General features: G+C 33.6%; 4 protein-coding genes across 4 annotated transcripts; 3 read left to right on the top strand and 1 right to left on the bottom strand.

Annotated features, from left to right (window-relative positions):
• Positions 1-24830: 24830 nt before the first annotated feature.
• LOC149531348 (putative F-box protein At2g36090) lies at positions 24831-25856 on the top strand. The gene has a single exon (XM_089808326.1). It carries the CDS (start codon positions 24831-24833, stop codon positions 25854-25856), a length of 1026 nt encoding a protein of 341 aa, XP_089664452.1.
• A 10898-nt stretch (positions 25857-36754) lies between these two features.
• Positions 36755-37570, top strand: LOC149531347 (uncharacterized). The gene has a single exon (XM_089808325.1). It carries the CDS (start codon positions 36755-36757, stop codon positions 37568-37570), a length of 816 nt encoding a protein of 271 aa, XP_089664451.1.
• A 6133-nt stretch (positions 37571-43703) lies between these two features.
• LOC149531346 (putative F-box protein At2g36090) lies at positions 43704-44973 on the top strand. The gene has a single exon (XM_089811028.1). It carries the CDS (start codon positions 43794-43796, stop codon positions 44880-44882), a length of 1089 nt encoding a protein of 362 aa, XP_089667154.1. The 5' UTR covers positions 43704-43793; the 3' UTR covers positions 44883-44973.
• A 15621-nt stretch (positions 44974-60594) lies between these two features.
• On the bottom strand, positions 60595-62010 carry LOC149531345 (F-box protein At3g44326-like). Its single transcript, XM_089809574.1, has one exon. It carries the CDS (start codon positions 61754-61756, stop codon positions 60734-60736), a length of 1023 nt encoding a protein of 340 aa, XP_089665700.1. The 5' UTR covers positions 61757-62010; the 3' UTR covers positions 60595-60733.
• Between the last annotated feature and the right edge of the window lie 10079 nt (positions 62011-72089).

The following is a 72089-nucleotide window of genomic DNA, read 5'->3' as shown; positions in this document are numbered from 1 at the left end:
ACCATCCATCATCTACAACCACCCCATACCAAGGAGTCTCTAAGGTGCTCTAAGTGCATTTTGAGGTTGATCTTCCGAGGGTCATAACTCAGAGCTCATGAGGGCTATCAATGAAATGTCAAATTCTAAAGAACAATGATGCTGAGGCCTAAAATAATCTATCTCATTTTTGAGAGATCACATTCCATTTGGATTCAGCACAGCGATCTCCCTCAATGCCAAAACTCATAGTGTGCCTTAGTTCATAGGTGCACTAGAGCGTAACTTTGAAACAACTGATCTTGGAATCAAATCATCAGTGCCATTAGGTCCAAATGGGTGGGTGAACCCTGGTGACACCCTTGTTTTAGCCACGAAGATCATCCATCATCTGCAACCACCTCGTACTGAGGAGTCTCCAAGGTGCTCTAAGTGTGTTTCAAGGTCGATCTTTTGAGGGTCATAACTTGGAGCTCGTGAGGGCTATCGATTAATCACTGAATGCTATAGGATGGTGATGCTACTCAAACCTAAAATAGCCTATCTCATTTTTGAGATATCAACTTCCGGTTGGATTCGGCACAACAATCTTCCTTGATGCCAAAACTCGTGGTGTGCCTCAGTTCATAGGTGCACCAGAGCGTAACTTTGAAGTCGTTGATCTTGGCATCGAATCGTTAGCGCCATTAGCTCTAGGTGGGTGGGTGAACCCTATTGACACCCTTGTTCAATCCACAGAGACCATCCATCGTCCATGGCCACCTTGTACCAAGGAGTCTCCAAGGTGCTCTAAGTGCATTTCAAGGTTGATCTTCCGAGGGTCATAACTTAGAGCTCGTGAGGGCTATCGAAGAAATGTCAAATTCTACAGGGCGGTGATGCCAAGGCCTAAAATAACCTATCTTATTTTCAAGAGATCACATTCTATTTGGATTAAGCGCAGTGATCTCGCTCGATGCCAAAACTCGTAGTGTGCCTTAGTTCATAGGTGCACCACAACATAACTTTGAAACCACTGATCTTGGCATCGAATGGTCAGCACCATTAGCTCTGGGTGGGCGGGTGAACCTTAGTGACACCCTTGTTCTAGCCACAAAGACCATCCATTATCTGCGGCTACCCCATACCAAGAAGTCTCCAAGGTGCTCTAAGTGCATTTTGAGGTCAATCTTTCAAGGGTCATAACTTGGAGCTTGTGAGGGCTATCGATGAACTGTCAAATGCTACAGGACGGTGATGTTGAGGCCTAAAATAATCTATCTCATCTTTAAGAGATAGTAACAAAGTGAAAATTTTTTGATCCAATCAAGTCTCTTAAGTTGGGATATTTTGAGGTTATGTTGAAATTGAAAAGTTGTAGTATGAGGATAGTAACAAAGTGAAGTGCTAGTTATCAAAGATTATGAGTCTAGGAATGAGTTCATGGTTGGGAATAGAATCCATGGTTGAGGAGTGGAGTCCTTAATTGTGTTGAGATTACATTTGAAGCCAAGAGTTAGTTTCAAGGTGGAAGGTGGAGTTTAAAATCAGATTTGGGGTTATCTGAACCTTGTGTAGGAGGTTAACAAGTGTGTTTATGTCATGATAGCACTTCAAATTAAACATTGCATCCAAATTTGATAATAAAGGTTGTTAAAATGTTATTAAAAAATTATTGCATTTGAATCAATATAACAAACATAATCAAAATTAATGATATTCCATAAACATAAACAATACACATGATCCACGATAAATTGAAGAATACTAGATACTAAATTAATATGTATATCTTTGTGCACATAAATGACAAAAATATATATCAAAATACATGTATCCATTAAATTTTTTTTATAGAAATATATATCAAAGATCATGTATCCATAGACAAAGTACTCAAATATATATCAAAATACATAGATCCATATACAAAATGTGGCTGATCATGCCATCAAAATGTGTATAATATCAATGTTTCTGTAAACAGTGTGGCATATTCCATATCAAAATGTCTCATGACACATCCTACAACAACTATACTATCCTAGGGTGCCGGCGGATGATCAAAATGCAGCCTCTTCATTGCACTAGGTGGATCAAATGCCTCTTACATAAACAAAAAAGGAAAACCCAAAGTTAGACTACTAAATTTATATGATTCTTTGTATCTAACATTGAATTACTAAATGCATAATGATCTTTTTTGTAATGAAGATTTATACTATAAAATTTCATAATAAATACCTCTCTTGTCGACCTCATGTGCTGGTCAGGAGTCCTCTCGTATGCCCTCGGCAATGCTTGGACCTCATTGATTGTGGACTGTGTATGTTCAAATATGTTTGTCAGATGAATCTACAACTTAAACTATAACATTATAATTCATAGCATGCTAAATTTATAACATATTTAATCATGAATTCAAACTACAACTTACTATTGTAGGCTCCTCCTCAGGATAGAGTGGCTGCATCATCAAATCTACATAACTCTCCCATCGAACCTCATGTGCATTAGGAGTCTCCTATGAGATAGAAAATAGTAGTTGTTAATATCACGAAAATCAGTTTTGAATTTATTTATGAAGATAAGGAAAATAAAAAATAAATGATATTTATACATACAATGGGGCTCTTGGTGCAAATAGAAATGCCTAAGCGTCTATGACAGAAAATTTGTACGGGCTCAATGCTAGTAGCCATGCCCTATATACAATAAAGAATGTAATTAAATTTCATTACCACAAAAATTTTACAAGAATGCATTGATATTTAATCAAATAGAAAGCACCTAATTACCTTTCCTTTGTCAATGCATCCTGGTTCATCTCCCGCACTTTGTCCCCTTGGGACAGGTGGTACTTGCAAGATAAAAGAAAGATTAGCAACCATATATGCTACAATATCAAATAGAAAAAAAATGCGAACACAACATAATGTACCATAGATGTCTCAAGGACAAATGAAATGGTCAAGAGCGTGGCATCATCAATTTTTCTGAGCTCCTCCTTGGTCATCAACTAAACAAGAATGAAGATCACATACATGTATAAGTTAGTATGGCTTAAAAATTAAAATTACTCTACTATAAAAATTAATTTTAAATCGCATATGTCATAACAAAAAAATGTATACATGTACCGACACCGAAGGAGTCCATGCCTCTACATTCCCCTCCTCTCTCGCATTAGGGTCTGTAGCCTTTGCACTTGTGTCTGGTGTATCCTTGTCTAGTAAAAAATCATACTTAGGAAGATCACCTATGGGACCCAGGCAAATATTCTTGAATGTAATGCAAGTGTGAGGCACACAAACGTGTGATGAGCTAGCTGATGATGAATTGGTGCCAACATCATCAACATGAGGAGGTAGGAATGACCTAGCCTAAGATATCAACAGGTTACTTAGCCTATGAATGACTGTAATGGTCTGAGAGCTAGCCTCTGCCATAATATCAGGATGTTGCACTCGAGGGGGAGGGAGATATCAGTGGGGGGGGACAAAAGTGCCAACTTTCTTCCACTAGGAAGAGGGTCTATCCTGAGGAGCTCCTAGTCCTACATCCATGTTGGGCTTAATGCTCCAATAGTTCACTTTGAGTTTCAACACAAATTGTACATATAATTTTCTAAGGAAATGAAATGGCACATCTAAATTGCTATGTGGAGGGATATCAAACACCATCCACCAATGATCCCAAAAGTTTGCACATATGGCATCATTTGTGCACCATTTAATTAATAGCTTGGGTTTTTTTTGTCAACTTCTATACCCGTTTTTGGTTTTGCAAAAACACTAGCCAAATCCTCTTTGGTTATATTGAGGGCCGTAACCTCATCATAGTCCAAGCCATCATCAAACATCTCATGCATTTCATCATGCCAACGAAGAGCATCATTTTGTTGGTTGGTAAGGGTTTGAATGTTATCCACTTTGGTGTTTAACGTGGATAACATAGGAGCCAATGCAGGTATATTATTATATGTGCTTTGCAAAGTTCTCAATCGGGTGAGATTTTCACTTATCAAATCCTCGATTCGAGGAGAGTTTTGAGGGGGTGAAGGATCATTTGGTGGATGGTTTTGCAGGGGCACTAGATTGTTCAATGGGGGGTTATGAGAAATATTATTCCTTGCCTCAATGTCATCATTTTGATCAGCCTTTCCTATTAATTTGCAAAACATAATATATATTTAAAAAAACCTTAATTTTAACATTTTCTATCAAAAAAACCCTAAATTCAACTAAAACTAACAAATTCATGATAAAATCTATTGAATTTATATTAAAATTGATTATTTTAAAAACAAAAAAAATGTACCTTGATATTGTATATCCAATATACAATCTAATATCTGAGTACGAGGGCATAAAACACTATGAAAATGAGCCTGCAGGTTCTGTGCTTTTTTATAATAACCTTCGATAGATATTGGATATTCGATATAATATCAAATATCCGATATTGCCACGTCACCCCGCTGTTTGAAACAACCCGCAGGTCAAGTAGTATATTACATATATTACCAGATATATTATATTTTATATTATACTATATTACTATTATATTATTATATTATATTATTTTTTATTTTTTATATATTATATTATATTATATTTTATTTTATATTATAATTTATAATATATTATACTATTATAATATAATAATAATAATATTTTATTATAGTATAATTATAATTATAATATTATTATTATAATATTATATAATAGTATAATATATTATATAATATCTTATACTATTATATTATACTATTATATTATAATATTATATTATACTGTTATATTATACTGTTATATTATACTATTATATAATGTATTATACTATTATAATATAATAATAAAAATATTTTATTATAGTATAATTATAATTATAATATTATATTTATACTATTATATTATATTTTACTCGTATTAATCTTCTTAAATAATATAATATATAATTATTATTTTATAATTATATAATGTAATAACTAATTTATTATTTCATATATATTTCTACATGCTATTGGGTATTCAATATTAGATCGGATATCTGATCATATCGGGTATCTGATATCAAATTGGATATCCGACAAGGCTTGGGCATTACTTTCCAGGTTTGGTACTTGGATAGGTGAAAAAAAGTCAGAGCGAATTTTGAAACACTTTTATACGTCTTCAAACTCTATTTTTTTTACATCACCACTTTTTGGCACACCATGATCCTACACATACCCACTAGTTGAATCTTGTAAAAAACTCTTTCAAATCATTGGTAAGAAAAAATGTATGGATTCAAATGTAGAAGAAACTGGGGCACATGCTAATCTTAATCTACTAGAGAAAGACCTTTAGGTTAGAGTACAAGATTTGGAGTTAGAAGTTGCTTTGACTATAACTACAAACTCCTTAAGGAAGATTTAGAACTATGAGATCCAAGGTCAAAGAGCTAGATCCATACTATATTGGAGTCTGGAAGGAGATAGGGGGTCTAAATATTTCTTTAATATTATCAAGGCAAATAATAAAAGGGAATTCATTAAGCATATTCTCATTAATGGTGAAAATTCTTTAGACCCAGCTATAATGCAATCATCCTTCTTTGAGTAAATTACTCTAAGCTTTTTTCATCTGAGATGTCTGATGCTAATTATGTGGCACTTGAAAAGTGTCTTCAATTGATTCCCAGAAAAATTCAAAAGATAGTAGCAGATTAAATAATCCTATTACTTTGGAACAAACTAAATGGGCTATTAACTGCTTAGCCAATGACAAATATCTAGGATGTGATGGTCTTCCTATCGAGTTCTACAAAATCAAAATAGATTGGATATCTAGTGATCTATTGACACTCTATGAAGACTCATTCATTAGAGGATCCTTGGGTAGAAGCATTAATAAAGGCATGATCAAGTTGATCCCAAAGAATGGTGACAATGCTAAAATCAAGAACTCGAGGCCAATAGAATTATTGAATCTCTTATAAGATTATTGCAAAATTGTTAGGTAAAAGGATTGGGAACTTTCTCAATAGGTTTATCTCAGTTACACAAATAGTTTTCATTAAGGGTGAGTATATATTGAAAAATTTAATAACAAGTTGGAAAGCAATATATTTGGCTAAGAAGAGTAATCAGAATGTGGCTATGATCTTACTTGATTTTGAAAAACCCTCTCATAGAATTGAACAACCTTTTGTTACTGGAATGTTGAAAGCTTTTGGATTTCTTGAATAATTTTGCAGATGGATAAAGGTGTTGTCTAAATTTTCTTCCACAATCATAGATGTGAATGGAAATCTTACTGGCCCTATTCCTCTTGGGAGATTAATTAGACGGGGTTGTCCCATTGCCCCCTCCCTCTTTGTGATTGTTGATGATGCTCTACTTTAGTTTCTTAGAGCTCCCTCCCTTAGTCCTCCTATTAAAGGTCTCCTCCATCCTAATGATGATATTTAACTAAACTCTTAGTCTATTAATAACACTACATTGTTCTTAGAACCTGAGGAGATGAACTTTCAGAACACATTAGATAGACTTGATTTTTTCTATTTAGCCTCAGGTGCCAAAGTTTCTCCTCATAGATCCTTAATTCTCGGTTGGTTTGACTCTCCTCCTAATTGGATGTAGTTGATGTCTTGGCAACAGAAAGACCCTAATTAGATTGCCAGGTACCTTGGCATCCATTTTGTTGTCAATCCTTCTACTAAAGTTATGTTGGAGTAAGTTTTTGATAAAATACAAAAGAAACATATTAAATGACAAACCCATTATCTCTCCTTGGTAGGGAGGGTTCAAGTTGTGCAGAAATTTTTAACATCTCATCACCTCTACTTTGCTTCTACTTGGTTGATGACTAATCATCAAATCGATAAAATTGAAAAAAAAAAATTGAGAGATTTTTTTGTAGTCTGATGGGATGGAGAACAAAAAAAGACATTGTGTGAATTGGCAATGGTGTTGTAAACCCAAACAATATAGTGGACTAGGTTTGAAGGATTTAGAAAAACATGTTATTGCCCTTGTTTCCAAGTGGATTCTTAAAGCTATATATGGCAATGAACCTTGGAAAGTTCTATTTAGAAATAAAATTCAATGCTCTATCATCTCCAAAGGTAAAAGTTGGATGAACATCCCATTCAATGATATGCTATGGGGTGATTTTAAAATCAAGTTTTTTGGTTCTAATGTTTTTGCGACCTTGTGGAAGGCTTGGACCCATTCAAGGATAGTCTTACCAATTAGAACAATTGTTGGTTCTCCTCTGTCTTACGTGGTTTCAGATAGATCAATTTGGTGGGGATAGTATTGAAAAACCTTTGGCACATACACTAAGTTGCTCAACAAAACATTGTAATGTGTTGCGTGTGTCTTTAATTAGTGATTTAATAATTGATAATCGGATGGGTACTTTGGATGAAATTAGAACTAGATATGGTATCACATAGACTCATAATAAAGCCTATACACTATTTTACAAAGTACTTGGTATATGTAATTTCTCAAAGTTTATTGATTTTGACAGTTTTTTTCAAACAGTTGATGTGGAGTGATAGAACAATGATTAATGAAGTAACAACAAAGCAATTATATTTAATATGCTTGTTTCTAATCCAAAAATCTTTCAAAGAGTGATCCAACGGTGGGGATTATGTTCCCTCTTTTCTAAATGGTCTTTCTTTTTCAATACTTTTGGTAGTCAAAAGTGGAACCCAAAAAATTATGTTTTAGATGGCTATTGTTACTTTAAAAACTTGCTTTGGGATCTAATATGGAGTCTTTAGGTCTCATTCCTGGCCATTGTAAAGTTTGTGATGTAGCTGAGTCTTTTGAACATGTTTTTTGTCACTGTGATTTTGCTATCATGATCTGGTCAATTTTTTGGGTAATTGTATTGTATAGAATTCAAAACTATATCTTTTCTAGAGTGAAATTTTAGCTAGATATGTTGAAACTTTTGATTCTAAGCTTAATTCTTTTTTATTTGTTCTTACATGTGAGATCTTATGGTTCCTTTGGAAAGCAAGAATGAAGAGGTCTTTTAGTAGAAATATAGAGGACTTACTGAGGTTACTCATAAACTCACACATTTTTCCATTATCTCTTAGGTGTAACTTTCTCTGGAAATTTCTATGGTCCAATATGATGTTGCTTAGGGATGGCATGCTACTATTCATAAAGATGAGATCAAGGCTTTCCAATATCTTGATTAGTTCAAAGATATGATGGACCTGAATGATATTAAGAAAATTCAAAGAATGATAGAGGATATGCACATTTCCACTAGTACCCAACAACCTACTCCACTTGTTATTGATGGTGATGAGACTAAGCTAAATAAAGGTTATATTTTAGCAGGATGGAATGATGAACTATTTGGTGCAACTTTTGTACAAGTATTGGATTCTAATGACATATGGGGCCCAACTACAAATGAATAACATGGATTGAACCTAATAATTAGCCTTATATAATTTTTTTGATAAACATAGTAAATCTTATAATGTTTTAGCTACACTCTCAAGTGGATCAAATGGGTTGACTATGTTGTAAGTCATGTATAGTGGTGATCTTGTAGCTTAAAGTATATTACTCTAGAAGTTTTTTTCTATGTTGAACAGTTCATGGTGAACCTATTATAATCATATTTTTATACTATTCTAAAATAAAAGAGGGGTGAAAATTTTTTTAAGTTGAAAGAGAAACAAGAACAAATAGAGAAAGGGTATCAGACAGCCTTGTCAAGATCAACCAAGTGATCAAGTTGATGGGACAAGCCCATCGGAAGTTGAGTCTTATCAACAATGTTCTAATTACACATATGGTCAGAAGCCCACTTTGCCAAACAATTAGCAACACTATTCCATTTTCTAGGAATATGAGTGAAAGTAACAGACTCCAAAGAAGTACACAAATTTTATACTATTCTAATCATAAATTATTTTATAGCTATGAAAACAAGAGTTGTGTTTCATCTATAGTCTTGCCTTATGCAAAGTTAGCAATGATGAATTCAATTATGCTCAACATAATTGAGAGAAGAAGATGGGTAGACAAAAAAAGGGAGATAATAAGAAAGGAGAGATAATAGAAATAGTTATAAATTGAGAAAAATATAATTAAATAATATTTAAACTATTTTATTATTATCATATATATATATATATATATATATATATATATATATATATATATATATATATATATATATATATATATATATATATATATATTCTATTATAATTATATGGCTTATATCTATTGTATATTATGAAAACAATTCAAAGCTTATTTAAATTAAATACTTAATTAATATAAATTTTGAATCATAATTATACTTATATTTATATTATATATATTTGTAAAAATGAAATATAAATATTTATAGGTTATGATAATAAAAATATGTATTCATTATTTAATTTTATAAAGTGTTCATTATATATTGATAAGTTATTGTGACATTATTGTTACAAGATTCAAGAATTGGTAGATTAATAGATTTCTAGATGATTGATTGATTAACAGAGGAACAAATGTGTTCCTTATAAAGAATTACAAGGACATTATTTCTAAAAGAAACAACATAGACTCAAGACGAAATTAGAAACAAAACTGAAGACAGGATAGGAAACATTCCTATCTGGACTGAAGACAAAAGAGACAAGATAGGAAACATTCCTATCTAGACTGAAAGATGGACTACAGACAATTAGTTGACTATTATAGAAAGTATTTAACTAAGGAGATAACATCTTAATAAATATATTAAAGATATTATCTTAATACCCTCCCTTAATGGTCAACGTATGGATGTTAGAACATTCTGGGATAACTAAGACCCTCCTTGGATCTACAAAATGTTGAAACCAAGAAGCTTTGCCAGAAGAGTGATATGACTTGAAACATATTGCAATTACAAAACTTCATTTTTGTGGAAAAAATAGTAAAACCTAGAATCTCAAGCAACCTTGCGAATTACAGACAACATGAAATGATTTTTAAGGAGAAAATTAACAAATCCAAAAAAATAGAAATAGATTTAGAAGGCAAAAAATGTAGCTTCACCTTGATTAGGAAGCTCAATAATTAGTGTTGTTGGCTAGGAAGCATTTTGACTTGCTTGGGTAGCCAGATGTTTTCAGCACTCAAACTTCGAGGTGAGAAAATGAAAGACATAGAAAAATCAGAGAGGTACCCAGAAGAGAGCTTAAAAAACCCATAAATAATATGCTATCAGAATCTGGATTCACTGGCTCAAAAATTGAGATACAAAAATTGAGGGACCCAGAAAAATCTGATGACAACCCATTTGAAATCTTGAAAAACCCATCAAGAATCTGTACTCAAAAAAATTTCTGAGCCAAAAAATTAGGGTTTTGAAAAATAGCCCTGGCTGAAAAAAGCTTTAAAAAAAACTCAAATTTCTTGATAATAATGGCAAATTTGTTAAACAAAATGCTATTGGCTTCCACCAATGAAGTCGTTCAGTCCCGAGTTGCAGATTTGTGTTATCCAAACCTTAGCCTGAACTAGGTGTATCGAAGCAAAATTATTTAGGGAAAATATAATTTCAAAAATAATGTTCAGATAATTTCAATAAGAAAATATTATTTTAAAAAAAAATCAACCTCACTCTGATACCATGTTACAAGATTCAAGAATTGGCAGATTAAAAGATTTTTGGATGATTGATTGATTAACAGAAGAACAATTATAAAGAATTACAAGGACGTTGTTTCTAAAAGAAAAAACGTAGACTGAAGACAAAATTAGAAACAAAACTGAAGACATGATAGGAACCATTCCTGTCTAGACTGAAAGATGGATTATAGACAAGTAGTTGACTATTATAGAAAGTATTTAATTAAGGAGATAATACCTTAATAAAGATATTATCTTGATAATTATTCTAGTTTTTAAGTTTTCATAAATTTGATATTATAATATATAAGAAATGTAAATATAAATGAGAAATTATATTTTATTTAATATGTAATATTATTGTTGTGGGGTTCATTGAACATTACAAAAACTGAAATAGTAGGTGAATTGTGCAAGCAATAAAGATGAAAGAGGGGCTATATTAAAAGATAAGATTACTTGCAAAGTGAACCCTTATTTCCCCAATTCTCTCTCCACCAAGGTCACAGAAAATTAGCCACATATTAATTTAATGATTACCTTGCATTTTATAAATTAAACAAAATATTCAAACTTATATATTTAGTTGTATCATATTCTATCTAGAGGTTAATATAACTCCCTCTTTCCAAATTGAAGGCATTACTATAGTATATCATATATTAAAGATTGTGTGAGTATTTTATTTTTTGAGTAGGCTAGAGATAAAAGATTTCTCAAATCTATAGTAAAAACATGAGAAGTAAGACTTACATTCTCTTAGGAATTCAAATTCCTCCTAGTACACAAAGTCTAATCATCTCATTCATAACCATTGCTAATTGTAGTCCACAAAACACAAAATGCAATTCAAAAAATATTAAGAGAAGAGTCTTGAATTTGAAGTTATAAACTAGCTTCTTCTATTCTTACAATTTTAGTTTGGATATGCATTTTTTGTGTGATGGATTTTCATAATCTATTATATGCAACTACTTGGCTAAAACTTGTCTAAATATTTGAATTTCATATTTAGACATAACATCAATTGTGTAACCATTTTGATTCCAAGAGTATGAACATCCTTGAACTATTCACTTTGGAGAAACTTTTTATGTGGTATTACTGCTCTTGTTACTTGTTGAATACAAAAAAATTGGCTATAGATTAATAATTTAAAGAAAGTTACCATAGCATGATTTGAAGTTAAAATTTTTATTTTATTTTTAATTCTAATTTTATATTTTTAATTATTTGTTTGTTCATTTTCTATTATTACTAATTATCTTCACTTCTTCCAACCATTAGAAAGAGAGCAATTTGATCAAAATGGCAGTATTGTTAACCAAGCTCAAGATCATTGAGCTCTTCAACTCAAATGATATGTTCACCATATTGTTCATGTGTAAGATCTTATTTGTAACAAATATTCGTTTGTCTCAAGTAGTATGCTAGTTAATTTTGATTGTAAATCATATTAGTCTTGAAATTTATATTCCACATATTAGCTTAATTAGTATCTAAGGTCTCCATGGTCTTTGTATGCCATTAAATACAGTAACATATGCATATGCTAATGCAGAAAGAAGTAAACATTTTATTTCTTACTTATATTTGTAAAAGTATTCAACGACTTATAGCATCCTCGGCTTATCACTTTTCATTTGTTTAATATGATTTTCCTTATTGTTACCATGTCATTCTTGTGTTGATTTAAAATTTGTTGAGTCAGAGAATAGAGCAGTTAGTTAATTAAATTAATTGTCAATGGGCTCTTAGTCTATTGGTGAAGATGAATGGCTCACAAAGAGCCCTCAGAGATCAAGTCTTGTTGAGTTCAAGCCTCCAACACTATAAGGGATGATTTTTATGACGTGGATGCCCCTTAGGCACGGTAGTATTGAGTTCCTAAATCTCTTCAAGTGGTGGCCTTCACTGGTTGGTAGCTCCCAGACCCTTGCAAATTTGAACCCTCCAAAAAAAACAAATTAAATTAAATTAATTCATAGCTAATTATCAGTTTTACAAAGATAAACAATGTAAAAATTAATATTGACTGTTTTGACCGTTGAAAATTATACGATTGAAGTAAAGAAATGTTGACCACCAAACCTAAGAAATATTAAATGAGCTTCTTATTGATAATTTTCATGTTTAATCTGAGAGCAGTGTCAATCTTAAGACAACCCATCAGAAAATGAAATAATAATAACAAACTGAAGCATATGCAATAATACCGATTAGGGTAAAAGGAATGTTGAGATGGCGTTCCTTCCTCATCTCTACTTCCTTCAACATGCTTCGTTCTCTCAACTATTTTTCACAGGATTCCCAAACCTTCTTCTGCCTCTTACTCTTCCTGCAATACAGAGCAATGTCTATGATAAGCAGACTATTTCTCCCATTAACATGATCTCCCATGATATCTTCAATCTGCATCCTCAGTTCAGTCATCTTCAAGTAGAAGCTTTGAAATTCAAAGCTGCAATTGACTTCTTATGTTCTTAAATTTGTTTATCTAGAAGCTTGTTTAGTTTACCCAAAATCTGGTTTAGCTGGACAAACGACGTGGTTAAGATCTATATGACAATAATTCTAGTTCAGGTCAAAAACAACTTTCTGGTTGTTGGATTTCTCTCAATTGCAGGCAATCACATCTTGAAGAGATAAATGGCAAGAAAATTTGACGATGAGGGTTTGTCATTATTGCACCAAACGAGCTATTATTTTAGTATAATTATGGATATATGGATAGGATTACACCAAAAATATGTATATAACGTACCCACACGAGCATATAGATCTAAACCAACCACGCCACTCCCAACCACATCTCTCTTCCGGCCATACCACCCCTCCTAACTACAGCCTATCCTCCCAACTGATTTATATTATATAGATTTAGATCAGCAATGTTTTGTAGTATAATTTTCAACAATATTTTTAATTATCTAAATATTTAAGTCAAGTTTTATAATATGTTTTACAAAAATACACATGTTTTACAATTCTATGTAATAGATAGTCTTTATAAAATTAAATGATAAACAAGAGACACTTGGCATAGAGTTCTTGCCTTTTAACTAAATGACTATAAATCGGAGATGAAGTGGTAAAATATAGAACGAAAGAATTAGAATTGTGTTTCATTTGTGTCATTCAAAATACATTTAGTTTCAGACATAGTATGTGATGTAGAGGGAAACTTGTCAATGCAAAAAGAAAACAAAATTAAAATTTATAAGGGGACGTTGTAAGGTTTGGTCAAAACTGTATGTATCTTATCTATGTCTCCACATGTTGGACTATCTTGTACATGTGGCTTGTGGTCTTTCATACAAGTGTTCATGGCGACAATTATGTAGATGAATTTGTTGAAGAGGCTTTATAAACATTAAAGAAAATGCAATTGGGAGGTGTAGATTTAAAATTGAGATAATAAGCAAATTAAAAATATTACTAATTTGTAGAATTTTTAAAAGACTTGATTGAATAGTGGTATTCATTTAATGAAAATGAATACCTATATCGCCAATTAGAAATAATATTAATAGCAAAATTTTATTTCATTATTTCGTGATTGTTTAATAAAAATTGGACTATAAAAATGTAAAAAAATCTTAATTAAAATTAACAATAATGGTAAAAAGTATATAATAAACTTGTTAGACCAACACAAAATGGTTTAGTGAATACCATTCAACAAATAGCGAAAATGACTATTTTCTTAATTGGGGTCAAAATTCAAGATTTTGTTGCTAACAAACAAATAAGAGCAAAATTAATCAATGATTACAATCAATGAAATCATCATGCAAATCTCAAAAGAAATACATTATTTTTTTGAGCTAATATAAAGTTAAATTTATTTGAGATGTATATTATAGCTAAATATTCTTGTTTATAAGGATATACCATTGATGTTGATAGTCATTTTATTTGAGAAGAACATTATGGATCATGTTATTTCAATAACCACACACTCTACATGCACTTTACCCCCAAATGATAATTTTAAAGGAGGTAAAAAAAAATTTAACATATGTGAATCATTCATTTTTAGCCTCTTGGTTGATAAACAACCCCTTTTTGTACTTTGATACTTGATGATCTCTACAAGTTTTTTCACTTATACACAAGAAGCAATAAATATTTTTGAAGGTGTGAACTTGCATACAAAGATAAGCCAAAAAATCATCAAATTTTGTTGTATGGTTTAGGCAATATAAGTGCACAATGTTAAGTTTTGTGAGTGTTGGTATATAATGTCAATTTTGTTTATGTAGTATAATAATTATTACATTCAATACCTTGTTAAATAGTTAAAAGATGTTAAAGTAGGTAGGCAAATGTTTAATTAAAATGAAACTCTATATAGTCAGTAGAAGGTTTTAGAGACCCTCTTCAAAATTCAAAAAAAAAACAAAGATTTTTGATGGAGCATCTTAAAATAATATGGACAATATAAGTGTATAATTTATATTAAGCATAATTGCACAAATATTTGTTCAAGACTCCTTAGGATGCATCCCAAAAATTGGTACAAATTCCCCATTTCAAATACTTTGCAAAGTTCACAGTCAAGATAAAGACCAAATAATTTTGGAATTCAAAATCAACTTTACTAGTAGAAATGAAGAAATTTTAGTGTTGATAAATAAATTTCAGTTTTACCTTCTCTAAATATTAATAAATTATAATTACAAACTATTATATTTTCAAAGTTTCTATAATTTATAAAATAATATATAAATTTATACCATCAGCCTATTTAAGCAACTTAAAACATTATCCTCTATCACACTTTTTTTTTTTAAAGGAAAACCATTTTGAATAGAGTTTTGTGATAATAGAGTTGGGTATGTGCAGGATCATGGTCAACCAAACTATGCTCTTAAGTGGCAATAAAAAATTAGCAAATCACGGTTATGTCAACTTGACATGCAATTTTCTACTTATTATAAACTTTATATCAAAAAGTTGAGAGAAAAGAATCTCTAGAAAATTGAATTTAGTTTCTAAACTACTAGGCCTTAACTGGAAAAGAAAAGAAAAGAAAGTGATTGGTCAAAATTTTGAATTTTAATGCAATAGTACAAAAATTTCAAAACAAAAATAAGAATGACCACATTAATCAAAATCAAATGATAATATTTTTTAATAATATTCTAGATATAAGAAGTAGACTCATGCTTGGATGTGACACATATTTTTTTTAATTTTTATTCTAAATAAACAATTAATTAATTATTTTCTACTTTAATATTTTTGGAATAAAATAAACTCTCGTGTCTGACAACCTTAACTAATTCAAAAATCTACAAAATTTAATTTTTCTTTTATTTTCCTTATAGTAGAAGAAACATAGAATGTGATGCATCTTTTGAATCTCAAAAATGTTGTACCATTTGAAAGTTATAGTTATTTTTCAAGTAGTGTGTCAGTCAACACTTTATACATAACTCCATTCAAAAATAAATATTAATTACTTATTGAACTCGTAATTTGACACACCTTAGATTTATGGAAAGCTAAGAACATTCTTAAAAAACCCTTTTCATTTCATCAAATTTTGGTGAAAAAAAGTTGTCAGCTACATGTTTGAAGTAAAAACAAACACAAGAACAGGCCAAAAATACATTTTCAGGATGTTTTAAAAGTTGACCATATAGTGTTAGTAGCGAAAGATATAGTAGGCATTATAAATGTATTAATTGTTTTCATTTAGTATCAAGATGGGTGGGGAAAATGTTGGAATAGATTTTGAAATGCTTTAAGGCATTTCAGAACTAAATATTTTTCAGATCGCCAGTTATTGGCACACCATGATCCTGCACATACCCAGTTTATTTAAAGGAATGAGCATTGAGTATAATAAATTGACCAAACTTTATTTTACAGTAAACTTCGTCAAATGTTTCAAAGTCATCATTATCATTATCATTGCACAAAAAATGCATCCTAAACTTCTAGGTAATAAAAAATGATGTTGACCAAACAAAATGCACCAAAGATGGGAAAAAAAAAAAAAAGAGTATCAAACATGATTCTTTTTCAAATTCATGAAAATACAATGAAATATTCTCAAAAAATTTGTTATTTTCGATCACAAAACATACAAATCATTAAGATCAAGTGCTGAAAATTTCAAAAAAAATACATTGTGTTTTTGTTTTTTGAAATTTAGTAAATGGTACAATTTGTAGGGAGGATAGTCACGTCCATAATAAATATGTGACAAAAAATATATTTACACTTATATGTATATCTAAGTAACATCTCTGAATATTTGTCTATCTTCCACCAATGGGATGATGCTACGTACAGAGAACAAAAGTGATGTGTGTTGTAAACAAAGAAATAAAAAATAAACTTTGTTAACCTCTCAACTTCTAAGTTATAATTTCAATGGCTAGATTTGTTCCAATCTCATTTGATGACAAGCAAGGACAAATAATTGTAGAGGATTATGGCCAAGAGATGAGCCTTTCATTATTAAGTTGCATTTTTGGATATTGCACTTAGAATAAACAATTGCTTGAATAAATCACAAAGTAGGCCACATATGCTCTTTTTCTTCAACATTTTTCCCGCATTAACATTCTGTTGTAAATGTGTTTGATAGAGGCTTGCTCTTTTTGCTTGAGCAATAAATGACATACATGAAGTAATTATTAAGCTAAAATACCATTGACAAATAAAGCCGTAGATAAGAAAAATAGCAATCCTCCTAGGAAGCTCTAAGTTTGGCCATTCAAAGAATGATAGGGAAAGAAACATAGTTGCTCAACATGTGGACATACCCTTGTTGGTGTTAGCACGTGTGAAGTATCTCTACAAGCATATGTTGTGTGAGGGTGTCCTTCTAAATACCATTCACATATTAAAAAAATTGATAGAAAACGTGCATAACAATATGTTGGAGCCATTTCATTTTTTATCTCTATCTCTAGCATTGAAACTGTTGAAAATCCCAAAAAATTGTATTACATTAGAAAAATTGTAGTTTCATAGCATAATGGATGAAAGAGAAGAAATTTCTTGGGAAGTTCTTTAACACAGTACATGAAATTAAGCTACCAAGGAGCACAAGACAATGATGTTTAGGCAATGTAATTTATGGGATTTTTCCTAGGATATAGTGTGTAGACTAATCCCTTGTTTCCATGTAGATGTTTAAGTGTGATTTGTGCTTAAATTTAAGCAGTCAGAGTATTCCCATGTTATTTTTCAATTGTGGGAACAGGATAATTTGGAATCTTTTTCTACTTTTGTGGACCAGCTACTACTTAAAATATAGAATAAAGAATTGAGAAAAAGTGTGGTTGGAATAAGCAGTTGCTATTTATAGAGAGACATGAGGCTCCCCTCTCCTTTATTGCCTCCTATTTTTCCTCAAAATATTTATCTATAATATTAATTATTAAAATTTCAATCTAACATTCTATTTTCGATAAGAAATAAGAGGTAAAATTCAACAACCATGGGGCCATTAGCTCCACAAATAGTTGCTAAAAATATTGAGCAGTGGATGCTAGCCAAAATAAGCTTAGTAGTCGCATGGGGACCCACCCTAACACAAAATTGGATGGGCCCCAAATATTTCTGTGATAATTCATAAGATTTATGTCAACCAATCTTGGTAGATTTTAGTTGGAATAGAACGCTTTAAACTTGCTTTGATCAGTCATGAGTGTTGCATGATGTGTTTCTCCTAAATTTATTACAAATCTCTTTTACAAGATTTTATGGAAGATCTATCTCGTACACTTGAAGTAGATACAGTTGGGAAAGTTGATCTAACCAATCGTAGGCCACATCCTAGAGTTCCCTTCCCACTAGAATCCATGATAGGATGAAGTCCCTCACCAATTGGAGTAACTACTCTTTCCAGTTGATGGCTCTTTGACTCTCTTTTGTTTAGAAATATGGTATTGGCTAGAGATGCTACTATGGTTTTGATAGAAAGAGGTAAATTTACACACTGCTTTAAAATCTTCAAATCCTCCTCTTCTATGTGTGTCAATGCTCTATCTCCCACAAGGTCACCAAATGCATAGAAACTAAAAAGTTTCCAACTATCTTCATCTAGCAAATTCTTCATCTAGTGAATTTGATCACATTAATTTACAATGGCATGCCTATTTCTTGTAGTAAGCACAATATTGCATCTTTGTCAACTAGCAGACCAAATTTATCAATCAAATTATCTGTTAGGATTAACTATAGACAGAAATAACAGTTACATGAAAATATAACCAATATCATAAAATAATAAATCACATAGAAGAAAACACAAGACACAAGGATTTAACATGATTCACCTAATCCCTAGGCTACGTACACCAAAAGCAAGTCCAATATTATTATTATCCAGTGATTACAATCTGCAATCCCTTACCGCTCAATATCATCGCAAGAAGCTACAATCTCATCATCCATTATGAAATCCCTAATCCTAAGCCATTTTATACAAGATTTTTTCACTTAAAAAATTAGGACTAGAATAAGTCATCCAATAGAAAAATAGCAGTCGACGCCTTTTACAATAGTAGAGCCATTTTTGGCTTCGGGGGCATTGCCTCTGAAAACCCCTACAGGGGCGTTGCCCCTTGACCCCACCCTGTACTACAACAGGGAGTGCACTTGGGTGCTTCCCTAGGACCCCACAAGGGGGCTGCTCCTTGACACTTTCTTGTGGGTGTTGCCACCAAACCCCCATAGAAATAATTTAGGGGAAACTACATCGAATAAACCTTTGAGTTTGATTAGGCTCTACATCACAACATTATCTTTAGTAGAGATTGTCCACACATCATCTAGCACAAAAAGACATTACTTCCCTACAAAAAAATTATGAATCAATTCAGTTTCTCTCCATATTAATTTGGCATTCTCAATTTCACTTTCTAGTCCTATGTGGGAGGCAATAACATGTTGTGATTGGCTGAGAGTGAGATTTAGAAATAGGAAGCCAAATAGAATACTTATACTTGACTTCTATGACTATAGATATTTTTGACAATAAATGTCTTCCCTAAGTTTCTCATACCCATGATAGCTATAATGTGAACTTTTGGGTCTTTTAACAAGCATACCCACAGTTGGATTTTATGGAAGAGGCATTTTTGTCTTCCTCACTCTAGATGAACCAGTGACCTGGCTAGAGAAGAAAGGTTTTTCAAGAACACAAAAAATAGAAACAAAGGAACTAAAAAATACACACAAAGAAATTATTCAAATAGATCTAACTAACTACCATGTAAATATGTGGTGATTAATCCATTAAAGAAAAGTTACTTCACTTGCAAGCAAAATTGTGATAAAAAAGTACACAAAATTGATTGTTTTATTCCTCTAGATCAAAAATTATGTTAACCAACCTCTTCATATGGTTGAGAATGGAATTATATTCACTAAATTCATGAACTCAAACTATTCAAATAGCTCCATAACTACTAGGGTTTGTTGTGCAACTTTTCAAGAAATGTTGGCAATGACAACTTTGCCAATTTTTTGCATCATTTCTTAACTTTCCTCGGACCTCCCAAATTTATGTCTTGGGACCAAAATAGACTCCCTATCATCTCCCTACATGTTTCATGACTCATCTTATAGCCATTTTGAAGGCTTTAAGACTCAAATTTCTCACCTAGTTGTGTCATGCCCAAATTATCTTGAGCAAGACACACATACACACAGACACACATATACAAATATAATATTCAATTTTATTTCTTGGAAAAAATTTAAGAAATATTTAAGAAAAAATATATTCACAGTATTAGAAATTCCTTTCAAATATTACAATCACATTTGGATCCTTACATCAATTTACAAATTACATGAAGATCTACTTCTGATATTTTACAATACATAACTTTTACAATGGTCATAATTAAATCATCTTCAAATCATCAAAAAAGAATGAAAATCTTCCAAGATTTTCTTCAACACATATCCATTTAGAAAAACCTATACAAAACAACCCTGTAAACCATGGAGAGCTCACCTCCTAGCCTAGGTCTCTAAGAGACCACCCACCAAGCTTGGAGAACCAAGACCAACTGAGTAACAATCAAGCACACACATATACATCAACAATACATGATTCAACATTTAACACCCTTTTTGAGCTTACACAGTAGGTTACCAAAGGAACCAATAGAATGGGTGAAGGTGTGCCTAAAAAACTCGAGGAGAAGCCAAATATGGAAAACCAAATCTAACTTCACAAGGCATATAGAATAAATACCAACTCTCACAAAACTTCTCTCCTTATCACCCCCAAAGTGCATAACAAAGTACTGGCACATGCAACCCATACTACATGCTTATCCCTCTTCCTTCTAGGGAAGAGACTTTGTGCTCAGAGAATAGGCCCAACTAACCCCTTCACCCAAAGGCCACTTCTTCCCTCCCGAGGGTGAGTGATGTCCTTCCACACCCATAACATCATACTCTCAAAAATCAAATAAAAATAAGGCAATAGAAATTCATCCACACCCAGCAATACAATAGGGATAATGAACAACACACATAACTATTTGTAAAAAAATTTACACATCTTATATTCAAAAAAACAATACAACACATAATTTCCAAAACATGGCAAAAACTCTAACCTTTCTCCAAGCTATGGTAAATGACATGATTTGAGAAGAGCCCTCTATCCTTCCTTCAATCCAATCTCCAAAATTAAAAATCTCTAAAACTAGAGAGTGGGTGAATGAAAACTCTATTTTCCATTTTCCCTCTAAAAGAAGAACATTCCTGATTTTTCTCCATCATAAAAGAGAACAAACACTTCAACTCCACCTAAGTTTCCCTATTTGGTTGGAATTATTAACTCACAGGAGATAAGGTAGGAATTTTGGGTAAGACTTCTTCCATTTTTGCAATACTTAAGAAATAGAATTTTACAAGTGTTAGAAAAGAGATTTTAACTCCAATAAAGCCAAAATTAAATCCGTATCATATAGTACTAACATGTAGGTAAAATAATAAAAATTCTATCTCATGGTCTATAGAGGCTACGGTTATGGAAATCAAAACCTTATTTCAAAAATTTAAAAAAGTGGTCATTTCCCATACATATAGAGAAGCCAATGGGGCCACTAACTGGATAGCCAATCATGCAGTTCAAACGGGGCATAAGGTGAGTTGGCTTGATGAATTAAACAAGCATGTGGATCTTAAAGCGATTATTAATTATGATGCTATTCATTCCAAAGTGGGAAAGATTTGCTTGGATTAGAAATTTAATGATTTGGGGGACTGGCCTTACGACTGTTAGATTACCTTCCCCGAGGAGGTACATTCATGTGAAGGTTATGTGCTCTCTGCACATATCATCGAAAAGGCGACCTCAATTTCAAGTTCCAAAAAATTGGTCTCATTTCAACCTCTCTGCTATCGGTATCTGGGTGTCTCTGGTTTTTTGTTTGCTCTATAAAATGGGGAGTGAACTGAGGAAGCAGGAGCCCAAAAAATGTGATGACTGGAAGGCTAGGCAGGATGTTTGGAAGATTCTCTAGAGAGGGAAGGTGGTCAATTTTTTGGAGCGTTTGCACAGTTTCAAACCCCATGTCACCACCACCTTCTTCAAAAATTGGGTCGACGACAAAGTTACTCTGCACGGAGTCATTGTGAAGCTTATTAAGGAATTCATTGCCGAGGTTACTGGGCTCCCCATGGAAGGTATTAAATTCTCAAAATAGACCAGCATTTTGAATGCGGCCTACAAAAAATTCTCGAAGATGGATGTTGAGGAGAAGCAATTGGAGAAGAATGGAGACTTCTTTGATGTGCAACAGATTAAAGATATTTGGCGTGATGTGCTTGGCTATATCTGTGGGTACTTTATTCTTGATGGTAGGAATAAAAGAGTGCACAAATTCCACTTTGTCTTTCTTAACCATTTTAGGTATAAGAACAGAATTTCCTTTCCTTTCTATTTGCATTTCTCTTTGCTTCAAAGCTTGTATACCCATAGAAATAAAGAGTCATGACCCATCTTACATGAAGGTCTGATATTGCTCATAGAGGGTTTTTGTAAAAATAAATCCATTGCTTCATCTCCCTCCACTAGCAAACATAAGGATTCTCAGTCCATAAAATGTAAAATTGATGAGAATGTTAAAGAGAAGGATAAGGAAAAACTGAAACCCTCTAGCTCTCAAAGAAAAATTGTTGAAGAGGATTCTGAGGCAAAGAGTACTAAAGGCTCAGATAAGGATGTCCTAGAGGAAGAGGAAGGGATGGATGTTGGGGAGTTTAGCTCTAACCTGGAAGGTTATCTGGGAACGAAAGGCAAAAATGAGAAAGGGAAAAAGGAAGAAACAACTGAGGATAACTCAGAACAAAACAAGTCTGATAATGAGGGTACTCAGACTATGTCTAGGGGAGGTGATAAAGATAAGGATAATTTAATTGATGATCCAGCCAATATGAGTGAGGAGGAAAACATGGGGAAGGCTTCCACCCCTGCAAAGGAGACTGAGGGACAAGATAAGGAGGTCCCTAGTCAACATGACCTTGTGGAGACTGGAGAGGAGGAGCCGTTGGATGGGGAGGAACAAATTGATAAAGTTGTGTCCCCGCCACATGCCATTGCTGAAGACGCGAGTGACTCCCTAGAGAGGGAAACCAAGCTTTCCTTCCTGCATTCTGCCAAACTTAAAGCCTATTCTTTCCTCCAAGTCGATTCTTGGATTTATAATGAAATAATGGGGTTGAAGAAGAAAGTGGAAACTTTGCAACATAACCAGGAGGCTGACCGGGCTATTATCAAACACTTGGAGGTACAAATGGGAGACATCCCAAAAAAAGTTAAGGATTATGAGTAGAATCTTAAAATGCTTATCAAGGAAAGTGGAACAAAAATGGAGCAGGTTACTTCAAGCATCTGTGCTGTTGTGGCGAGCTTGGGCAAAAGAGCAAATGAAGGAACCATATCTTTGGAGGGTCCTAGCAAGAGGACAAGACTAAGTTTGAGGAAGAAAGCCTTGATTGTTGCTACTTCTTCAACCGCTAACTCCATCTAGGATACGGCTATGATTGGTAAGGAGGTAGTTAAGATGATCACGGAATTGCAATAGTTTCTTTGGGTCTTCTTTTCTAGTTGGGTTCCTGTTTAGGTCCTTTTTGCTAGTTGTTACATCTGGTTCCTTTGTTCACTAAACAGGGGTAGTTGGAGACACATGTCAGTAAAATGGTAGACGATACTCAACCCGAGGGAAAAAATGATTTTATTTTAATGGCGAAATAACATTGTCCAATAAGAAAACATTAGGGAAAGGCTGGTGAAAATTTTAAAATAATTGCGTTCTAAATGTAGATTACATTAGCGATTGGACTAGGATTTGGGACCAATTATGTGTAAACTAATTAGCGATTAGCTTGGGATTTGGACCCAAATTATTTAATATCTTGGTGACGTGGTTGACCCCATATGTAGGTTTTATTCGCCAAATTGCGATTTCCCAAAGAGACGGAATAGCCAATTGACGAATATTCACCACTAAAAAAATACAAAGTATTCAACGACTTATAGCATCCTCGGCTTATCACTTCTCATTTGTTTAAATATGATTTTCCTTATTGTTACCATGTCATTCTTGTGTTGATTTAAAATTTGTTGAATCAGAGAATAGAGCAGTTAGTTAACTAAAGACCAGACTAAAAGTTATCATGCTTCTAAGTTAAAAAATTAAATTAAATGAAATGGATTCATAGCCAATTTTTTTGTATGGAACAATCAGACTCAAAATTAAATTAATTCATAGCCAATTCTTTAGTTAATACAAACAGTCAAATGGAGGGACCGAGGCGAGAATGTCAAGAATCTGGCGTAGTAAATGAATTCCACAACCTTCCATGAACATGGTTTCATAGCATTTGACAAAATTTGAGACTACGGAAAGAAGCAAAAATTTATAAGCGATGATGTTCAAAAGGATTTAATGCTACCGTCCTCCTCGTGATAGAACTGATGAAAGTCTTTGGATTGTTCTTAGCCTGCCCAAATACAGTCAAAAACGTAATCCAAAAACCCATCTTTTAACAGGACATTCTACACGTCGAATCCCCGCAGTTATCAAGTTGGTCCAATTCAATTTGGCCGAACTGAATCACATTTTTAATGATTGAAGGTCTTAGTCTCTTTAGATGGAATAAAAAATTCCTTATTTCCTTCTGCCCATTTACAGTCAATATCTATATTTCTTGACAAAACATTGGGATAGACATCATGATATTGAACAGGGACGTCATTTCAGACATCTTAGCTCGTGCAGATGGTAAGACTCTTGCAAATGTGGGATGTGTTTCTTCAGAGTTTTGGTCCGTTGCAAGGCAGGAGATCATGTGGGAAAAAGCTTGCTGTTCTCTGTGGCCTTCTCTAGAGGATGCACATGTTAAAAATCTCATCTTTTCTTCGTTGGGTGGGTGCAGAAACTTTTATGCAAACTGTTTCCCATTTGTTACTTGTGAAACAGCTCTCACCGATTTCAATTGCATTGAATTAAAAGACAAAAAATTATGCCATATAGCTGCTGTCCCATCTGATTTTATCTCAGTGATGGATGTCCAATACAAGGGAAAATTCATCTTTTCCAGAGTAGTTTGGGAAATCACTTGTGCTAGTGGAGATTTTGACAACTGCCCATTCAGGATTGACATTCTTAACGTTGATGACGATCGAAATATTGCAGATTGGCTGCCCGCAAATGGCAAGAGGAAGGAGGCTGGTAAGTTGTGTGGACATTTGATGGAGAACATTAAGTTAAGCTGGATTGTTATAAACCAGAGAACAGGGCAAATTGCTAATCTTTCAAGCCGGAGTCCTTTGTCTGCAAGGAGATATTGGCCATCAGATAATGATTTTGTAATGTGCTTTGGCTCCATATTACCTGCCCACCAAATATTGCCTTGCAAAGCTGTGTTATGCAAGCTGGTGATGAAGTGTAGATTTTCTGACTGTGATGACAGCAGCTTAAAGGTTACTGAATTGAGGATGGTGTTGGAAGACATGAAAGGAGCTCATGTTAATCAGAGAGAGGGTCTTGGTATCCTTCAAAGAGCTCTAGATTGCACAAGGACTACGTACCACAATCAGACATTGGAATCTTATCATAAATACTTGAGAGAACAGAGTAAACTGAGGGAAAAGATGAGGAGTCAAGATTGTCTGGATACCCTTTCTGTTCTGAGTGGCCTTGTTGCATTAGTTTCATTTTTGTCTCTTGTTTTGAGATTGAGTGCAGCTATCTTCTAGCCCTTCTGCCTTCAACAATTTAAATATTTTGAGAGATTAAAATAGAAAATTACATGGAGACATGAGGTCAATTGCTCTATATGTGCAGTTGATTTCTGTACATGTGCTAAATCTACAAGCATGGTGAGGTCCCCTATATTTTCCACTTCAAAATTATCTTAACTGCAGTTTCTTTCATATTAACCATTATTGAAATTGCACTACGTAAGGTGTGGCTCCTCATGAATATCAAATAACTCAACAGTCAAATATAAATTTGAAAACTAAAACAAATATATTCATTATCAGTTTTACAAAGATAAACAATATAAAAATTAATATTGACTTATTTGACCGTTGAAAATTATATGATTGAAGTAAAAAATGTTGACCACAAAACCTAAGAAATATTTAATGAGTTTCTTATGGATAATTTTCATGTTTGATCTGAGAGCAGTGTCAATCTTAAGACAACCCATCAGAAAATGAAATAATGATAACAAACTGAAGCATATGCAATAATATCAGTTGGGGTAAAGAGAATGTTAAGGTGGCCTCCCTTCCTCATCTTTGCTTCCTTTAACATGCTCCGTTCTCTCAAGTATTTTTCACAGTATTCCAAAACCTTTTTCTGCCTCTTACTCTTCTTGTAATACAGAGCTCTGTCTATGATAAGCAGACTATTTCTCCCATTAACATGATCTCCCATGATATCTTCAATCTGCATACTCAGTTCAGTCATCTTCAAGTAGAAGCTTTGAAATTCAAAGCTGCAATTGACTTCTTATGTTCTTAAATTTGTTTATCTAGAAGCTTGTTTAGTTTACCCAAAATCTGGTTTAGCTGGACAAACGACGTGGTTGAGATCTATATGACAATAAGCTTCAAGTATAAATTCGTTCTAGTTCAAGTCGAAAACAACTTTCTGGTTGTTGGGTTTCTCTCAATTGGAGGCAATCATCTCTTGCAGAGATGAATGGCAAGAAAATTTGACGATGAGGGTTTGTCATTATCGCACCAAATGAGCTATTATTTTAGTATAATTATGGATACATGGATAGGATTACACCAAAAATATGTACATAACGTACCCACACGAGCATATAGATCTAAACCAACCACGCCACTCCCAACCACATCTCTCTTTCCACACCAGCCCTCCTAACTACAGCCTATCTCCCCAACTGATTTATATTATATAGATTTAGAACAGCAATGTTTTGTAATATAATTTTCAACAATATTTCTAATTATCTAAATATTTAAGTCAAATTTTATAATATGTTTTACAAAAATATACATGTTTTACAATTCTATATAATAGATAGTCTTTATAGAATTGCATAATAAACAAGAGACGTGTAGTGTTAGAGTTCCTACCTTTTAGCCAAATGGTTGTAAATCATAGATAAGTGGGAAAATGTAGAACAAAAAAATTAAAATTGTGTTTAATTTATGTCATTCAAAATAAATTCAGTTCGAAAACATAATGGTTTTAGTAATGTACTTCAAAGTAGACAACTTATTATCTAAGTTGTTGATGAGAACCAAAAGACATTATTTTCCAACTTAGGTACATATATGGAAGAGAAGCATACAATGAAGGAAGTCACATCAATTGCGTTTGATTTTTGCCTTTTCATTTCAAATTTGTTCCTTGATCCACTAGTATGTAATGTGGAGGGAATCTTGTCAATGCAAAAAGAAAACAAAATTAAAATATGTAGATGAATTTGTTGAAAAGGCTTTAGAAACATTAAGTGAATGCAATTGGGAGGTGTCTATATAAAATTGAGATAAAAAGAAAATTAAAAATATAACTAATTTGTAGAATTTTTAAAAGACTTGATTAAATAGTGGTATTCATTTAATGAAAATGGTTAGGTCTATATTGCCAAATAGAAATAATATTAGAAGCAAAATTTTAGTTCATTATTTTGTGATTGTTTAACAAAAATTGGACTAGATAAAAATGTAAACAAATTCTTAATTAAAACTGCCAATAATGGTAAAAAGTATATAATATTTAATTGTTAAACCAACACAAAATGGTTTAGCGGATACCATTCAACAAGTAGCAAAAATGACTATTTTCTTGATTGGGGGTCAAAATGCAATATTATGTTGCTAACAAACAAATAAGAGCAAAATTAATCAATGATTACAATTAGTGAAATCATCATGCAAATCTCAAAGGAAATACATTATTTTTTGAACTAATTTAAAGTTAAATTTAATTAAGATGTATATTATAGCTAAATATTCTTCTTTATAAGGATATTTGATGTTGATAGTCATTTTATTGGAGAAGAACATTATGACTCATGTTATTTCAATAACCACACACTCTACATGCACTTTACCCCAAATGATAATTTTAAAGAAGGTAAAAAATTATAACACATGTACCAATAATCATTCATTTTTAGGCTCTTTGATTGCTAAATGGTTGCTTTTTATACTTTGATACTTGATGGTCTCTATAAGTTGTTTCATTAATACACAAGAAGCAACAAATATTTTTGACCGTGTGAACTTGCATACAAAGATAAGCCAAAAAAAATCAAATTTTGTTGTATAGTTTAGGCAATACAAGTGCACAATATTGAGGTTTGTGAGTGTTGGTATATTATGTCATTTTTGTTTATGTAGTATAATCATTATTCCATTCAATCCCTTCTTAAATAGCTAAACGATTAGTATCATAATTTTTGTTTATTTATTATGATATTATGTCATTATTTTTTTTCCTTTGTAGCCCTCTCATCCTAATGATGGATCATCGAGTATGATCTGAAAAGTTGATGCTCATAAACTCACACACAATCTCAGGTAGAAGCACAAATAGAATATCATGGATTGTGGAAATCTATTACAATTATCTAAAAGATGTTAAAATAGGTAGGCAAATGTTTAAATAAAATGAAACTCTAGATAGTCAATAGAAGGTTTTAGAGGCCCTCTTCAAAATTCAAAAAAAAAGGATTTTTGAGGGAGCATCTTAAAATAATATCAACAAACTAAGTGTACGATTAATATTAAGCATAATTGCTCAAAGACTTGTTCGTGACTCCTTAAGATGTGTCCCAAAAATTGGTACAAATTTCCCATGTCAAAGACTTTGCAAAGTTCACAGTAGAGATAAAAATCAAATGATTTATTTAAGATCAACTTTAACAGTAGAAATGGAGAGATTGTAGTGTTGATAAATAAATTTTAGTTTTACTATCTCTAAATATTAATAAATTATAATAACAATCTATTATATATTCAAATTTTTATAATTATAAATTTATAAATATCTGTCCAAATCTCTTCAAAATATTTATAATTACTCTCTCCCTCCATCCACCCCCCCGCCCTCTCTCTCTCTCTCTTGCTATATATATATATATATATATATATATATATATATATATATATATATATATATATATATATATATATATATATATATATATATATATATATATATATATATATATATATATATATATATATATCATGTATCTATCTTCATCTTCATCTCCATATTTCTCTAGCTAAATCTCTCTCCCACTCCTCTCTTTTACTATATATTTCTCTCTCTCCCCCTATCACACACTCTCCCATCCCCTACTCTACCTCTCTTTCTCACTCTCTCACTCTCCCTCTCCCATCCCCTTCTCTCTCTCTCTCTATCTCTCTTCTCTCTCTTCTCTCTCTCTCTCTCTCCCCCTATCCCACCCTCTCCAATCTCCTACTCTCTCCCCATCCTCTACTCTCTCTCACTCTCTACCCTCTCTCATTCTCTCTCTATTGAAATTCAGGCTTACAAAGTGTGTGCGCACTATGTAAGCCTGAATTTAAAAATGCTTTAAATAGTGCATGTGTGCTATTTAAAGCTTTGGATTTTCCTTGGAGATCCAACCCAAAGTTTTGGAGTCTCTAAATTGGTCTGAGACATGTTTTGTAGCAAGTGTACAAAAAATGATTGATTTTTCTTGTGTGCTCTCCTTCAAGTTTCCTTATGGTTGAGCATCGATAAAATCAAGTTACATGATATTGTAGATCTCTGTTTTAGCTATATAACCATATAATTTATTTCAAATTTAAACTATTTCAGGCTTTTCAACTATAATTTCTTTTGAATGTATATCCATTTTCTCTCAAAAACCAACATGTACTAATTGGGGTGTAGATTTTAGCTCATTCATCAAGTTTCACAACAACTTAGTTTTTAAGAAACTAGACTCCATTCTACACACTTTGGAAAAAAGAAGTTTTTATTTCAAATTAGTTTTCAATCATTTCTAGGGGGAGCACATAGATATTTCACATTTTTGGGATGTGTCCAATTAGAAAATTCATTAAAAGAAATACATGTTTATAAAATTACCCAAAAAATATTGGATAAACTAAATATGTTAGGTAACTTTTGACTAGAGTGATTAAAGAATTTCAAAAAAAAAAAGTTAAATTTTTATGAGGCCACTCTTTGCACAATGTTATATTTTTTCTGAAAAAATATTACCACTTTCTGTGGTCCCCTTTTCTGAGGACTTAAAACTAAACCATTTTGAAAAAAAAGTAATAGTTTAGAAACTAGATTCAAAGGACTACTACTTTTATTTTTGTCATATCTTAATATTTTGAGCGTAACTATCTTCAAATTCATGTCGAAGTTCAAAAATTGTTGATTTCAGGAAAAAAAAATGGCCACTTATACCCACCTTTTGGCACCACAACTTGGTGCACTTACCCTTTAGCATTTAGGATTTAAGGATTAGGCTTAAATCTTCAATTTTTGCACTATTTATAATTTTGTTCCTTCATTCCTAGAGCATTCATGTTGTAATTTACATTCAATATATTCAAGTGTCTATATTAAATTTTCCTCCAATTTCTTCCCCTGTGTCATGAATTTTCTTCTAGTTGTTCCTCAAGTAATGTATCCATGGTAATAGTCTTTTTTATTTTTGACATTGTGTCATGTAGAACACACTTGGGAATCCTATTGATTTTTTCACTAAATATATTAAAAATGGGTCAAGTAGAACAATAGGATCTTGCATGTAGAGTAAAAAATCATTACCGATTGTACATGTCACAAGACATTATTAGTGAAAAGTTATAGTTAATATGTGTCTTTCCCCATCCTACAAAAGATGATGACATTTATTATTTATCTATTAAGTTAACTTATTCATTGATGCATTAGAGGTAATGAATAGGTCTTTCCCAAAAAAAAAAATACAAGAGTTCACTTGGAATGCAAATGCAATATTTTATTTTAACTCTGCTAAATCGAAACTAATATAGCTCCTATAAAAATAATTTGACAAAGATGAAGGTCGTATGTATTTATTTAGATGTGTTCCATGTAAACATTGTTTAACTTTGTTTTATCAAATTATTGTTTTGTACATGGATTGTGATTCAAATTATATTTAGATTAGGGTCAAGATTTGGCTAATGGTTAGAAATGTGTTTGAAATAAAGGGTTTGGGGTAACATATTTCAATTATGATAAGAGTTAGGGCTAGGGTTATGGTTAATAAATATAGGGTTGGGGTTTAGGTTGAGGTTTAAAAAAAGCATTTTATGGGTTAAGGTTTGAAACTTAACTTATTATAGTTATGCATATAAGGTTTAGGGTTAGTTTTGGTATTAGGTTAAGGGTTTGGGATTATGCATTAGTTAGGGTTTAGTTAGAGTGTACATATTACGATTAGGTTTATTGTGGCTCTAGTTCTAGGATTGGATTATGGTTAGGGTTCAAACTAGGATAGACTTATATAGTTCAATGTTCTTATGGTTGAAGCACAATTTTTGGTAGACCTAAGGATGGAGTAGGACTAGGTACAAGTAAAGGGAAATATTGTAGTTAGAGTTAGGGTCGAGAAGTGAATTATAGTTATGATTCAAGATTATGGTTAGAGTTTGGTTATTAAATTGAAGGGTTCATTTATACCTAGGATTTGAATTATAGTTGAATTAAGGATAGAATCATGCTAATGATTTAGTATATTAGGGTTAAAGAAACATTTCATAAACATACATAACTATAAAGTGTAGGTTTAAGTATATGGTTTAAGTAAATTCTAACCCTTAAACTTTGGTTAGTGTTTAATATGTACAACATAAAATTTTACAATTACTATTTAGTAAAAATAAATCTAAAATATCAATATAAATACATCTTTAAAACCATATAAACATCTAATATATCTTTAACTACTTGAATATATCAAAAAGAGGAGGAGAGAGATTAAATTTATAGAATGGCTTATTATTAAGGTTATGACTTACAGTAGTACGATTGTGCTTATAGTTAAAATTATTGTTACACAAAGGACTAGGGTTAGGGTAGCGATTAGGATTCAAATTATTAGATTAGGGTCAAGATTAGGCTAAGGATTAGAAGTATTTTTTAAAAAGGTTTTGGAATAATATATATGAATTATGATAAGAGTTAGGCATAAGATTATGGTTTAGGAATGTGGGGTTAGGATTTAGGTTGAGGTATAAAAGAAGCATTTTAGGGGTTAAGGTAAGAGGATTGGGGTTATGGTTGAGTTTTAAAAATAACATTTTAGGGTATGAACATAAAAATTGGTTAGATTTAGTGTTAGGGTATGGATATGGGCTAACATATGATTTACATTATGTTTAGAATTTAATGTCTATGGTAGGGTTAGGAATATAAGGTTTGAAACTTAACTTATTATAACTAGGCATTTAAGGTTTAAATTTAGTTTTAGGATTAAAGTAAGGGTTTGGGATCATGCATTGGGTAGGGTTCAATTAGGATGTACATATTAGGGTCAGTGTTACTATGACTCTAGTTAATATTGGATTATGGTTAGGATTTAAATTGGGATAGAGTTATATAGTTCAATTGATCTTATGGTCGAAGCATAATTTTTACTAGACTTAAGGATAAAATAGGGTTATGGTTCAAGTAGAGTGAAATATTCTAATTAGAGTTAAGGTCAAAAAGTGAATTATAGTTATGGTTCAAGATTATGGTAAGAGTTTGATTGTTAAATTCAATGTCTAATATATACCTAATATTTGGATTATAGTTGAATTAGGGATAGAAATAGGATAATAAGTTAATATTTTAGAGTTGAAAAAACATTTCATAAACATATATAAGTGTAAAGTGTATGTTCAAGAATAGGGTTTATACAAATCCTAACCATAAACTTTGGTTAATATTTAATATGTAGAAGAAAAAAATTTACAATTACTATTTAGTTAAAATAAATCTAAAACATCAATGTAGATACATACGTTTAAACAATCTAAACATCTAATGCATCTAATCATCCATCACTTTAACTTTAATTATGTGACATATAAATTAAATAAATCCAAATATCTAAAATATTAATTTAAATGAACATCTACAAAAAAAATTTAAATGAACAGCTAAATATCAAAAAAAGGAGGAGATAGAAAGAGAGGAGAGAGGAAGAGATGAGAGAGAGAGAGAGAGAGAGAGAGAGAGAGAGAGAGAGAGAGAGAGAGAGAGAGAGAGAGAGAGAGAGAGAGAAGGAGATAGTTCACAGGAGGAGAGATGAAGAGATGAGAGAGGGAAAGAGGACGAAGAGAGTAAGGGAGGAGAGAAAACATAATCCATATATAATTTGAATCATAATCCATACAAAAATAATAATTTACAATGCAAATCTAGAATTTTACAGATATAAAACTATTAATCGTGAACAAAAACAATAAATTGGCCAAATTGTAAAGCAAAAACCTAAAAATAATGAAATAAAATAATATAAAACAAATTGAAATACAAGTGGAAGAGTGAGAAATCAGTTGGGGGGTTAGTAGGACATCCAAAATCGGGCTCACATCTCCAAAGTCACTATAAATAACACAAATGACAAAAAACCAAAAAAAAATGGGATTTATGATTTTTAGAATCGGGCACCCAACTTGTTTAAAATCGAGCACCCAATTTTTAAAATATGGTTTGGGTGCTCGATTTTTGAATATGGATCAAGCACCCGAACCATAACAGGTGCCCGGTTCTTAAAAATTGGGTGTATGTTTCTAAAAAAGTCTCATTTAGGGAAATGGACTTTCATGGAATTGAGACTCATCTTTGTGTACTTACACATTACAAATGACTAACAAATGTTAAAATTGTTAGGATTTATATCATGGTCTCAAGGTTAGGGTTAGAATTTTTATTAGAGTTAAAATATAGAGTTGGGATTAGGATAAGAGTTTAGGTTAGCTCCATGGTTAGGGTTAGGTTTGGGTTTAGAATTTGGATTAATATCTTGTTTAAAGAAATAGGATTTAATATTTAGGTTGGGACTTGCATTAGAGTTAAGAGTTGGGGATAAGGTACTCAATAGGGTTTATGATTACGATTATGGTTAATGTAAACATTAGGGTTGTCAATAAAGTTTAAGGTCAGGGTTAGAATTAGGATTAACATTACATTAGTGTTAGGGTTGATATTATTTATTAAGTAGTTTGTTGTCTAGTTTATTGGTTATACAAAATATATGAAAAAAAACCAAATTTATTTTTCTCAATTGACTTTCAATATATCTTCGGCGTACCCATTGCACCTTAAGGTATGTTTGCTAGTTTAATCTTGATGCTAAATATTCAAAAGAAGTGCATTTGTTTCTTTTCTAAAGACTTCTTCTAGACCTCTCAACTTAAATTTTAATCTCATTTAAATTGTTCTTTAACATGTTCTTTTTATAAGGATCCAAGTTTTGTAAATAGGCTTGTACCTTCGATTTGTGCTATATTTATGGAAGATTTGAGTTAAACTATTATAGAGTTGAAAGTTTCTAATCCAATTTATAGCTTTTATCTTTCAAATTCATTTGCAAAATTCAAATATCTCTTCTAACATTTTGGAGGAAGTTCACTCTGCATCCTTGTTAGTAAACTCAAATTTCAAGATGAATAAGCATGTCCAATATGATATCTATTTACATATATATTTTAAAGATAAATATGTGAGTGCATCTTTTGAATATATAGAACATCAACACATGGTAGTGATCAAATAATCTTAATAATTATAAAAATTAATTAAATAATATAATTTAAAAGAAGAAAATTTTACACAACTAAAAATTAAAAAACAATAAATATGCTAGTGCATAATAATATAGAAACAACAAAAAAGTGATAATTCATGTGAAACAACTCTGCACTTCTTCGCATGTTCCCACTTGATTGGTATTTGAATTTTGATGTGTGAGGTTGGCCCCCAGGGGCTGGGCCTGGTCTTGGATTCCTGCCTAGACCTGAAACTTGTCTTGATTGTGTATAAGGTGACCCAGGAAAATGTGGAAGTCATTTGCCCTGATGGTGGGGTGCTAGTGGTGTCAATGGTCATACCAATGGTGGGCCAAAAGGATTCAACGAGTCATACAATTTCTCTAGGATGGAAAGAAGTGGTCCTTGGAGAGAAGGCAACTCATTCCCCATTGGAAGCACCCAAGGTGATCAGCGATGATGAGGGGATAGAAATTTTTGTTCCAAATAGCTTGGTTGACTGTGTGTCAGCCAACCTAAAGCTCTGCCTGATTGGTAGGTTTTTTGCCTTTTGCCCATCGATTGAGATGGTCAGGAAGTGGGTTAGTTAGAGATGGAAGTTGAAGGGGAGTGTGATGGTTTCTTCCATGGCGGGGGGTCTATTCTATTTTAAATTCAAAGTTGTTGAAGATATGACATTGATAATGATCAAGTCTTCGTCATATGGAAAACATAGCATGGTGGTGGCTAAGTGGCACCCAGCATTGGATCTGGCGAAAGAGCTGAGCAGGATGGCACCGATCTAGGTCAGGCTTCTGGGACTCCCACTCAAGTTTTGGGATGAGAGGATCTTGAAGTCAATTGGAAATTCCTTTGGACATTTTGTTGCTACAGATATAGTCACTATACAGAGATCTAGGTTGGTGTATGCGAGATTTAGTATGAATGTGGCTATAGGTTCTTCCTTACCTACGACTATTACTCTAAGCTTGAAGTGGGCCAAAAAAGTGCAACCCATCATTTACAGAAATGCGGGGCTATTCTGCTAGAAATGCTAGTCATTTGGGCATTTGATTGTGGATTGCAAATAGATCAATAAGTCAGCAGAGAAGGTGACAGCAAGGGAAAAGCAACTGGAAGGGGCTCCTCTAGACGTAGAGGAAGAGGGAGATGTGCTTCTAGTTAAAGGAGATAGAGAGCTGGAAGAGAAGGGAGAGACTTCTTTACCTAGGAAGGTGCTAGAAGATAAAAACATTAACCCTCAAGTAGAGATGGTGAGGGTTAGGACAAAAGCTTTGGAGCCCCACCAGAGTAAGGGGGGGTCCTGTAGGAGGATGGTCTCTGAGAAGCCTTGTGAACTGGAAGGATGACCGGGTCAGTTAGAGAAAGGTGAAATTTCCTTAGAAGAAGAGACCCTACCCTTTTTGCAAGGTATTGAATAGCTCCTATGTACTCCTTTGAGAAATTTGGTGATTGAGGAGGTGCTCGGGGAGGAGAGAGATAAAGGAAAGGTGAAAGACTTGGCAGAAGGGGGGAAGGTGGCTAGAGTTCTTTTCTGGAGTGAAGAGGATCCTCCATGTCCCTAAAGGGTGGATTTTTTGGCCTCGTTGGAGGATGGGGAAGGGAAGTGGAAAACTCAGAGAAGGCAGACTAGAATCTCAAAGAAATTTGAGGTGGTAGTGGAGTTAAAGATGGATATAGGGAAGTTTGGGAAATAGAGTAGAAGAACAAAGCAGATGGCAAGGGAGGTGGCATGTGGTAGGCAACCCACCTTGGAGTCCCTAACAAAGGGTAGAAAATTATTATTCTATCATGGAATATTAGGGGGTTGAATGGCCCTCAAAAGCAGTTTTCTCTCAAGCAGCAACTGTCTAATCTGAATTGATATCCTTTTGATCCAAGAAGTTAAAATGGCCATGTCTAATTTGAAAAGTATTGCTAGTTATCTTTGGCCAGGAGCTGATTTCTGTTATAGTAAAGCAGAGGGGGTGCTAGGAGGTGTGGCTACATTCTGGAACCCAAGTGCTAGTAAAGGAAGTTTACTTCATTGTTCTAGATGCTATCTTATCACTGAACATAAGAAGGGAGATAAGATATGGAATATCATCAATGTGTACACTCCTAATACTAGGCTAGGAAGAGTTTGTCTTTGGGAGGAGCTGTCTGTTTTTCTCTCTCGAAATAAAAATACTTTTTGTATGGAAGATTTCAACTCACCTTTGTACCCTTCAGAGAAGGTTGGAGGAATGGTAGATTTTAATGACAGTATGAAGGATTTGGCTGAATTCATTAATAAAAATGATTTAATGGATATGAAGATGCATGGAGTGAAGTTCACATGGTCGAACAATAGGAAGGGAGCTGACCTTATCCAAGTCAAACTTAATAGACTTTTGGTTTCGACTGGTTGGGAGGGCCTAACTTCCTCCTCTCTTGTAGGATTACCTAGGACTATCTCAGATCACGCTCCCATCTTTTTTAATTGGAAAGAAAAGTCCCAAGGGGGCCCAAGACCTTTTAGATATGAAATTATGTGGCAATCCCATCCTAATTTTAGCATTAGGCTGGTGGAGTGGTGGGGGATTTGTGTGGAAGGGACTGCTATGTATAGACTTTCTACTAAGCTAGAGAATGTTAGAAAGAATGTGCAGCCCTGGAAGAAGAGATATTTTGGTGATATATTTAAGACTAAGGCAGAGGTGGAAGAAAAGTTAGAAGAGCTTTAGAAAGCAATGGGGGAGGGCCTCGCCATGAAAAATGTGTTTCATAAAGAGGACAAATGTAGAAAGGTCTGGAAAGATATGATGATCAAAGAGGAGACCTTCTGGAAGTAGAGATCCAGGGTATTATGGATCAAGGTGGGAGATAGGAATACTGCATTTTTTCATAGATCGGCCTTAATTCATAAAAGGAGGAATACTATTGATAATGTCGAAGATGAAAATAATGTGAAGCTTACAAAAATTGAAGAAATAGGAAACTGGACAACTATTTATTTCAAGAACTCTTATTTGGAAGAGCAGAGAAATATTAGGGAAGAGGGTAGGTGATGGCCGATTAATTGCATGCCCATGGTGATCTCGGGTGAAGAAAATGAGGAACTTGCATGAATGGTCACTAAGGAGGAAGTTTGTAGAGCTGTCTTCTCTATGAAAGCCTATAAGTCCTTAGGACCAAACAATTCCCCCCGCCTAGTGTTCTTCTAACACTTTTGGGATGTTATTAAACTGGATTCCTTTGGGCAGCTCATAATTCTTCAAAACTGGGAAACTTCTCAAATAGCTTAATAAAATGTTTATTGCCCTAATCTTGAAGGTTAAAGACACAGAGGTGCTATCTGACTTTAGGCTGATCAGCCTCTGCAACACTACTTATAAGATTTTCTCAAAAATCTTGGTGAACAAATTAAAATCGATGCTTAGGGTCATCAAATCCTTGATGTTGCCATAACTACTCATGAAGTTTTGCACTCAATGGAGAAAAGTGGTAATCCAGGTATGGCTCTCAAACTCGACATCTCTAAATCTTATGATAGGATTAATTGGTTTTTCCTGTATGAAGTTATGGGCAAAATTGGTTTTAGTCAAAAAATTATAAGGATGGTGAAATCGATGGTGGAAATTGTCAACTACTCGGTGATGGTGAATGGTTTGTCTTGGGGGAATTTTGGCAGGGAAAGGGGACTAAGACAAGGTGACCCTATCTCTCCCTATTTTTTTATCATGGTTGTTGAAGTTCTGGGTAGGGCGTTCTTGAGAAAGATGGAAAGGGGGGTGATTAAAGGCATTAGACCTACATCCATGCTTCCACTCGATGTGATACAACAATTTATGGACGACACCTTCCTAAGTGGGGAGTCCTCGGTGGGAGAAGCCAAAGCTTGGAAGTTAGTGCTGGAGATATATGTGGCTAATGCGGGACAAAAAATTAATTTGGATAAAAGTAAAGTGTCCCCACTTGATATACAGCATAGGATTGTAAATATTTTAGTGTGTAATACTGTAGAGTTACTTGGCACGTATATGGGCCTCCCCTTGACTATGGAGTATGTAAGTAACAACTTTTGGAATTGCATTCTGGAAAGGATGGAGAAAAAAAGTTGATTGGATGGAAAGGTAAAACTCTGAGCAGTGCGGGAAAGCTTCAACTTCTGATTTCCTCCCTCCAGGGGTTACCTATGTACTTCCTGTCACTATTCAAAATTACTCAGAGTATGGCCGATAAATTGGAGAAAATACAATTTAATTTCCTCTGGTCGGGAGGAAGTGAGAAGGTAAGGATAAGTTTGGTTAATTGGGATATGGTTTGTAAACCAAGAAGTAGAGGAGGTTTGGGAGTGAGGAAGATAGCTAATTTGAATAATGTGCTTCTCACCAAGATGGGGTGGAACCTGATGAAGGAGGAATCCAATTGGTGCAATATTATGAAGGCTAAGTATCTTGGGAATCTGATGTTCTCTCACTACACCTAGAGAAATGATCTCCCTAAAGGATCCAAGATCTGGGGAGATATTGTGAAGAACATAACCCTTTTGAAAGAAGGTATAAGGTGGCTGGTGGGAAATGGAAATTAGATTAACTTCTAGGAGGATATGTGCCTTACAAATAAACCGTTAACAAAAACAAAGTTTGGGCCTCTTTGAAACCACCTTTAAGAGTGGGGGGAGGAATGGTAGCTTATTTTATTTTCTCGTGGAGGAAGTGGAAGAAGGTCGAGCTAGAATAGAATGCTTTTGTTGGAGGGGACCTGATAGAAGAGCTAAATATTCTACTAGAAGGGTACAAGATCCCGGGAAGCGATCAAAACGATGAATTCATTTGGAAGGCCACTTTGATTGGGGAGTTTTCTTTTAAGTCTGCCTATAAATTAATGTTTTATAAAATTTTGGAACCCAAACATTAGGGGAATATATGGTTTAATTATCTAATACCTAAGATTAATATATTCTAGTGGACCACTATCCATGGGAAAATACTCACTATAGACAACCTTGTGAAATGAGGTTTCCAATTATCAAATAGATGCTACTTGTGTAAGATGGAGGAAGAGAATATTCCCCACGTGTTCTTGCACTGTAGGTATGCTTCTAATGTTTGGGGGAGGCTTTTACAGAATTTGGAGGTGGACTGAGTGTTTAATAAGGATCTGGTCCAATTTGTGGAGAATTGGCAAGACCCCTTTACTCACCTCCTCCTCGTTAGGTTATGGAAGGTTATCCCTTCCCATGTATGTTGGGGTATCTGGAAGGAGAGAAATAATAGGGTGTTAAGGAATGAAGAGAGAGAAGAGGAAGTTGTGGTGGAAAAGATATATAAACTTATGGTTGAGAATATGAGTTGCTGCAAGTGGAGAAAACCAGCATTCCCCTTGGAAGTGTTGGAGGTTAGAGTGGCTAGGGGCCAAAAACTAGAGGAGGGTATAATGGAGATTGATAACTCCAACCTGTTGGCTAGGAAAAGGACTAGATGGGAACCTCCACCTGCAAATTGGGTAAAGCTTAATTTTGATGGTGCTGCTAGGAAGGAAGGCTTGGTGGGAGGAGGAATGGTCAGGGATAACAAGGGAAGGATGTTATTGGCATATTTCGGACAGCTAGGGAAAGTTTCTAACAATACCACGGAGGTGATGGCTCTGTATTAGGGTTTAAAATTGGTGATGAGCATGGGATGGAGAAATGTGGAAATTGAAGGTGATTCCAGAATCATCATAGAAACTATTAAAGGCAATATGAGAGAAAGATGGGCCATAAAATGTGTGATAGAAGACAACAGACACCTATTAGCCAATTTTAATAGGTTTGATTTGAATCATATATTTCAAGAGGGAAATAGTGTGGCAGATGGTTTGGCAGTGTTAGGCCTAAAGGTGAAAGGACTAAGATGTTGGAGGGAATTAAATGCCTTGCCAAATTTGGTAAGAGATTTAGTGAGTTGAGAAATAAAGAATGATGAATCCTAGCTAGAGAGATATTTTAAAATTGTGTATTATGCTACTGAGTTGGCAGAAAGGACAAAGCCAAGAAGGATAGATGGCTAGGAGTGAAGGAAATGGTAATGGTAATAATAAATTTGGATGGCCCAAAAAAGAAAGATTTTTGAAGTTTGAGAAGAAAGGTTTTTTAATGATTTTTCTATGCGTGTGCTCATATGCTAGGTAGAAAAAAGGTTCAAATTTTAAATGGTTAGTGTGTATTGGAAATGATGGAAGAGATTGGGAGGAAGATAGAGGCATTCGACACGTGACATTAATTTCTACTAAGAATGCTAATATAATTACTAATAATAATGGACATTATTGTTGCCTAAGGGATTTTCAGCTTAAGTGTGGAGTTATTCTTCGCAAATGTTTATGGGTTCTGAAGAAGAAGAGAGGTTTAGGGAAATTTGCAAATGGTGACCTTATGCGCATTGAGTCGTCCATGATTGAGGAGACTGCGAGGAAGCCACTAGTGTGGTATATGCTGAAGGAAGGTAGTTTTGTGCCATTTATGGAGGCGCTTAATGGGCATGATGAAAATTGTTCCATGCAATTTGTTAATTCCTAGGAGGACTGTAGAGTTACGATAAATGGCATATCATTCCATATCTCTGAGGAGTCATTGCTTTGGTGACGAGTTTGGCCATGAGGGGTAGGAAGTGACAGAAGGTGACAAGGGTGGCCTATGAAGTGAGTTTGCAATACTTCTTCTTGAATGGGGAGGAACCTATTCGACATAGAGGTGGTTTTATGCAAGAGAAGCACCCTAAGCCATGGAATGAGGTTTGTTTGATGTTGATGAAGTACCTAACTCTGGAAGGGAGGTATGGTGTCTGTTATTACTACCACTTTGCACTCCTAAATTACTTTTGCCACCATGATTTATTTTTAATTCCATTTTTTCTGTTGCATGATTTAGAGGACATGGTTACTGATGTAAAAGAAAAAATGAGAAAAGGGGTTAGTTTTACCATTTTACATCAAGGGTTAATTTTTTTGCCTGTATTAGTTCCACCTTACCCTGGTCCTCTTTAGGATTGTGGAGGTTGATATTCTAGCTCATCCCAACCCTTGACCCCAACTAGTTCCCCTTAGGATCATGGGCCCCAGAGCCCCTATCCCACAACCTTTGCCTAGCAAGTCCCCTATGGATTTAAAGCCCACTCCTTTGGAGAAGAAAAGGGAGACAGGACAAAGGGAAAGAGAAGGAATCGATGGAGTCAAAGGAGGAGGGGAGAGGGGGGAGGAGGAGGTCGGGGAGGTTAGCTAAGTCTAATGCTTAGAGGAAACTGAAAGAGGGGGCCTCACAAGAGGAGACAAATTCTGAAGACATGGGTTGTCCCAAACGGAGGATGAAAGAGAAGGCTTTGACTTTTGGGGAAGGGAGAATGGAGGAGGAAGAGGAGATCTCAGACTCTTCTCGGTCTGGCTCGGATGAGGGGTTCAAGGAGAGAAAGGAGGTGTCACATGTTTCGACAACCATTGAGCTGGAGTGTGTGGACTTAACGAGGGACCAGTTCTCTGATATGGTGGATAGAGTGCCCTCCCCCATAACAATTTCCTCCCCCGTTAAGGCTTTTTCCAAGGATAATGCTAACCCTGCAATTGTGCAAGAAGTTATTATGATGCAGGCGGATGGTTTTCTTAGCGACATGCAAGAGGTCAACATGGAGATCAAGAAGAAGTTTGGTAGTGAGGTGTGGGAAATAATTCATGCGCTGGAGGAGAGAATGTGCCTACTGAAAAAGTTCACTATCAAAGTGACACATGTTGTTGCCACCACACTGAACTTGCTAAAGGACTCAGAGGGAGACCTGCCAAAGGAGGATACAAAAATGTTGTTTGACTTCCTTGTGGAAGACTGGGCTAACATCCTCCTGGGGAGGAAGGAGGCTAAGAAGACTTAATGGTTCTCTCTTTTTTTTTTGTTTTTATGTTGTTAATCTGTTGGTTATTGAACTTGAAGGGGTTTAAGACTGTCATGCCTTTGTTTATATATTTATGTAGCTTTGCTAGTTTTAATATAGGCAATATGTATGTTAGGCATGCTGATACTCTTTTAATTATGGTTCTGAACCTTGTTTTTGTTTTATTAAGTAGTAGGGGGTAGTTTTGGTGGATGGTTATCTGTTGGTTGTTGACCAATTTGATTGTTAATGGGCTAGCCCCCTAGTTTTGGTTGTTTTTAATTCAAAATAAATATAGAACATCAACACATCATAACAAAAAGTTGTATTAATTAAAAAAGTTATTTAAAATGTCATTTTTTACTACTATTACCATGGGTTGTGACTGAAATTTCTTCCACACTTAGGCAAAGATCCATCTATTATAATAATATCTTTCATTTGTTCTTTAATAGACTGATTTAGAACCATTCAACTTCACCAAGGATAGAATACTAAATAACTATTATTAAACTATTTTATTAATATAATTTTTAAAAAATCAATAATACATTGACAGCTCTATGCAATTAAGGAAAAGAATATTATTTATTTATTATTATTATTATAATATACATTTAGCCGCAGGTGTTCTTATCTGTATATGAGAGGGATTGATTTGGGATTAAAATACGAGTGAAATTGCATGCAAGTTGATTTTGTGCTGTACAGATTCTTCGGTTTTGGTTGTTTTTTGACAGACACAAAAAGCGACGTGCTTCCAATAGCTGGTGTGGCTTGGATAAGAGGATAATGTTAAATTAGACACGTGGAGTTCAGTCGATTGCCGGCCGAATTAAAATACTAAAAATCTTATCCCCGCTGTGATCCGGCATTGGAAGCTTCTGTTCATCTCTATCCGCTGACGTCAACGGCCTGTTTGATGCAACTTGAGGCACACGGCATTTCGACAACAACAAAGCTATGTCATGATCCATGAATCACCAACACCTAAAAAACCTGACGGCTCATCTGAATTCATTTGATTTAGAAGAGAATTATATATAGCATAGAGTTAGCCCAATTCATGCCCTGTTCAAACCATTTGGATTTGAAGATAATTACTGTAACCCAATTTGCTAAAATTGATATGGGCATGAAGTCTTTGAATGGTGATCTTATCAGCCAGATCTTAGGTCATGTGGATGGCACAACACTTGCAAATGCAGGATGTGTTTCTTCAGAGTTTTGGGGCATTACAAGAGAGGAGAAGATATGGGAAGAGGTGTGTTCGAATCTCTGGCCCTCCACAATGGACACAGATTTAAAGCAACTCGTTACTTCTTCATTGGGTGGGTTCAGAAACTTTTATGCAAATTGCTTTCCCCTGATTGCTTATGAAAGCACCCACAGGAATTCACTGCCAAACTTGACTGATTCTGTTCCTTGTGATTTTGTATCAGTTGTGGATGTGGCATACAAGAATAAGCCCATCTTTTCCAAAGTTGTTTGTGGCATCCCCTGCTCTCATGACTTTGAGGGCTGGTTTTCTAACTGCCCTTTCAGAATGGAGCTCGTTGAGTTTTCTGATGGTGTTGAAGATGGGTTGCCAACAGTTATAGAATCTCTTGGCAAGTTGGAGAGAGATGATAAGATTTGGGAACAATTGATGAAAAACATTAGGTTAAGCTGGATTGTGATAAATAGGAAAACAGGGGAAGCTGCAAATGTTTCAAGCTGGAGTCCCTTGGCTGGGCAGAGGCATTGGGTATCTGATAAGGATTTTGTCATGCACTTTGGCTCCATATTACCTTCACACAACATATTGCCTTGCGACTTTGTACATTGTGTTCTTGTTATGAAGTGTAGAGTTTCGGATTCCAGTTTGAAGATGAGTCAGCTTAGCATGCAGTTGGAAGATGCAATGGGAGCTCAAGTTAATGGAAGGAACAGTTTGCTTATCCTCAACAGAGCTCTTTGTTGCACAAAAAGTAAGAACCCTTCTCAAATTTTGGTATCTTATCAGCAGTATTTCAGTGAGCGGAGAAAGTTGAAGGAAGCAAAGATGAGGAGTGAATGGCGTCTAGACACGCTCTGTATTCTAAGCGGCATTGTTGCTTTTAACTCAATTTGCTATTATTTTTTCAGAGAGAGTGGTGCCATCATGGGACTCTGATCTCTATAAGATCAACCCATGGTTGATAAAATTAATTATGAGGATTTGTATAGCTGAACAGAATTTAAGGCAGAACTATTTTTTGTATGAACTTTTCTGATTTGTAATTTATCATTAGCACAATACTCATTTTTGAACTAGATAAGAGTTAAAAGAGGCAGTCAGATTTAGAAGTAGCAATAGTAGAGTCTGTAAACATTAAGCAATTACAGTAAAATTTCACAAGGATTGTATAAATATATAAAAAATTACTGAATTGCTTGTGTTTGGGAGTTTGAAGGTATATGGATTTTTATACCATCAACATTTTCATATCATCGATCCAAAACAGTAATGGTATAAATTCATGCACAATCAAATAAAACAATACTTTTCTAGATTATGAAAATCTGTTATCATTAAAACTCATTCGCATAAAAAAGTTCTTGGAACCTGGTATGATCACTTTATAGGATTTCTCTTCCATTTTCATCTCAAATTTATGAAAACGTCCTGCAAATTCAAGTTTCAGATTAATACCTGTAGAAGGGGAATTCAGCACATTGCATTTATCCTGTGATGTTAATGACCTGTGATTTATAATTGTTGATCTACATATTCTTAATTTGCTATGATACGCAATTTTCTGATTAGAAGTTTAAGAGATCACATTATGATTGACATCATATAATGAAAGAGGTTTTTAGGGGTGTTTGCAGAAAATATATGCTCAATGATTTTAGATTTGTTGCAGTGAAAGCAGAAGGGGAAAAGGTAGAAGAGAGTAGAGTCGGTCTGCAACAGGAAGCTTGAAGTATGTCAATTATAAAACCTGGTTTTACAGAATTCTAATTTGCATGTAAGCTTTTGTTTAGATGTGCATAAGAAGATTTAAAATGATGCAGAAAGTATTTTAATACGTCGGCGTGCAACTGTTTATTCTCTTGCGTTGGGAAAAGACTCTGTTTCTGAGTTTCCAGAGAATGGAAACAGGGTATGGCAGAGTTTTCTTTCCTACGGATTTTGATTCTTAGATTTTGTAGATTCTAAAGGAAAATAGTTTTAGGAAGGTTTAATAAAGAATTATTCATAGAATGTAAATTGATGTTTAGAGTTGCAATTGAAGTAAGAATTTATATTTAAAGTATTTGATAATTTTGAGAATTGGTCTAAGTCTAATTTGAATTTTATTGTAATTGTCTTAGGCAATGTACTATTGTATTCATCTCTTTTCATTAATTAATATTTGTGCATCCAAGGAATGATTAATTAATTAATATATAATCAAAATTAAATTAACCTAATAAAATTAAAGTGCACCAGACATACATGATTTTGATTTTGAAATATGCCTCTATTTAGTAATCATATATATTTTGCTCAATTTTCATCTATTATTTTTCAACTTAACATTTATATACACCTTGTGAGTAATACTAAAATATTATATACTACATAATTAATAGTAATAAAAAAATTATACATTTATTTCTAAATCTTTCATCTACTATATCGATTAATTATTATAATAATATTCAGTAAGTATTTCTATTACAAGACATTTACGACAAGTACACGCTATTTGTTAGACTAATTCTAATTTCATGAAACACATTTTCTAACTTGAACATTTTCTTTTTCTAATTTTAGCTCAAAGTTTTGAGAATTAATTTATAACAATTGATTGTTATTGTTTTTTTATTTTATGAGACAATGGTATTGGTATATGTTTTATTTCATGTTGTCAAAAGACATTTAGTTTACTAAGAGCATGTCCCTATGCAACTATTAAGCTTATTTTGGCTAGTAGCTGTTGGTCATATTTTTTAGGAGGAAATTGTGGAGCTAATGGCAAAATTTGCATGGTAACACTCTCATAATGATATAAAGTAGAAATAATGGTAATATTTGCATGGGAACACTCTCACTAAAATAAGTAGAATTTTCCTTTAAGCAACTGCATGGGGACATGGGTTAAGAAAGTTTATGTTGTAAAAACTTTGTTAGTTCAAATCTTGTTTGGAATTGTCACAATAAAATGATTTGTCTGCTTTGTAGATAGATTTACTTTTTCTTTCTTCGAAAATTCATGAAACACATTTTGTATTAGCTACATTTGCCTCCCACTCCCTCCAAGCTTTATTAGAAACATGTTCACTTTCTTGTATGGCATGGGATGCAACATATGATATAATAGTGTGACCGTTTGTGTTTGTCCATTAGTTTATCATATTACCTTTTTTTAACTTAAGTAAAAATGAAAAGTATATAAATAAGTCATACTTTTGAGTCAAAGTGTAAAATATGGTGAAAGAACACATTCATAGTCCTTTTATTCTAAGTGAATCTATTTAGTGCACTTGTGACACTAGTAGTCTATCATGGTATAAGGATAGGTTCCAATTGAATATCCTTGGTTGTTCTTATAAAAGAAGAGACTGACCAACTATTTTGATGCTTCTACCTCTAAACCCAATTAAAGAATTCATTGTATGTTTATTGAATGTAATCTATAAGATATGGTAGAGGTTGTGAAGATGAAGGAAGAAGTGGATCATATCAAACTTTATTTTTTGTCTAGCTAGCACTACCAAACCATTGAAAAGTTCACTTGATTTAAATAGTGTGTCATTATTGATCAAATTAGGGGTCCAACTTGACCCTTATTAATTAAGGTTGTAAAGACATACAAATATTTTCATCATTTTTATTATCGATCTATTATAGTCCATTAGAACATGTTATTGCTTTATCAATCATTCATCACTTAATACACCTGTAATGGTGTAAATATGACACTATAGAAAGGAAACTATGTTCCTTTAAGAGACAGTTTCACATCATACATTCAACATTCTTCTCCTCTAGAATTTTTCATCCCAGTCAGGTATCATGGGTTGTGATTCAAACTGTTGATGCAAAAACTACTGCATAATCTAACCAAAAAACAATATTGAACATATTTATGAAATGTAAAAACTTAATATCATTATCTTCAACTAACTAAACTTGTGAAGATGCCTAACTCTAGATGGAGAAGGGGAATGTTCTAATTATAGAAATGGAAAGGGCAAATGACATAGAGTCTTCAATTCAAACTTGAGACTATCAACCAAGGAAATTTATGTGATGCATTTTGGTCATGTCAAGATTGTACTTCAAGTAACCTGCAAAACTAAAAAACTAGAAACGTGGCAACAAATTTGAGCTAATAGATATAAATGAAAATTAATGAATAGATACTTGTGAAACTCTATGCAATTGAATGCCTTCAATAAACTTGCACATACACAAGAGAGAAAAATGTTTGAGGATTTTTAGAAACTTGGCTTAGTCAAGTCTTTATTTTTGTGTTTCTACCTCCACAATAGCCAAAAAGATAGATTGAAAAGATAAATCGTTATATAAATTATTGATAGATAAGTGATGTGATAAATCTCTTGAGATGCTCAAAGAGAAGACAGATAAAAGGATATTAATAGACATGCTTGAGAAACCCAAGGGAGCTATGGACATTCCTTTGAGAGATTGTTGTAGAAAGATAGATATTATTGTGTGTGTGCGTGTGCGCGCGCGCGCGTGTGCGTGAGAGAGAGAGAGAGAGAGAGAGAGAGAGAGAGAGAGAGATTGTGGAGAATTTCTAAAAGAGATCAAATGCAATGGAAAGATGGATTTAAAGTAAAAACAGGTGGGAAAAAGAGATTGATAAGTTGTTTTGAAAGATTTTGAGTTGTTTCCATTGACTTGAACAAGTGATAGTTGCCAAAATGCTCATGATGGTATTTAAAGGTTACAATTTCATAGGATGCATTTGACCATGAAGACACCCACACAACACACTAGTGTTTAAACAAAACACATGGGAAAAAATGGTAAATGAGAGAGACGTGTGACTAATGCCAAAGTGATGTTGCAAGGAAGTTGTTGGAAAGGAACGTGAGCATCCTGATAGGGAAAAGCATGCTAGGACCAAAATGAGCCTATTCATATGCTAAGACAAAAACCACTTTAAAGTGACCACAAAAGTGTAGGTAAAATCGAAAAGTGGGGATTGAATTTTTTACTTTACAAAATCTAGTGACTAATCTTATCATCATTGTGTCATCATAGTCCATTTAAACATTTGTAATACTTTTTCTTACCTTATCTAGAGTTGAAAATAATGTGGATGGAGAAGAGGAAGAACTTCTTGTCCTTGGTATAGATAATTGATTTTGATTTTGTTCACGAGGATCCCTCTAACTCATCAATCTCTTTCATATAACATTGGTATTTTTCATGTTCTAGTTGCTTATAATAACTAAAAGTGGACCACTCCTTAGAATTTTTCCCTTTTCATGAGGAAGATAAATTTTAGAATCCATAATTTTGTGTCATATCTTGATCCTTTTATTTGTTTAGATCTACCAAGTAGATTGTCTTTCCTTTTATTCCATTGTAATCTTCAAAGTACCTTTGAATCAGATCATTTTTCTCGTTTGAGAAACAACAAAAAATTTAAATGAAAGCATAGTAAAATGTGCACGAAAACCACTTTTTGTTGAATGAAAGGTAGAAACAACAATTGAATAGTGAGGATCTAGCTTGGATAACACACTTGAAATCAAGTATTCATCTACTTCCAATTCTGAATTGTTTGAGTTTAAATTTTTTAATTTGGTGAATAAATATTATATTGTGTTAACTAATTGTTTGGATTGAGACTTATTAATCCAAATTTCAATTGGTGCTCTCTCTCATCACATCTTGTCTTTTAAACTAATTTTCTAGCATTGTCCAAACATTGTTAGGTGTTGTGGTGGATTTGACTTGAGTGATTGGGTCATACCATATGTTTCATTATTGTGACTAAACCATTTGTGCAACTTTGTGGCTAATATATAGGTTCATGTTTTGAACCTATTATGACTTTATATAATCCTAGTTTCTAAAGATGTATTTCTATTTATAGAAATTGTGTAGGGTTAGGATTAAGTTCACTATTGTTGAATTGATAATATACATCAAACAATCCTCTAATTTTCTTCGATTACAAAAATGCTTTCCTAAACAAAATTGCAAACTATATTAATGTTGAATGCTTATTTCAAACTATATTAATGTTGAATGCTTAAACCATTCATTTATAACTCACGAATATTTTTCAATCATTTGTTGACATGATGATAAATCTTAAATTTAAAAATTTTATTAGAAATTTGAAATTCTTGAAACCTTCTAATAAATCTAAAAGAAAATATTGAGTTTTTAATAGAAATAAAAATTGAGTACTTTAAAAACGTAAATTAAGATATTAGAATTTTACAAAATAAAACTATATGATGAGAGAACCAATTTTCTATTGACTATATGAATTTGAAAAGAACTACATGCTACAAAAAATGCGACCTTCAGAAGTCAAGAAATTGTGACCTATAGGAAAATTGTAACTAAGTGGTTAGAAAAATGCAATATATGAAAAATATTTGTGAAGAGACCGTTAGCAATCACAACCAAAATAGAGATAGATATTGATGTGGCAGTGACATTGTTCAAATGTGACATTGGGCATGACCATTTGAAGTTGATTTTGGCATGCAAATAGGTACAAGGCAAATAAAATATAGATCTCCAACCTAGTTAAAATTTGTAAACAATGATAAAGATTTTCTTAAGGTACAAAGACGTGATATTTTTTATTTTTTTAATTTTATTCAAAAAGTAAAGTTTATATATTTTCTCATATCAAATATTATCTTTTATTTTTCAAACTTTTTGATGTCTATTTGGATTGGTAATGTTTTGTTGACAAGGCTTAGCATTATATTCACAAAAAAATGAGAAAAAATACTTGCAATTCATGCTCAAATGTCATGGAGTAACCAAAGTCAAATTATACATTCAATGATATCTTTCATAAGTGAATAATGAACACAAAAGAATGAGTATCATATTAAAAATGAGTGTGCAAATTTACAATGAGGACCTTGCATATAAAGGCAAGGAAGTGGATGTAGGAAATTAAAATTAATAGCCTAACTTCCTTACCCAATGTACAACATATTGGTTCATATTAAACAAGTGTGAAGAAGTGTAAAATCTACGAGAGGTGACACAAATGGATAGATTACTTCTAAATTACTTTTATAATATAAAATGGTCTTTTAATTTAGAAATAATGATAATATTTTGATCATTGGTGCATAACTAAAACAATATAATAAATCATATAATTTAATTATGATAAACTAAACCATTGGGAAAGAGTATTCTTGGTTTAAATATTTCAATTAAAACATTGAGTAAAGTATGCTAAAATTCAAAATTCAAGGTAGAAATTTTATAATGTTTTTTTAATATTAGAAACAATCAAAATAGGGGGATTGACCCAATAGTGCAAACAAGAGGCAAAACCTCTATTAATAGATAAACAACATAAACAAATAAAAATACATCAACCTATCTCCCTTTTTCAATATCAAAAACCCCACCCTACTAACCATAAACAACAAATTTAACAAGTTGTTCACCATAAAATTATAGTTTAACTAGATAGTCTCATAGTTCATCTTACTACTAGAGATTATCAAAATACTACTACTACTAAGTTAAGAGAGTTCATAATCAACATAGACTAAAAAGTCGTCAATGCCATGCAGGGCAATAAGAAGAAACTTAACAAAATGGAACATAAAAAGACTAGAGGTTTGGGCCTCATTTCCCCTTACATTTGGATGATAAGGGTTTTGAGAGAAACACTCTCATCCAAACTTGTACAATCTCTTGGAGTTTCCCTTGTCACCCTCATTTGAGCCATTCTCGTTCTCCTACTAGAGAAGTCGTAGTGTTGTAACAACAGAGTGCATAACCTTGACAGAAAAATTAGCAAGAGTGTTGAAGTTCTCATTCAAGTCATAGAAATTACCATTTAAATTATCCACTTCCTTCTTTAAGTCTCTTTAGGTCCTCCACAAGAGGTTGCAGTCATAACATTTAAAGCTCTTTGGACTTTTCAGTGGGCTCATCCTACACTTAAGGAGGGATAGATAAATCATTGAAAATTTTATTCCTTTTTAAAGGAGGATTATGAGCGGAGGTGGTGAAAGTGTCTTTGATTGAAGGGCCAACAGGTGAAGTAGCAGTCATGGGAGAGGTGTCCTTGAGGTTCTTGGAGTCCTTCTTACCAGTGAATTCCATGGTGTCCATTTTAAAGTTGGCTAACACATGTGTTGTATCTCTGCTACTAACAATGATATCATCCTCAAGGTTGGCCTTTCCACTCTCTAAACTATTTAAAATATCTTCTTCTTCTTCCACATATTTGCTTCTAACAACTTTCTTCTTTTGTCTTGACCTACTCCCTTAATTTTCTCACTCTCCTTAGACCTAGAACCTGCATCCTCCTCTTCCACATTAAAATTTGTGTTTGTCATTTCCTTCCTCCTTGGGTTGGAACCAATCCTATGAGAGTGTATGTGGCCACCTCCAAGCTCAACAACTAAATCACCAAGGTAAATAGGGGGGTCAAGTTTTTACTTCTTTTAGAGTTAAACTAAACTTGGGCTTTCTTGTTTTTATTACCACTAGCAGAAGGGGTAGTGGCATGTCACACTTAGAAGGTAGGGCTAGTTGAACACTCCATAGAGCTAACAACAAAAGTCAAATTAGCAGTAGGGGCTTCCTAAAGGACAATATTGCATGAACAATTTGTAATATTTTTGTTTTGCATGATAGTTCTTTGTTTTTTTTTTTCATCTTATCCTATGTTCATTATGGACTATTTTTTAATGATATTATAGTTATTTTCATTTGATAGCTTTTTACTACCCTTCTATTATTTTGTTGTATTGATTCAATATTTTTTATTTAAAAAAACTTGGTTGAAATCTAATATTCAATGTGTATTCACCTCTCAATTTCCAACGTTTGATATCTAAAAACAATAATTAGTATAAATTATAGTTCAAATATTTGGGTTGTAATTAATTGTCATGGGAAATGTGTTATCACTTGGTTCTAGTAGTAAATTGGATGTTGAACTTTGTGCATTGATTATTTTAAGATGAAACATTGATTATTGTTGGCAAGACGGTTTAGGAAGCTTTAATAAGTTTTTATTTCATTGTTGTTGTCTTTCATACAAATAATGGACTTGGATAGGAGGGTAATCCACAAGCTTGTGTTTGATTCTTTGTTGATTGTGACATGAATCTATTAAAAGAATATAAGGCTTGTACTTGTATATATAAAAAAATTATGGTTTTTAATTATACATTAGTTTTGTTGTTGAAGTTGTCTTACTTTTTATATTCAGTTCTCCTTCTTTTGTGTGGATGCTTTATTGTGATCTTTTATTGTTGGTATTTTGTTGTGTGGAATTTAAACGAAAAAATTGAAAATTAATGTAAATTAAATATTGAGTGACACTCATCTTATAGGATTAATGGTAAAAGTATTTCATGTTTCATTTTAGATGCAAACATGCTATGCAATTAGGATGTGGTATAATGCTCACACATGAATGTTCTTCAATGATCTTAGATGGATTATGAATAATTTGGGATAAATGTTAAGTGTGTCACTTTAGTATACATGATGAAATGTTTCGTACTTTAGTTGATTCATAAAGGTTACTAACTAGGAGGAAAACATGAATCCAATTTGAGAAAATTGAATTTACGTGTTCATAGTTCAAATTTGTAAACATGACAATGTCATCAAACTGTTATATACTTATAGATCTAAACTAGAATGTCAAACAATTAACATAGAGTTGAATTTGAACTCAAAAAATTAATAATTTTAGATATATACTAGAATAAATTATTTCACAACTTTCATGTAAAAATAAACTAATTATCACACCAAGATGAGTGACTATACAATGGTGTCACAATTCTTATCCATGCCATAAAAGAAAAGATAAAAATTGTTGCTTTCTTTCTTATCCAATCAACAATGACAACTTTAAATTCCTTTCACTTAGATGTTGTTTTTATAATGAATGCTAAAGTTTTTAAAATTTTGAAAGCTTTCAACATCTTCTACATGAATTCTATCTATAAAATATAGGTATGCTAGATTATTTTCATCACTCTATAAAAATTAAATGAGAGGTTTTATACAAACTCATTAATGTTTAGTTATTCAAGATGGGAGTACAAGCTATTGGCTAAACATCTTCAACTATATTGGGAATGTAAAGACCAATGGTCATGTAACTATTTGTATTCACTTGTCTCTTCTTTGATTGTTTTATATAGCTCTATAAATAGGTGCATAGTCCATGTACTAGAAGTATCAATTAAGTATTAATAAGAACTCCCTGCTGAAGTGTGGATGTAGGAAAGTTTTGTTGAACCACGATAAATCTTGTGTTATTGTATTTTGTTTTCTTTGTTTATTAGTTCTATTTCTTTGTTTGCTTCATATTTACAATCGGTCTTAGAGCCAAGATGAGGCTAGAGCAAAGATGGAAGACAATGAAATTGATTTTATCATCAACAAATTTCTTGAGAATTTGGGTTTGGTAGAGGTTGAGGTTATGCATTCTATAAGAAGAAGAATCCGCCATGTGCATTAGTGGGATGGCTGGGAAGATAAGCCAGAAGCTGAAGTAGAGAAGATTCCAACGCTCTTAAATTTGAACTTAATGCAATTCTTGAGCGCACGGGCAATGGTGATGAGCAAAATAAGAAAATTTTCATGCAAGAATTGCGGAAGCGGACAAGAGAAGATAAGACCGGTGAATCTGTAAGAGGCCCAGTGTTGGGATATTATAAAATGGATTCTCTTATTTATGGTTCCAACCTCAAAGATGCAGATAATTTTGCATCAAGAGTTCATAGGATGTTGCAATTAGAATACTTTGAAGAGCATGTCAAGTTTTCAGTAGAAGAAGACAAATGAACAAACAAGAAGTTCACCATGCAAAATGGTGAAATGATACATGTGAAATTTGTTGCAGAAGAAGATGAAGGGACAACCGCTGAAAGGGCAGAGCAAGGAGATGATTCACTAAAGAGGAAGACTAGTGATATGTAGTGTGTTGGAGATTTAATCTCTCGCAATGGAGTATGGTTCACACCAAACATGGTTGGTGACAATGGTTTACCCAACACACTCCCTGCCACACAATTACAAATTGTGGTAGACAAAGTCATTCAACCTTGGCAGGACTTGGTACCCACAAATGTGGACAGCCTGCTTGTGGTCCCAAATTCGGGGGTAACAAAGATTTTCCTTTGCACACTTGCCTTCATTTGGCATCATTGAACAAACAGTCCACACACAAATATATTCATAAATCTCTGCTGCTATACATGGTGAATTAGACAAAGTCTTGCATGGAGCACAAACTGGTGGCAATAAATTACCACATGATGCAGACATCATGCTGGATGATTTGGCTAGCACTCACCTTTCCTATGGAGCAGAGGTCTCCAGAACTATGGTAAAAGAAAAGGGGTGGCAGTTGTGGCAGGACTCAGCCAGGAAGATAAAAGGATATTAACTGGTCTGCAATACAATGGTGGAGATTTTGCACATGGGGGATATATACTGAAAAGATGCAACGAAATGACTTTGCATTGCACATGGTTGGTTTTCATTTAAATCAACAAGTAGAAGTAGAGCTAGTTCAAGAGTTGGAGAGCATGAGACTTGGAGATCATGGTGGCGGCAGCACTGCCACTGCACTGCCACTGTCATCAACAACTATACAATATTAATGCTCTACTAAGGATTACAAAGAAGGGGGATTTAGAAGCATGTGAATTTTTAATGAGAACAAATATCTATAACTCCAATCTGGTCTGGAGAAGATTAATACAAAGTGTGCTGGAACAATGTCTAGTAATGTTGAGATCTTCTCAAACCTTCAGTGCTCTCTGAAATTTGAATTGAAATGCAGGGAATATTAGTGCACGACTGACCGGTTAGCCTTCAGGGGGGGAGATTATTGGGAATGTGAAGTTCATATTCACTTGTCTCTTCCTTGATTGTTGTATTTTCTCTATAAATAAGCGCATAGTTATTGTATTTTGTCTTTTTGGTTTATTGGTTATATTTATTTGCTTGTTTCATATTTACAAACTACGAGTCAAGGACTAATAGGTATCTATTCTAAGGCTAGTCCTTGATGAACTTCACTACGAATCTCTCAACTTCATCAATAGACCAAAAGCCTATTAACCACCACTCAAATTTTATAATACAACTATAATTCATAATTTATTAATTATATATAACTATAATTCCATATTTTGAAAAATTCATCCAAACTTTATTTACATCTTTAACTCCTGAATTTAATCTCCTAAAAAAACAGGACCGAGGATAAAACACCTAACAATTCCATGCGAACTTTGTAGTAGAACCTTCTGACCCACCTTACTTATATACAATTTTTCTTATGTCCCATAGATGATCACACAATAAGGGGTTTAAAATTAGACTTATCCTGTAAAATTATATATTTTTTCGGTAATCGTTGGATTCTGTAAAAATACAAAATAAAGTAGCATCCCATTAAAACTGAAGGAAGTGAACCTGTACAGGCCAACTGGCAATCACAGTGCCTGAGGAAATTGAAAATAAAAATTTGGAAATATGCTCATGTTTTCAAATCTATATTTATTTATCTGTACAAGGAATTAGGTCAAATACCTCATTCAAGATTTTAACAATATTTTTCATTTCACATTTTCTAATCCTCTTTGAGGTTAAAAAGTCGGAAGAAAGCATTATTCTATTAGAAAAAAAAGCTCTCTCTTTTTTTCAAATTATGCTCTCTAATTTCTTAATTTATAAGAGAAGTGGACATCATGAATTGAACGCCGGCACCAAAATGGTGATTGAGACAGGCAGGACTTTCCGTCTAAAAGCACGCTAAGTTCAAAAGTGTGAAAATAAAATACTTGAAAAGTAACTTTCGTTCATGAAGCCGGTAATGACAGCGTATCATCTCAATCGTAGCCCGAATCTGAGTGGATGGGATTAGGAGCAGTCTTCTTTTTTATAGTAATGATTTAGAAACCATTTGTCGTTTGGTATTATGGGCTCGAAAAAGAGAGAGAATGGCGGTTTCCATTGCTTATGCCGTTGTTTATTTTAACCAGGGAGAATTTGACGGAGAAGTGTATATATCGGCGAACAGGCACTAGTCTTGGCTGAGTCAATCTGAAAATTTGCAATTAAAAAAACAGGTTTAAACTTACTTTTCTAGGACTGAATTTCTAGAATTATGTTTTCTATAAAAGACTGATTTGACATTTCTTTTGAAACCTAATTAAAGCTTCCAGTTTATGATGTTGCTATGTAGATCTAACTGTTTAGCTTTTAAGTCAAATTTATTGATCTATTGTAAAAATAAAGTGTGTTTAGTTTTAGATGAAACTTTGTAGTTTAAGTAAATTTGAGTTAGAGAAGTATTTGGATGGATAACCTTGTCAAAGTCTTAATGGTTAACATTTGTGAGCATGACCTAAATGCAATGAGTGGTGAGTGTTCCATTCATTTTCATGAAAGTTGGGTTCTTGTAAGCCACTACTCATGAAACATGGGCCAATGAGTTTGGCTCAAAAACAACAAAATTGAGTCCTAATAACAATATCACAATTTGACTTGCTCTGAAAAACATCCCCCACTTATCAACTCCATTTTATATTATAAGAACATGATGCATAAGATATGATAGAGGTTGTGCATTTAAAGGTAGAAATGGATGGTATCAAAATGTCAATTGTTTATCATCATGAATCAAATTGAGAATTCAATTAACACCTAATCTTATATTTATTGTTTTGTCATAGTCCTTTAGAACACCTAGTAAACTTTTTTTGTTAGTTTGTATGTTATTGTTGCATTACTCATTTATCACTTAGTACACCTAACAACTAATCTTATATTTATTGTTTCATCACGGTCCATCAAAACACCTAATGCATTTTTCCTAATCTTTGTCTAGAGTTGTTGATGATGTGGATGGAGAAGAGCAAGAACCATACGTTAGAGTTACTTGTTTGGTCCTACAAGTCCATGAATTAATTGCAAACAAAAAAACTTATCATAAATGGAAATCAAGCAAGATAGATTTTCTTGACAACCTTAGACATGTATTGATACACAAAACAATTGAATACAATGAATGAATTCTTAATGAAAGAATGAATGAAACCTTGGACTAAACCTGAGAGGAAAACTTTTTATTTATTTTCCTTCTCTTTGAGTTCTCTTGTATCATGATGGTGGATAAAAGAATGAGATCCAAAACATTGGTGCAATTATATAAACTCAACAATTGAATCCAAAAAAAAGAATTAGGATGGGTTGTGCATAATTGATCTATCATTAAGACTAAATCAACTAATACCAAGTATCACAATCAAAATAAATGATTCAACATGTAAGCTCTAATTAACTTAATCTACTAAAAGATAAAAATCACCCAAATTTAGCTTAAGTGAATTAAGTAATTAAAATGCATGGTCTTCACTAAAGGGACAATACAATACCATATTTGTTCATATTAAGCAGTTTGAAATTGGCAAAAATATGGAGCAGTATATTAGACAAATAGGGAGGAGGGGTTCTTGAGGTTGGTGAGTGGAGCTTTATATAAGAAAAGATGTGTTAGGGGTTCTAGGTGGGTATTGGAGGGGGTGACAAAATGGAGTTTGGGTCAATATTTTTTAAAATAAAAGGGTTCAGTCAAGGTCATGTAATTAACACTTGGGCCAATATCATTAATCGTGCTAACCTCTCCCCATTTTGGGTTGGGGAGTAGGAATCAACAATGGGTTTAAGCTCAAAGGCTCCCTTAATCTTTATATCTACATGAACGAAAGGATCATAAGATTAGAAACATTCAAATTTTGAATAGTGATAGTTCTTGTTGGATATGAAAAATCCACAAGCCTCTTATAGCTTCTTCTATTTCTTGATTAAAATGAATATCAATAGTCAAATATGTGATGAAAGCACGTGAAAACCTTGTCTAATTGAAGGTCCTAATAGAATTGATTTCATATGGTCACCATCAAAGAGGACCACTGATGGAAACAATTTAGGCTAAGACGTAATTTCAATATATCAATTATGCATGTCATATAATGGTTTATAACTTGTGGCAGTTATTACATCTCAACTTATGTATATGGAAAACATATAAGTATGAATGTTGTGAAACCTAAGAAAATTTGTCTAAATTAGAAAGTTGATCAAGTGAACTTTTGACAACAATGTGCAAATATTGTATAGAGAAAGTTGATGACTAGACTTTTCTATTTTTGAAATAATAAAACTACATATCGAAACTTTGCATCTTTATGTTGGATGTTGTATCTTTCTTATATTTGCTACTATAAAAACTATCCAATCAAATAAATATTGATGCAAAATTCTTACACAATCAAATAAATCCCAATGAACTAAAAAAAAAAAAACATACGCAATCAATTCCTAAAATAGATTTATTAATCTTATGAATTATAGAAATTAATTATCTTTAAAACTTCCTCTCTTATTTTACCTCATGAAATCTTAGTTACCCACATAACAATCAAGATTTGAACATTCAATTAAATCATTAAAAGAAGTATGCCAAGTTTCCAATTACATCATAAAAAGAATAATATACCAAGTTTTCGATTGTCAAATTCTTCCATGCATAACAATTTAAATAAAAGAATACTTAAACTAGCTAGACAAAACCCACCATAATAAAACCTATTTCTTGATTATAAATAACTCTAAAATAGATTCAGCGCTCTTAGCGTGTTAATCATGAGGGGCATTGGACTCCTCCCTAGGCTGGCGTTCTTAAAATCAACAATGATGATCTTCTCAGGGAAATCTTGGACCCACTGGCATTGGGGAAGTTGGGCATGATAGCTCTAGTGATGTTCGGTTTCTGTTTTCTATCTACAAGGGTTACCATACAAATAACCTCATGGAAGCCCTTGGTATCCTGGTTGCAATGGAACAGTGTTGTCAATGGGGTTGGAGAAGAATTATTTGTGAGACTAACTCGCAGGTGGTTGTGAATTTATTGAATAGATAGAACCTTGTGGACGTGGATTAGCATCTGTCTCTAGTTATTCAATAGATCACTCAGTTATGCAATTCTCTAGATTCAATGTCTTTTATGCATATCTCTCGAGAGTGGAATGGTGTCGCTGATTGCTTGGCTAAGTGGGCCTCCGAGCATGTGCTGGATTGGAACATTATTGATCATAAGATGCTTTCCCCTGACTTATCTCATAAGCTGGCTCAACTTGTTGACCAGGATAAAGCTCTTTAGTGCTCTTTGTTTCCTCTTTGTCCTATTCTCTTTGGTATTCAATAAAACTTTTACCCCTCTTTTAGTCAAAGAAAAAAAAACTCTAAAATAAATTTGAAAAATCATCAAATTTTTATTTGCAGGTTTTCCTCCTACATTTAAGCTCAAAAGTGACAATGCCAAGTAAACTCTCTCACATAGCCTTCTTTGCCACCTGACGTGCATTATTTATTCGTGTGAATTAACAACAAAATTAATGGTTCAAAAGAATTAAATTAAATCCTATTTAGCAGTCGCTGGATTCTGAAATAGCACCAATGATTAAGTAGCATGGCATTAATCATGTTAAAAAATGAGAAATATACGGATGAAAATTCATTGAGGGTCCGTTTGAATTGAAAATTAGAGAACCTTACACGCGAATTTGCAATCACAGTGACCTAATTAATTATTCTAAGTGAATATACACTGTAATTATGATCATGCCTTCAAATTCATATTAAGTTGTGTAATTGTACAAGGATTCAGAGTGAAATTTGCATTCTTGATTTTAACATGTTTAGTACTTTTTATATTTTCAATCCTCCGCAGGAACAGAGTCGGCAAATTGTTATCAGCAAACAAAACCCAAAAATGAAGCGAATGTAATAATCCCAGTTAGAACAAAGAAAGCATCCAGACGATCCTCCTTCCTAGTCTGCTCTTCCTTCAGTCTCCTCTGTTCTCTCTTGTATTTTTCACAGGATTCCAAAATCTTACTGTTCTTCAAACTCTTCCTGCAATACAGAGCTCTTTCTAGGATTAGCAGGCTCTTTTTCCCATTAACACGAGCTCCTATGATATCTTCAACCTCCATACTTAGCTCAGTCATCTTTAACTTGGTATGATCACTTTCTAGGACTCTCAACTTCATCACAAACTTAACCTCTACAGCTTTGCAAGGCAAAATGTTTTCAGCAGGCAATATGGACCCAAAACATATGACAGAATCCTTGTCAGAGGACCAATGCTTTCGCCCAAACAAGGGAATCCAGCTTGAAAGATTAGCAGCTTGCCCTGTTTTCCTGTTTATCACAATCCAACTCAACCTAATATTTTCCACCAACTGCCCCCAATATTCAGTGCCCTTGTTGATGTCCCCAAGCACAATTGTGGGCAAATCATCTGTGTTAGTGTGATCCTCGTCAAAGTTAATGAGATCAATCCTGAATGGGCAGTTGCAGAACCACCCTTCAAAATCCTCTGTAGCGGGAATACCCCACAAAACTTTAGAAAAGATGAAATTGTTCTTGTACTTCACATCCACCAAACAGACAAAATCAGAGGGATTAGTAGCATCAACCGGCTTACTCAACCCACTGGACATTGAATTTGTCTCAGAAGACTCAGACTGATCATAATCAATGAAAGGGAAGCAGCTTTCATAGAAATTTTTGAACCCGCCCAATTGAGAAGAGATGAATTGTTTGGCATCTGTGTCCCCTGTGGAAGGCCAGCGATTCGAACATGCGTCTTCCCAAATACTCTCTCGCCTTGCACAAAGCCAAAATTGGGAAGAAACACATCCTGATTTCGCAAGTGTTATTCCGTCCACGCGGCCTAAGATGTCTGTGATAAGATCACCGGTCAAACACATAACGTCCACTTCAGGGTGATGAAATAGCTTCAATAATACAGAGGTTTACTACCTATAATCAAGGAAATAGCTGAGCGAGAAATGAAAAGCGCTAAAGAATTGTACAAGGCACCCGGTTCATAAAAGCTAGAGAATGAAGCCGTGCAATAAATGGAACTGAGGCTATTAGCTGCAAAACTATCTGTAATCAAAACAGATTCTTCCACTGATTTTGGTATGAAGGTCTCCGAATTTTTTAATTTATAAATGAGGAAGTAACGCCGGCACCAAAAGTCGTGATTGAGATAGGCAGGACTTTCAGTGTAAAAGCACGTAGAGGCCACGTCAGAAGAAGCCCCCCATCTAGTAAATGTGATTAGATATGGAAATTGACCGCATTTATTATAATATAATAATGATTTATAAACCATTCTTCGTTTGATCTTATGGTCTTGAAAATGAACAGAACGGGGGAGCACGAGAACCTGCGTTTTCAACCTGCGAACCCCGTTTTCTTCCTGCTGCGACAGTCCTAAAGAACTCCATGCTGCCAACCCAGCTTCGGCTGGGTCCCAGTCGTCGCTGAACCCACGTGCCGCCTCAGTGAAGAAGAAAGCGAGAGAAAAGGGCGTGATGGAAGACCTTAAAGCCGCTTCACAGATGAAGGCTGTCCAAGCTGCTCTGGAACCGTCCTCTGCTGGGGCCCAAAAGTCTCTGCAAAGCCCGTCAGACATCCAGCAAGCCCTCCTGAACTCTCCAGATGCAAATGACACGGCACCCCCTCAACCAACAGACGTTGCTGGAGGTAGGGCAATCTCATTTGAACTGCCAAATGAAATAGTCAATGTCATTGAAGATTACAAATCGAGAGCTATTATCCTATTCTTCCTTAATGGCGTCCCAACTGATCAAGATTTTTATAAATGGATCCGTCTAAATTGGGAGCAAAGCGGGTGGATAATAGAGTCATTTAGGGGTTTAGGCAGAGGCTATGTTGCCTGCACTTTTGTTCATTCTGGACATGCTAAAACAGTCCTGCATTACGGATCTTGGATCATTTGTGGACAAACATGTTATCTCCAGGCTTGGGATACGGACTTTCATCTGGAAGGAATCTCAAAATCAAAGTATCCAATGTGGGTAGAGTTTCCTCATCTCAATCTTGCCTTTAGACCCTTTCTTCACAATATAGTTGCTCAACCGGGAAGAGTTATTTGGTGCAAATCCAACACAGACAAATGGGCAAGCTTGGAAGTGCATCCAAGGGTTTGTGTGGAAATGGATTTAACCCAGCCTATCCCAAACTCTATCAGACTTCTAGGACCTGGCTTCGAATACACCCAGCGCCTTACGTATCTCAACAAGCCTAATGCCTACTTTTATTGCCGCAAAGGACATCTCATTAGGGAATGCCCTCGTCTTAAACCTTGGCCCTCTCATGCTACTACTGTGGAACCCATTTCTACTAGTCCCCCTTCTGATTTAACCCCTAAGATTATTCCTTCCTCATCCTCGCTAGATCTGCCCTCCCAAGTTGAGGCCCCACACACCCATTCCTCTTCTCACACCCAATAAACTCCTCCCTCACCAAGCCCTGCTAATGCATCCTTTAAACAAGTTCTTCTTTCCGAAGAAAGGCTTCCTAAGAAAAGGAAAGATGATGTCCCCACTGTTGTTCATCCACGACCCTCTTCACCATCAAATCTCAGCCTTCTCGTCCCGCAAGCCCTTCCTCTCAAGCAGGTTGCCCTCCTATGGGGATCCCCTCCTTCGAGTCCTTCAAAACCACGATCTCAGTCAACCTCTAGGAAGAGGACTCCTATGATTGGATCCTTGGAAAACAGTGTTCTTTTATGAAAAAAACAATTTAATTCTCTCACCATGGATGAGGAGATCCTTGACTCCCAATGAACTACTGAATTCAATCTTGGAATGTGAGGGATCTAACCATCCCATCACGAAATTATCAAGTTAAACAATCAATTTTGAATAACCATTTAGATGTTATCATGCTTCAAGAAGTAAAAGTTAGTCAAACATTTCTCAATATAACTCTTGCTTGCATATGGAAAGAGGCTATCTTCTTCCATACTAAGCATGTCAATGGTTCTGGGGGAGCAGTGTTGAGCCTGACCCCCTGGTTAGCTAAGTCCCTTGTTGCCTTTGGTTCAAACCCTAATAACAATTGTATTTGGGCCACTATTCTCATTCAAGGAAAGCTTATTGGTTTTTGCTCTATTTATGCTCCCAACTCCCCTTCCAAAAGAATTGCTTTATGGGATTGGATGTGTACACAATTGCCTACAACTAAATGGGTTCTTGGAGGAGATTTCAACATGACAGAGCACCAAACAAATCGAAGTCAAACCCATTTATCACATGTTGAGTTTGAATCTTGGATTTTGGCTCGTAACTCCCTAGGAGTGCATGACCCAATCATGGGAAAATCAAATTCACATAGGCCATACTAGTTCACCTGGAACAATTGTCATGAAGGTTTTTCACAAAAGATGTGTCACTTGGATAGATTTTATATCTCACCAAATCTTAATGTTATCCCTACTCACTTAGGGCATTTTGTTCATCTTGACTTGATGACAACACTCTCAGATCACCTTCCCATTCTTACCACTCTTTCCCTTACTGGAGGAACATCTCTCCCTTACGAACTCCCTTACAAACTCAACATCTCTCATCTACAAAATCAAGAATACATTGATGGCCTTCTTGCTACATGGAAAGCTGAACCTAAACCTTAGAATGATAGATGGATAAGTTGGTGGGAATGAACAATCTCACATTGTGTTCTCTTCCCTCGAGACTATGGTAGAAGGGCAGCTGCTAAGCATCGAAGACTAGAAAAATCTCTTAAAGGGCAACTTACTAAAGGGAGAAAAATTCTAGACAACAATCCTGGAGACATTCGTGCTCAACAATCAGTAGCTCATATTGAACACTTTCTCCGCAAATTAGCAATTTATAAGGGTAAGGAAGCTCAAACAAGGGCCTATTTACGATGGATGAAAGAAGGCGATAAGAGCACTAGATTTTTCTTCCAATATCTGCAACACAAACATAAGAAGGAACACATAGCAATGATTAATTTTGCTGATGGTGCTCCATAGACCAGCCATGAATCTATCATGAAAACTTTTTATAAACACTACAAACAACTTTTTATAGATGAATCAAGCATGACCCCTTACTCCATATTATGGAGGAAAGCCTGGCTGGTTGTATTCCCCGAAAAATACCACATGGCGACAATGCCTTCCTTGATCATTATCTTACTTTGGAAGAAATTGAAGATGCTATGTATAAATTGGCTACAGAGAAGAGCCCAGGGCTGGATGGTCTAGCTGTGGAGTTTTACCTTGCACTTTGGCCTCACATCAGGGATGACTTCTACAATGTTTACCTTGAGCACATTGAAACAGGATCCTTAGGACCTTATATTAATCAAGGTCTCATTAGGCTTATTCCCAAAGGCAAACAAGAGAATACTATCAATAGTGGGAGACCAATCACACTGCTTAATATTGGTTATAAGATCATTGCAAAAGCCTTAGCTAAAAGAATTAAACCTATCACACAAGAAATTGTGAGGCCTAAGCAAAATGTCTTCCTTGGGGCCAGATTTATCTTGGACAACTTGGTGCTTGCTTGGGAAGCTACAGAATGGGCTTAGTAGACATCTCAAGACATTTTGATTCTAAAACTTGATTTTGACAAAGCACATGATCGTATAAGATGGCCTTTCATTCTTAAGATGTTGCAATGGCTAGGATTTGGACCTAACCTTTGTGCCCATGTTGTATGCTCTTCATGGATGTAAAGGCTGGATTGGCAATTAATGGTACACTTTCCTCACAATTCCCTCTTCAAAAATCAATACGCCAAGGTTGCCCTCTTGTGCCATTTCTTTATGTCCTCTCTGCTAATGCCCTTGGTTATCTCCTTCAACATGCTCAAGAGACTCACCTTATTCATGGCATCTCCCTTTGTGGCCACATGACAACCCTCAACTCCCATTTTGCCAATGACAACATGATTTTTCTCCAAAACTTAGCTGAGAATGTCAATAATCTTTTGGATGTCCTCAATTTCTATTGCACAATTTTAGGTTCCAAAATTGCTACTCACAAAACAAAATTTTGGAAGACTCATCCCAACTCTCAACACCCATGGATTCCTAATGATTGGAAAGAGATAAAACATGGAGTCATTACTAGATATCTTGGTATCCCCTTTGGAATTAGAGTTTCATTGAAAGATATGTGGAGATGGTTCTTATGTAAATTCAAATATAAACTGTTGACTTTGTCAAACCACTATTTATCCATGGCTGGTTGTATTCAGGTAGCTAATAAAATTCTCTTAGCTAGCCATGTTTATATATCTTCATGTTGGTTACCGTCCAAGGCTTGTTATAATCAAATGACTCAATTCATTCGTAATTTTATTTGGTCCAAATGGGGTAATAAAAAAGGTATGGCTGCTATGTCATGGTTTCGTTATATCCTTCCAAAGGATACGGGAGGGTTGGATATCATAGACCCTTACACTCAAAGGATTTGCTTATCAACGAAATGGATTAGTAGAGCCTTGGATGGGATTGCTCCTTGGAAGAGTCTAATCAGATATAGAATTCAAACAACCACTATTGGTAAGTCTTGGAGCATAATTCATTGGAACAATAAGCTTCTCCTTGCCCCATTCTTTAAACTTCATGGCTCAGCTCCCCTTAATTGTATTTGGAAGGCTTGGCAGCTTGTTTCAAGTAAGCTATCTTGGCATGATCAGTCTTTTAGCCACGGATCTAGTTTTTCCACATCTTCAATTTGGTGGAATAGATTAATCCAACACAACGGCAACCTTTTGGTGAGGATACCCAGGTTCAAAGCTAAACGCCTCTTTAAGAAAGGCATTTAGGTATTCAAAGACCTTTGGGACTCTACAAAATTCACTTGAAAATCGTGGCCTCAACTCAAACATTGTTTCAATCTAAGCAATACTGACAAGGTGGTTATAACAGAACTCCAAATGCTAGTTCCTCCTAATCTCTATATCCTTCTTTCTTCTAGCAGTCACTCTAGTTTCCTAAAGGATTGGAGGTGGCCTAACGGTAGTAGTATTTGTGCCTTCCCTCTCAAAGTTTTGTACATGAAGCTTCTACCTAACCTGGCCATTTCTCATTGTCTCAACACTATTTGGAAATGTAAATGAAATCAGTCTCATTGGAGCAAGCTTAATCTTCAAATCTGGAAAACTAGAGCTAATGTTCAATCACAATTTACTACTTGGAAACTTCTCCACGCCAAGCTTCCAATGGGCTCTCATCTTAAATTCCTCATTCAGTTGCCACACTATCCGTTTTGCGGTAAAGATGAATCATTAATCCACTATTTTTGGCTCTACTCTCATGTTAGGTTGTTGTAGGCTACCCTTAAAACCTCCATACATGTGCTGTTCAATTTCACTTGGTCATGGAAATATGCTCTTCTTGGATCCTCACCCACTCATAACATGTTTGCTAACTCTTGCAAGTTGATTATTATTAAAAATATTTGGAAGATTTGATGTCAAGCTGCCTTTTCCCACTCCTTTCTCCGATTGGAAATAGAAATGCAAATTATATGCTCTAATTTGTTAACTTTAACGACTTGGCTTGTCTCCTCTGTTCAAGACATTGCAGCTAATGTACATGCTAAAAAACTCCATGAGTTGCTACAAAATAGAATCAAGATAGCCTCCTCGTCCATTCTAGACTCGATTTTGCAGCATGTGTAGAGATGGCTTAGCAAGATGGGAGTTCTAGCTCATGGGCCGATCATGATTTGGAGAGCACCTTATCATACTGCATTGTTGTCTGACTCATGTTTATCCAATATTGCTATAGTAATCGTTAAGTCTGATGTCATGAGCATACTGCCATATCATTATACATTGTTGGCTAACTCACGTTTATCCAACATTGTTATAGGGATGGTTAGGTCTAATGTCATGAGCATATTCTAGAGATTATGCTGTAACGTTAATGTTTTAAATGCTTTGTAATTCTTCGATTCTTATTCCAATAATAATAATAAAAGAACAGAACATGACATTGTGCATGTGGTGATTGACATCTTTATATCCAACATGTTTGTCTATTGTAAGGATCATTATTATATGAAATGTATATGAAACAAGAGCTCTTTGTAAGCTAGAGTCAGTGTCTTTGGAAGAAATGAGAGGAGGGATGAAGTTAGAACACATAAACAATTAGATTTTAAATTTTGAAATAAATAGTAAGAATAGTTAAAACAGTTTTTATATATTAAAATAGTAATTAAACATGTATGTTGAATAGTAAAACGTTAAATTAATTGATATATCATTGTTAAGATAATAAAAAAGAAAATCTAAAAAAATTATAATAATTATAAAAATATCCTAATTTGTTGACATTTGAATTCAATTTTATTTTTGCATTACAACTTGTTAATATTTCTTAACATGTTACTTTAATATCTTGATTTGTTGATATTTACGTCATTTTATTTTTGTCATTATTTTTTGACATCATAATATTTTATTTCTTAATTTGACATTATATAAATGATTAATTAAAAATAGACACACAAAACCAACTTTTAAACATCGTTCAATATGTATTTACAAATAAAAATAAAATTTATGCTAAATAAATACATGATATATAAAATTAAAAGAAATAAAAAGAAATATTTTTAAAAATAATATCAATTATGTGAATCATAAATAATACAAAATATATTATACAAATTTTATATTTAATTTCATTTATGTCTAGAAATTCTTACAAAAGACATCTACAATATTAAATTTAAAAATTAGAATAAGATGATCTAAAATTACTATGGTGAAAAATTAAATGTTTTTAAAATTTATCATAATTTTTCTAGATAAAATAAATAGTCAAAGCAAACCCTCATACCTCTAGTTTATTACATATAAATGATACAAAATAATGATTGCACCTAAGGTTGCAATAAGGACGAGGAAGATAAATATGTTATGTTAAAATTATGGTAGAAATGGCATTTAAAAAATAAAATTGATTCCATATATTTGACCAAATATAAGTAAAAAAGTATATGTAGCATATAGATAGCTTTGAATAGATCCATTGAAATCATGATGGTTATTGCTTAGTTCCTGATAAAGAGAGTAATAGAAAATGGAAGAATTACAAAACAAGTCCCAATGTGATTTGTATAGAAACACACACACACACACACACATATTCCATACTTTTTAAGCTCAGAAGTAGATTTAGAGCAGGTAACTAATTTTTAGACACATTAAAAAAATGTTTTGAATTATTGGTAAGTAATTCATAAAAGTTAGTCGAGTCAATTTGGTAAGTCACACATTTTGAAACATGTGCAGCTAGTACTTGTAAGGAGTTGTGAAATTATGATATCAAGTGTATGAATATACAGAATAAAGTGTAATACAAAGCAATGGTGAAATTGTAAGGAAAAAAAACATATAATGGGATGGAAGAAACAATTATTGCAAATGGAGGTCATAAAGAAATTTATTGGTTGATGAACATTTAATATTTCCTTCCTCCTTGTAAATTGTTCTAGCAAAGAAGGTGTTTATATATATACTTTCAATTGATTTAATGACATGAGTAGTGAATAATTCATTACGAAATAAAATGTGACTTTCTATTCATTTTAAACTGTTGATAAGACTCTAACATTGAATAAAATTGGGTTGCAAAAATAATTCTATTATGGAGCATCGATGCAAGCACAAAAGTGTGCAACTGCTAGTTAATATGTTTTATATTTTTATAAATGTGTATATCCTAAGAAAACCACTCTTATAAGACCTCCAATATATGCACCAATCACGTGAAAGTAAAATAATTTTAATGATGTTAAAACTTTAGAAATTGATATATAAACAACACAAAAATTAATAAGTAAAAATAAAAATAAAAATAAAAGCATTTGATTGGTTGAAAAAGAAAATAGTTATCACTAGTTAAGATCAACCCATTGCAATAGTATATTGCCTATGGCAAATAATTTATATATATATTTAAAAACATGAAAATCTATCAGATGAGAGTTATTTTCTAAATATTATATTAGTTTATTATTAAATATTATTATATTTGTATGGAAATAATTATCAAGTCTATAAAATAATAGAAATATTGTTTTTGTTAGGACGTTCAATCACTACACTCATCTTTTACTACTATAGTACAATACCTAGAATACCTATTGACATCAATTATAAAAAGAAGAGTTTCCTGGTATTTTAAAGAGCGTAAGAGACACCTGTGCATCCAACACATGGTTTTTTTATAATACTAGTTTACATTAGAATACAATTTACATTTCCAAATTGTCCATTCTATTAAGGTTTCTGTTGGGGTTCAAACTCACTATAAGCATAGTGATTTAAACCTATTAAAATTTAAGTCATTGAACAGATATAATAAATGAATTGCAAAACTTATGCAATCAGCTTCGTGTTCTGAAAGCTACTCTCCAAATCACTACATCTATCAGCTATATACTTGGACATGTCCAGGGTTGAATACTAAATAGTTAAGAATTTCAATGATTTTGTGCACCATGATGACCATATGGTCAAATTGAACTACAGTCCATAAGAAATAAAAGTTGATTAAAAAGGGTGATGTTTAAAGTATAACATTTTTTTGTTTTGGTTGTTATTACAAAAAAAAGTCATTCGGCAAGGCCCTTTCGATAGAAACATTGCCCCAGTTCAAAGTCTTTAGAAAAACATAGTCTTTCGAAAGCATATTTGGAACCCCAAAGACATAACATGTTTGAAGGTATAGAGGAGCAGTTTTGATGAATATTATCCATATTCATCAAAAGTGCAGAGGAGCACTTTCGATGGTCAGATTGAACTACAACCCATAAGAAAAAAAAAGTTGATTAAAAACAGTGATGTTTAAAGTAAAAAACTTTTTGTTCTAGTTGTTATGACAAAAAAAGTCATTCAAATATAGGCCTACATTCATAATCACTACACATTTATTTTAAAGATGAGAATTGAAAAAAATGAACAACCCAATTTCCAAAAAAATGTAGAGCTCAATTTCTAATCATTCTAGGAATAATCCTATAAATTTTGACAATCTTTGTTCTATAAGACTAGTATCTAGGTGTTCTAACTTGAATCTGGAGAGTTAAGCCTCATTATGGAGCTAACCCTAAAAATCTCATCAATTGGTTTTCATTTCATCAATCTCAGTTCTTGATCTATACTTCAAGTTTTTTATTTTTTTGAATCAACATGGTGCTCTCACATTTATTCAAAGAGTGGAAAATGTAATACCCCTAAATTGGCACATTGGCACTCTAAACCAATTTTGGTGCATCAACTTACAACATCTATTTATTGATCAAATTACATCATATTGCACTAGGCATTTCTGATTATGGTCATCTCTACTTGACCTAAGTGTCAAATCAAGGTGAGTCCTCATCTTAACAAGGCATGCTCTCTATTTTGAAATAAATCTTAAACGATAGCAAGGCACTTTCGATAGAAACATTGCCCCGGTTCAAAGTCTTAAGAAAAATGTAGTCTTTGGAAAGCATGTTTGGAACACCAAAGACGAAACATGTTTGAAGGTACAAAGGAGAACTTTCAATGAATATTATCTGTAGATGCTCCACTCCTCTAGGCAACGGATCCCATGATTTTACCTCAACGATCTTTTCAAACTCCTCCTCGGGAACACCGTTGAGCAACACAAGTAAGGTGAGAGTGAGTTGATGAATCCAAGAAAAATAATGAAGTTTTGGTAATTGCAAATGTACCAAAGAAGCCAATTAAATAGACGAAGTGCAACCGTAATTTGGGGTATGGTGGAAAGATGTCCCATATGTAGGAAAAAGCGTACACTTGTCGCAAATGTAGGAATATGTTGGTTGTTTAATGGAGAAACCTGAGACTTGTCATGGATGGTAATGGTTAGATGAGATTGTGTGATACATAAATAAACATCTCCTTTAGTACTTTGCATGTAACACTTGTCATGCTGTGGCAGGAGAATTGACAAATGTATAAACAAAATTTAAGGGGACAAATTAAAGAGTTAAGATGATTGCAATCATCTTGCACAACATTTTAGCAATTATTGAACATTGATTTTGTAAAGATATTTTGATCTTTCAGTAAAGGGACGCCTTCGGCATAATTATTATTTTTGAAATTCGTTTGTGCTAAATAGAAAAATGCCTAAATATAGGTAAATGGCGAGGAATTTTTAACCATTGTATAAAATAATTTTTTTTTGTGATGGTGATGTGTCTAAAATAGGGAAAAT

Source organism: Cupressus sempervirens, chromosome 11 (genome assembly GCF_028749045.1).
Source record: "Cupressus sempervirens isolate cs-2001-9-10 chromosome 11, ASM2874904v1, whole genome shotgun sequence".
Lineage (NCBI taxonomy): Eukaryota > Viridiplantae > Streptophyta > Pinopsida > Cupressales > Cupressaceae > Cupressus > Cupressus sempervirens.
The sequence above is the reverse complement of the archived record's forward strand: the minus strand, read 5'-3'. Positions and strand labels throughout refer to the sequence as shown.

What these genes read in the sequence shown, in the direction of transcription:
- LOC149531348 (XM_089808326.1), top strand. Translation starts at nt 24,831, where the DNA reads ATGATATTGAACAGGGACGTCATTTCAGACATCTTAGCTCGTGCAGAT.
- LOC149531347 (XM_089808325.1), top strand. Translation starts at nt 36,755, where the DNA reads ATGGCCATGTCTAATTTGAAAAGTATTGCTAGTTATCTTTGGCCAGGA.
- LOC149531346 (XM_089811028.1), top strand. Translation starts at nt 43,794, where the DNA reads ATGCCCTGTTCAAACCATTTGGATTTGAAGATAATTACTGTAACCCAA.
- LOC149531345 (XM_089809574.1), bottom strand. Translation starts at nt 61,756, where the DNA reads ATGTGTTTGACCGGTGATCTTATCACAGACATCTTAGGCCGCGTGGAC.